Here is a 72089-nt window from a genome sequence, read left to right on the forward strand (position 1 = left end):
GATTCAGCAATCTTGGTACTTGAGCTCTGGCTAGGAAAGTATTCAGAGCCAAGACTCAAACTGTAAGAGAACATCCTATCTAATAAAAGAGCAATGTGCAAATTAACCATCACTCCGCTACACCCACAATCCATGCCCACCAGCCAATCAGGAGCGAGTATGCAAATTAACCCAACCAAGATGGCTATGGCCACAGAGTGAGCAGGAGGCTTGAGTTGCCCCTGGCAATGGAGGAAGCCAAGCTTTTTGTACACCCTGGCAGGCCCAGGCCTCTACACAAGGCTACAAAGTTTCAATTATAGAATATAAATAAATCCCAACAAAAATGGCGGCAGCCATGGAGCTGGAGAGAACAGGAGGCTTGGGTTGCCCCCGGTGGAAGCCAAGCTCCCGCAGCCCTGGCCTGCCTTGGCCTCCGCTTAAGGTTACAAAGTTTCAATTATGGAAGATAAATAAATCCCAGATACCAGTGCCTCTGCTTGGGTTGCTGGGGGGCATGGCCGGCCTGCAAACCACCACAAGCCTCTTGCCCAGGCTGTCCCACACCTCAAGGGAACCCTCACCCTGATCTAGGACACCCTTCAGGGCAAACCAGCTTGCCCCCACCCATGCACCAGGCCTCTATCCTATGTAATAAAAGAGTAATATGCAAATTGACCATTACTCCAACACACAAGATGGCTGCCCCCATGTGGACACAAGATGGCCACCACAAGATGGCCAGCAGGGGAGGGCAGTTGGGAGGGACCAGGCCTGTAGGAGAGGGCAGTTAGGGGTGACCAGACCGGCAGAGGGGGGAAGTTGGGGGCGACCGGGCCTGCAGGGAAGGGCAGTTGGAGGGGACCCAGACCTGCAGGGGAGGGCAGTTAGGGGCAAACATGCTGGCAGGGGAGCAGTTAGGCATCAATCAGTCTGGCAGGGGAGTGGTTAGGGGGTGATCATGCTAACAGGCAGAAGCGGTTAGGGACAATCAGGAAGGCAGGCAGGCGAGCAGTTGGGAGCCAGCAGTCCTGGATTGTGAGAGGGATGTCTGACTGCCCGTGTAGGCCCAATCCCACCAAGATCGGGCTTAAATGGGCAGTTGGACATCCCTTGAGGGGTCCCAGATTGGAGAGGGTGCAGGCTGGGCTGAAGGACACCCCCCTCCCCTGTGCATGAATTTCGTGCACCGGGCCTCTAGTTTATTTATAAAATCACAGAGGTGGAAGAAGTAGTTCGTGGAAGAAATCGGCTTAGGAAACAAGTTATAGAGGCAAAGGAAGGGCCCTAGGAGCTTGGGAGTGAGGAAGGTAAAGGTCATGCACCTGGGGGGAGGGCCAAGTGGAGAGGGAAGGGGAAGGGAAAGGAAAGGGAAAGCCATGGGCATGCTCCCGGGAGGGAGAGTGCTGGGTCCTCTGGTCTCAGAGTGGAGATTTTAGGGGAAGTTCCAGGGGAAGATCTCAATAGAATATCCAGCAGCTTTGCAGGTGTGTCCTTTCAGGGTCTAGGTCTCCACTGATTGATTGGTTGGTGCCAGGTCAGGGGGTCATTATCTAATCCATATGGCCCTGAAGTCCATTGTCTGGTTTTGCTGCTTTTCTGGGCTTGGAACTGAAATACAACTGAGGCCTAGATATTATCTCTAGGAAAGAAAGGTCAGGGGGTCCAAAATGCATGACCAGAAATATGGTAGGCGAGGAAAGGTTATCTTGGGGCAAAGTCCTACTGTACAATTGTCCTTTGATAGGCACCCAGGGCTTTCCACCCTGGTGACCTTCTGTGCCTGGCCTTTGTCCTTGTTCTGTTCATGTGTGTCTAACTGCCTACCACAGATCTGGTAGAGTGTGTGCATGAGGCTGCTGATGGATGTTTCCCTTTCACATCGATGTCTCTCTTTCTCTCTCTCACTCTCAAAAATCAATTACAAATCTTTTTTTTTTTTAAATATATTTTATTGATATTTTACAGAGAGGAAGGGAGAGGGATAGAGAGCTAGAAACATCGATGAGAGAGAAACATCGATCAGCTGCCTCCTGCACACCCCCCACTGGGAATGTGCCCGCAACCAAGATACATGCCCTTGATCGGAATCGAACCCAGGACCCTTCAGTCCGCAGGCCGACGCTCTATCCACTGAGCCAAACCGGTTTCGGCTTTTTTTTTTTTTTTTTTTTTTAAGAGAAAACAGATGCCTTGGCACCCATGACCATCATAGACTTACTATATATTTTTGGGAGTGAGATTTAGGCATTAGTGTTTTTTAACAATGCCCCTTTCCTCTCCCAGAAATTAAAATGATTTCTATACTTAAACTTGACAAATTCTTAACATTTCTTTCTTTCCATTAAACAACCACAATTCTCTTACATTTTTCTTACAGGAAATATTTTTCACACTCATCTATGGACCAATGAGAGTTTCCTCACACCGTCTGGATACCTATATTCATAAAGCCCTGACATTCCTGATTCAGTAAAACTAAATATTTCCTGGTCCTTGCATGGCTTATTCCAAGAAATGAATTGTTGAAGTTCAAATTACTATTTCTAAGCCATCCTTGTAATCAGATTGCTTTTTTTTTTCAAAAGGAATGTGTGAATAAGGAGTGGGAGGGTGAGGTGGGCAGTAAGGCATTTAAGAGACAGGGCCTGTGGTAATCTTCAGGTGTTTGTTGGGTGAGGCACACACTTTGTCTAACACACTTGGGCAATGGAAAATTCCGTAGTCTTCTCTGGAGAAGCTGTGAGTTACTGCTGTGGTTCTTTGGTCACAAGAACAATGATAGGAGCTCTTCTTTTAGTCTTGTGAATACTTAATGCCATCAGTGAGTCACCTCAGGGAATTTTGTGGGTTTTCACAAGTCCTTTCCTTTTCCATTTTTTCTGTAAACAGGAAACAAATTATTATTAATAAATTATATTTCTGTGACACCTTTTCTTCTGCCAGAGCTCCCAGGGGGCAGTACATACAGAAATAAAAACGTAAATAGAAGTATTTCTTATACCTCTTAACTCTGCCCATTGTCTGAAGCAATTACTGTTAATCCCAAGAATTTCACAAGTACTTTGAGTAAAGTTCTATAAAATCCTCCAACCTCCGAGGATGGCAGCCATTAGGATGAAATATTTGTAAGATAAGGAGTTTTAAACTTTAAAAACAGCTAAGAGTTGTGTGAATTCTGGCTTTTTGGACAGAAAGAGCCTTAGAAGAAATAAATTGTGTAAATATTATATATTTGGGGGAAGTTTTTAATAAATATCCAGCCATATGTTAACCAAGAATATTAAGAACTTGGTTTAAGTAACTAGTCACTTTAAAATGTAGAGTGTTTTTAAAGACTAGATTAGAATCTTAGCCAAGAAATATGATTAACTATATGCTTTTTGGTAAAGTTTAAATAACTGTGAGGAAAATGGCTACGGTTTGTGCCTGTAGCAATTATCTTTAAATTTGTCTTAATCCTCAATGCAAAAAGCTAAGAAAGGGGAATCAATTGAAAACAAAACACACAGCATATAGCACAAAAGCATTGTGTGTGTGAAGGTATCATGACTATATGCCATTATTTCAAAGATAGATGCATGTAGCGTATGGAAGAATGATAAACTTCTCATAGAGCGTTACTGAAATATTAAAATTCCATAACATAAAACATATTTCCCCCCTTAGATCTCAGTACATACAAAATAAGCTCCACTTTCTCTTTTGCTTACACATCAACATCAGAGGCTGTCATGCCTGCATTACTTAGATAATAAACAAGAATCATTGTCTGAGCTCAGACACTTTGTATGGACTTTAGAATCAACTCTTATTACTGGAGATTACCCAAAGTTTAGACATTTCTCTGATTCTCGTTACTCTGGGAATTAGGCTGTAGCTCACAGTAACTGAGTCCTCAGAGGTCACTTGTTAAAGCTGATACCTTTTAAAAAATCAATAATCAGGACCACAGCTTGCCTGAAACCAATTGATATGTTTGTTTTCAGAGAATCCTGCACAATGACATGGTTCTTGAAACCAGTGGGGCAATGATGAAGTGGTTAATCATTTGTTCTCTAGCCTTACACATATCTGAGCTTATCATTAATCATCAGTATCTGTGGGTGTGCTAGCATTTTCTTTTTGGACTGGTGAGTTATTAAAAAATACATAACTGGTGGCTAATGATTAACAGGAAGTGTATGGAAAAATATTAGTGCTGTCAGTTCATTGTTTTGTGCTTAACTTTTGCCAGTATTCATTATTATAGAAGAACATTTGAATGACTTCAACACTGTGACAAGCAGTTCAATCCTTCAGAAATATTCACAAAATACTTTGAAGCCATGAAAATTTTCATGTGGCATGTAATGCTAATCTATCTCTATTGTCCTTTGTGTGTATGTCTTGGTTCAGACTTGGAAGGGTATATCCCACCAAGTGAATGTTTTGTATGTGGCTTATTTCAGGGTCCTGGTTAAGTTTTTCCACGACTGCATATTTCCATACAGTTTAAAAAATATTTAGATTCCATCTCTAAGCCCAACTGTACTCTTTCAAATTTAGATTTGCCTCATTACATTTCAGGCATATTCTTAAACCTGGAAAAGGTGAATTCTCTCTGTACTTTCTGGTACCAAACACTAAACCTTCTGGGGATTACTCTGACTTTGAGGCCAGACACCACCCACATTGTAGTCTCAGTACATAAAGTTGCTCAATCACCTTTTGGTTTGGTGAATCTTGAGATTTATCCCTTTCTATGAGTTTATCATTACTTGAATGATCTTTTCAAGGACACATTCTTTACTTCTTAGAATATAAGGCACATTAAGTCATGGCTCCTGACAGTCACTATTATGTGCCTGGTCCATCATTCAGTTGCACCTCTAGCATTTGGCATTGGCCAGTCAGTGGAAGAATACATGAACAGCATTCCATGTTGGTCAGATCTGGCCACCATAAAGTAAGCAATAGCCATGTGTGAGTTAGCAAGTACACTATATTCACTCCTTGCTGTTTTCACCTCTGTTAAATTCCAGACTCAGAAAATGCTTACAAGAAATACCTATAGCATTCCTTTTTGGATAGAAAAGACTTGATCTTCAAGATTTTAAATAGCAGTATCTCAGGCATTTGACCCATGATTCACCTTTGTAAACCTTTTGTGGTATGTAGGGGACACTCAATAAATATTTCTTAAATGAATGATTGAACATTGAATTAATCTTTAATGGTGCCAACCAACCTCACACCTTATCATGCACCTTTCATTTGCTGGTCAAACATTTCAGAGGTTTTTCCCTGTGATACAGTCTGGAATTCAAACTCATTATCTTGTCAGTCAAGTTTCAAAATAATTTGCATCATATATATTTTCAATCTTAATCTTGTATTGTGTCCTTACAAGAGAGAAAATTTAAGAATCATTAATGCTAATCCTAGATCATACCATTGTATATAGGAATAATGTACATATAGTACATTTTGTTATATTTTAAGCTAGTGGCCTGGTGCATGAAATTCATGCACATTAAAAGGGAATTAATTAGAGGAAATATTTTAATATTGCTATTTGCCCTTTCTCTATAATAAAAGTGTCACAGATGAAAGAAAATTAGTAAAGTGTAGTATATAAAAATCTCCCTCCTGTCAGAGTCTGGGGTGCGCCGTGGAACCCAGAGTCAAGTCCCTGCCCACCTGCGCATGCCTCAAAGTCACGTGAGACCCAGACCCAGCCAGTCCCACCCCTATGGGGCAAGATCCAGACCCGGCCTGCCCCACCCCTGTCAAGCCTTGCCAGATCGGGGGGGGGGGGGAGGGGTGCAGCCTCAGGTCCCCTGGCCTGGCGCTGGGTGGGGGGCACAGCCTCAGGTCCCCCAGTGCATGCTGGGCAGAGGCACAGCCTCAGGTCCCCCAGTGCACCCTCAGATCCCCCAGCCAGCGCTGGGGCAGGGGGTGTGGCCTGAGATCCCCCAGCCTGGCATTGGGGCGGGGGGGGGGTGCGCAGCCTCAGGTCCCCCGGCCCAGGGTGAAGGGCACGGCCTGAGGTTCCCCTGGCCCGGCATCAGGGTGGGTGGCATGCCTTGAGGTCCCCCATCAAGCCCTGCCAGGCAGGGGATTTGGCCTGAGGTCCCCAGTCAAGCCCCGCTGGGCAGGGGGCACAGCCTCAGGTCCCCCATCCCAGCTCGGCGCCACACAGCCTCAGGTCCCTGCTGACTGCTCGTTATGGGAACCCTGCCTTTGCTGTGGACACAGCCATCTTGTGATGGTGTGAAGGTTAATTTGCATATTACCTCTTTATTATATAGGATGATGGTTTAGGTATTTGGAATACTATCTCTTCAGACTATAACACTGATGTTGAGAGCCATTTGGATGAGATTTTTCTTAATGATTTTCCTTTTCGTTCATTTTTAAAAAATTTATCTTTATTGTTGAAAGTATTACAGATGTCCCCTTTTTCCCTTATTGACGACCCCACCTCTACCCCCCAAGTCATATTAGCCATAAAACCATTAGGAAGATGTAGTGAATATATCTATGAATTAATTTTTTTTAAAGTTCAAGTTTCTTTGGTGAAAACTGTTGGCTGAAATACATTAAGAACTTTTCCCCCTGTTTCTTTTTTCCCCTACAAATATTTAATTATTGAAAATGAAAGGAAAAGTAAAAATTAATGCAACTTTAAATAAAATATCAATAATTGGAAAATGAATATACAATGTGAAATGTTATGATGAAATTAACTAGTAAAGCCAAATCTAAGAAATAGGATCATATATATAAAATATATAAAAAATTATGTATACATATGCATAATTGTAGTACATATTGAATGCGAACATTTTCCACTTATTTTTGTTAGAATACTTCGAAAAAATTATGACAATTCTGAAAACAATAGGAATTCATAACTAATATAGTTTTGCTTAGATTTTGCATATACTCAGTATGAGCAATTACTAAAGCAATTAATAGCAAGAACCGAGAAAATGACTTTATATTTGATATTGGTAAGACCTTTGCCTTAATTTCTTTAGCCATATATTCTGATGCTTCTCAGCACCTAAACATGCTTAAATATCTTCTCTTCACAGATAAAATAAAGCACCAAACCAAACCAAACCAAACAAACCTGACTCAGAATCATTTTTTATCTAGCTTCTACCTTTTTCAATTTTAGCTTCAGATCCAAAATGCTCCAAAAATTTGTCTACCCAAGTGGCAACATTTCATTACTTTCTATTCTCTCCTCTGTCCACTATAAACTAGTCTTTCCTCTCTTTATTTCACCAAAGTGGTTCTCTTTAGGACTACCAGTGAAATCTTTATGTTTAAATCTGCTTTGCTTCTCAGAAGTAACTGACACTCTTGGCCACTGTCCTAGAAATACTTACTTCCTTTGACTTCAGGTATGTGGGTTTCCCCTTTCAGGCTATATCTTTCCAGTACAGGTTCATTTCCCTTTACCTGGCCGTTAAATGTTGGAATTTCTCAAGGCTGCATCTCTGCTCCCTTCAGTTTTCTGTGTCTTCTTCCTAGCGTATCTTTTTGATATCCAGAGTTTAATTTACTATCTGTATGATAAGGACTTTGAAATTAATATTTTGATCTCAGACTTTTAAAAATCCTTAATATTGCATATACCTATTGTGCCTTTTTGTAAGTATCTTTTTTTAGATTTAAAAAAAATTATTTTTATTGTTGACACTATTACAGATGTCCTAATTCCACCCCATTGCCCTCTTCACCCATTTCCTGCACCCTTTTCCCTCTGGCCATCACCACACTGTTGTCTGTGTCTATGGGTCATACACATATGTCCTTTGGCTAATCCCTTTACCTTCTTTCATGCAGTCTCTGCACCCTCCTCTCTGATATCTGTTAGACTGTTCCATGTATCCATGCCTCTGTTACTCTTTCCTCCCTCCCTCCCTCCCTCCCTCCCTTCCTTTGTCTTAAACTCAACATGTCTAAAATTGTACCCATAGCCTTATGATCCAAACTCAATTATCTCCCTATGTTTCTTATCACAGTGGATGCTATGTCACATCTCATTCAACTTTTGATGCTCTGTTCCAGCTACATGGGCCGGCCTGCCATTCTTTCAATGAACCAAGATAACTTCTACCAGAAGACCTCACCCTTGCTTTTCCTTCTGCCATTCCATGGCTATATCTTATTCTTTATTCACTTCTCATTTCAAACATTACCTTCTCAAAGAAGCTTTTTCTTGAGCATCATCTTCCATATGTTCCCTTTGGTCAGGAAGTTTCTTCAACTGAACCCACTCCCAGCTCTGGATTTTACCTGGTTAATTCTTATTTACTCTTCAAATTTCAGTCCCAAATTCAATATACTCATGTCTGGTGCTGTGCTGTGTGTTAAAATATAATGGTTATCTGAAAATAAAAGACTCTATTCTCTTACCCTTTTAGTCTAGAAGAGAAACTTTGTTTATAAACTCACTTGGCTCCCAGTACTAGCCCTTTTTAACCCTCTTAACCTTTCACAATTAAAAAATATACATATTTATGCATTTATGGGATTGATTTTTATCTCTCTCACTAAGCAGTAAGCTTCATGATTTGCAATATGTACTTGTAGAATAAATGAATTCATCATGTCCACTTTATGGTACGTATTGAAACTCAAACTTGACTTTAATAATGAATATAATAATATTTTGCATATCTGTCAGTATATCTACAATGAAGATAATTCCATGGTTAAAATTTGAAGCATCTATCATTAAACACTCAGCTCAAATTTATGTTCTGTAACATTTTTTTCTCTCTTACATAATCTGTTTCATTTCTATGCATATCTCTATGTCTAATAGAAATCTTGCTTGTCCTTTTCTTTATAATATCCTTTGATGAAACTGCAATGTTGGTCAAATATAATTCTGATTGAATGGGCTCAGTTGTTTTGGCTACAAGCATTTAAGTTAATCTGTTGGCAACACAGAGAAAACACATTCCTTTCTATTTGGCAGGATATTAACTCATTTCAGCCATGGAAGCTGTAATTTTCTGAATGGTATCCTAGTGGCTGGCAAAATGCAAGTTTCTAGTCCCTTTCTCATGCCAATGGTACAGTTTATACTCTGAATTTCTGGCTAGATGTATGTTGATTTAAACCAATGGATGATGTCCCTCACCAGATAGCTAAGTAGGTTAGAGCATCATCCCAATATGCCAAGGTTGTGGGTTTGAAATCTGATCAGGGCACATACAACAATCAACCAATGAATGCATAAATAAGTGGAACAACAAATCGATTTCTCTCTCTCTCAAAATCAATAAAAAATTTAAACCAATGCATGATGTAAAATATCATAAGTTAAATTCAGCAAGTGTGTTTTGAATTCTACTCTGTGAAAACTCTTCTTGTTAGCAATAGTGAGAGATAAAAGGAATGAGTGAGTCAGAATGTTCAGTATGGTTGCAGTCTTATGGGTGATAAAACTTACACACATTTTTGTGGGACTTCATGCCATCATCCAATGACATGATTGATTCTTGACTTCTTCTAAAAAACTGAATCCCTGTCCCAAATTGCCTCTCTGTAAGAAGTTCACTATTTGTGTGATTACACAGTTTTGAACTCTTGGACTTTTATCAGGCTAATCTCTTCTTTTTTAAACCAAGCATTTGGTAGGTTATCTATCATATGGTATCTCTTTCTCCTCTCTCTCTTTCTGAACCGCATCATCTGCACTCATGTGGCTCACATTACCTTCATCTTTTTACCCAATGAGTACATGTTTCTAAACTGTTTTAAAGAGCTGGGCCAGTGGAATGTTATTCATATGGTCAGAAATGTGAATGGTACCAGGTAGGCTGTATAAGGAGGTGGCTTTCCTATAGGTCAGTGGTCGGCAAACTCATTAGTCAACAGAGCGACAAACCGCGGCGAGCTGCAGCTTGCCGACCACTGTTATAGGAGATCATTTAACAACAATTGTTAGGTTGGGTTTCAAGTGTTTGATACCTTCAAATGAAAAGGAATTCACTATTTAAATTTAAGGCTAGATATTTATAATGGTAGTAAGTTCCTTTCTACAGTATAATGAAATGTAGCCTTTCTTTTGGTTCTTTCTACTTCTTCCATTTAATAATCTAAATACTTGGAGAAACTAGTGCCAGACAAGAATGAACATCATCAGTTATGTTATCTTTTCTCTATTTCTCTCATAGTAAGGTGTCTAGACACACTCAAAGGCCCCTGAGCTGAGACAGAGCTGGAATGCACTTTCACAGATTTTAATCTGATAGTCTTATGTTGTTGGTTTTTTGTTTGTTTGTTTGTTTGTTTGTTTTATGAAAAGTTCTGTTTTCTCATAACCGGATTTAGTTTTACCTGAAGGACTACTAAATTCAGTTGAATGTACTATTGTAAAGATAATATATATATATATATATATATATATATATATATATATCTATATATATATATATATATTTATATAAATTCTAGCCACAGCTGGTTTTGTGCAATAGATAGAGCATCAGTCTGCAGACTGAAAGGTCCCGGGTTGAATTCTAGTCAAGGCACATGCCCGGGTTGCAGGCTTGATCCTCACTAGGGGGCATGCAGGAGACAGTGGATCAATGATTCTCATCATTGATGTTTCTATCTTTCTCTCCCCATCCCTTCCTCTCTGAAATTAATAAAAATATATTTAAAAAAACATTCTGGGCAAAAATGTTCTTTAAGAGCCTATACCCAACAGGTTGGGTATGTCACAGACATTCCTTAAAACAATTAATTGACAAAAGTTTCCATTTTAGTTACCATCCAAGGCTAAGGAAATCAATACATTTGATAAATTTTAATAGACTCAAAATTGGGAGAGATATTTGAGCCTATGTACTGAAGTGAAATCTAAAAAAGTAACTTGATTTTTATCCCTAATATGAAACTTTATTATTTCTAGATGCAAAATATACTTAAAGTGACAAATTGGACTTTGAACAATTGTTAATATAGCAAGTATTCTGTGTCTTGGAATTTAGGACACTTTATGCATGATAACTTCAAGAAAATTAATATAACATCTCTGCAAATATCCTCATTTTTGAAAGATTGCATATTTTCTGCCAAAAGAGTCATTAAAATACTCAAAAGCAAATTTTTGTTCCCAATATGCTCTCAGGAAATAAGAATGATGTGTCTCAATAAGAATGATAAGTGTCTCACTGTCTTTCTTTTAGAATATGTTAAAAATATACAAATAATTGTTTAGGATACAAATTATGAGAGGTAGTTAAAATAGAGTGTGTACTTTGAAAACACAGCCTACCTTGTATATTGACTGCCTTTTAATTATAGCTGCCAGCATGATCTCTATAATCCAGGGGCAGAAGGAAGAGAACATTGCTATAGAATGTATAATGGAAGGAGGGATGACCATTTTCTCATTCTCTGTTATTGCAGAGTGTAAGACTACTTCATGGACAGGACATTGTAAAGGAGACAGGGTCTGCTTTATTTTCTCACAGGGGCCCAGTAAGGAACTTAGGTAGAGTAGCCCACGGGGCATCACATCAGGCTGTCTCTGGATAGACTGTAAAATTATTTTTGCCAGTCTCCTTTGGATAAACTCCTGCTCTAACCTCTCTGTACACCTTCGTATCAGGTATTTTAATGTTGTTTATTTTAGTGCCCACACTTTAGGATGAACTAAATTGTTTGAGTCCTCCTTTAACAGTATAGTTATATTTATACTAGAGGCCTGGTGTATGAAATTTGTGCACTGGGGGGGGGGGGGGGTGTCCCTCAGCCCAGCCTGCACCCTCTCTAACCTGGGACCCTCGAGGATGTAAACTGGCAGTCGGATATCCCTCTCACAATCTGGGACTGCTGGCTCCTAATCACTCCCTGTCTGGCTGCCTGATTGCCCCTAACCACTCTGCCTGCCAGCCTGAGAGCCCCCTAAACGCTCCTCTGCCAGCATGATTGACACCTAACTGCCAGCCTGATCACCCCCACTTGCCCTCCCCTGCAGGCCTGGTTGCCCCCAACTGCCCTCCCCTGCCAGCCATCTTGTGGCAACATGGGGTGGCCATCTTGTGACGACGTGGAGGCAGCCATCTTATGATGTGAGGGCGTGGGGGTCAATTTGCATATTACCTCTTTATTATATAGGATTGAGACATCCTCAGTGATGTCCTGATTGCTATATGTCATCCTCTTATTGGGACTTGAGGCTGCATTTAATGCTTCTGTGGCACCCTACACTCATGCTTCTCAAAATGCACCTCTCTATGCCCTTCATAGGTTCCTACCTCCTTACCCATTCCTCAAGGGCATGTTTTTCTCAGGGTGGTGGATCCTGCGAATTACTTACTCAGTATCTATTCTTCCCTTTTTCTTTACCAATGGAATCCTGACTTAAATGGGGCCAAACCATATACTGCAGGTAAATGTATTCTCTTTTCCAGACTCTTTTGAGAGCAGTTTTAGGCAATGAGATGGAATAAAGAAGTCTAGAGGGTTAGCTTCTGGGGGAAACTAGTGCTTTCTAGATAAAAGGGGATGTGCACCTTTTCTTTTCCCCCTTCTTACCAAGAATGAAAGGCATGCCTGAAGGCAGACTTGTGACCTCGAGGGTGAGAATCACCTGCTTAGGAAAGCAAAGCTAGGTGGATCATGGACTCTTTCTTTCTTTTTTGACCTATTTACCCCTGGGTTTCTCATTGTTTCAGAAAAATAAATCCTTCGTAAGCCACTATGATTTTTGTTTACTTACAGCCCAAAGCAAGTCATGCCAACCTCTGCCATTTTATCATGTTTTAAAAATTTTAAAAAATATTTTAGTATTATTTTTACTTTGTTTTTATAATGTGTTAACGATTAGTTAACACAATGTCTTTACCTTTAGTGCAAACTCCTTACATGCCGAGGTTGGATGTTCTTTATCCATGTACCCACACTACCTAGCACAAGTCTGGGGAAAAGCAAGAACATCACGCTCTGATTCTTTACACATGAATAAGAAACAGAAATGAAAATCACCAAATCCATGGAAAGATCAGCCATTTTTGTACTATTCACACTTTTAACTATATTACATTCTTTTAGTAAAAAGTATAATCATTTTTAGTGGGAGCCCTAAGAAGTACTAAGTTAGTGCCAGGTTCCTAACAACCAGGAGTCAAAGAGAACCCAGTAAAGATAGGGAGGTCAGCTTTAATCAGATAGACTATCTAATGTTCTAGGAAGGAGGGAGGAGAAAATGGCTGAGATGGGTGGTGGTCTGGATAATCGAACAAGCATTCGAAAGAGAAGGGATTATGGTCTGAGCAGAGCCATCTTTCTGGTTTTACTTCATTGTTGGATTTTGGTTATCTGCCACCACTCTCACTTTAGAAATATATATGTCTTCGGGACAGCTTCTGTGGTCTCCAGGTTTGCCCCTTTAAAATTCACCCTTAATCATCAGTGTCCTGTCTAAGGTTAAAACTTGGTCATGTCAGTCCATTGTCTAAAAGCCCTTTAAAGCCCTCTATTGCCAGAGTTAAGAATCTACGCATGGCACAAGGGTCCCTCCTTGGTCTGCTTTTCTGATCCTTCCCACTGCACACCTTGAACTTCAGTGCCTCATCTAGGGGAACGTTCGCCCTTCTCTGCCTGGCCTATGATCCTCTTTGCCTCCAGGCTCCTGCACAGGTTACCGTCATTGGCCACGTTCCTGGTCACTTACCTGGTTTCTTGGCTAGAGCCCCTTAACTTCTTTTAAGATTAAGATTTACTCGTATAGAAGCTTTAATCACTTAATAGCTATGGAACCTTGAATAAGTTACTAAACCCTTTATTTTCCTGGTTAGTAAATTGGTGATAATAATGGCACCAACCTCGTGGGTTTTTTGTGAGTTTGAAATTGGTCAACTCAACGCATGTCAAGTACTTAGAACACAGTACATAAGTACCCTATGTGTTAGTCACTATCCGATAGGGGCTTAATCACAAGGAACAACAACAGCCTGTAATTATTGGAATCGAGAGTCTAGGTCAGTGGTCGGCAAACTCATTAGTCAACAGAGCGGCAAACCGGGGCTCGTGAGCCGCAGTTTGCTGACCACTGTGTTAGTGTATATGATATTAGCCATTATCATTATAACATGATTTTTCCAACTCTTCTTTAATAAACCTGAATTTGATATATGTTCACTGTGTCCCGTAATACCATGTGCTGCATATTTCTACTCTTTGACTTACTGACAGGCGGTGTGGCATGGTGGAGCTGAGTATATGGGTTAGATTTTTAGTTGTGCTAATAACCTCTCTGTGCCTTATTTCCCTCAGCAGTAAAATTGGGATTGCTGTGAGGATTAAATGAGCTAATTAATATATGTTAAGCACTTAGGACAGTATGTGGCACATAGCAAATGCTATAGAAGTCTTTGCTGTGCTAATTACATATTTGCAGATATGTTTTTAACCACTTGAAAGTGAGTTTTCTTTTTTTTGCCAGCTTGACTGAGATATAATTGATATATAATACTGTGTAAGTTTAAGGTATACAACATGATGATTTGATATATGTAAATACTGAGAAATGATCAGCACAACAAGGTTAGTTTACACATCCATCATTTCATAGTTACAATTGTGTGTATGTGTGTGTGTGTGTGTGTGTGTGTGTGTGTGTTGAGAACTTTTAAGATCTACTTAGCAGTTTTCAGATTTGCACACAGTATTGTTAACTGTGGTCACCATGTTGCAAATTACATCCTCAGAACTTATAACTGGACTTTGGATCTTTTGACCAACTTCACCAATCCCCCTTCAACACACATGCTCACCACCCCTGGCAACTACCAACTGCTCTCCACTTCTATGGGTTTGATTGTTCTAGATTTCTCATGTAAGTGAGATCTAACAGTATTTATCTTTCTCTGTCTATTTCATTTAGCATAATGCCCTCAAAGTCTATCTATATTACAAATATCGAATTTCTTTTGTTTCTTTTTTTGCAACTAAATAATATTCCATTTTATGTATACACATATCCACCATTATTCTATTCATTCATCCATCAATGTATATTTAATTTGTTTCCATATCTTGAATATTATTGTAAATAATGATGCAATGACATGAGCATACAGATGATTTCATTTCCTTTGGCTATATAACAGAAGTGGAATTGCTGAATCATATGGTAGTTCTATTTTTAATTTCTTCTTTGATCCGTGTGTGTGGCTTAATTTCCATATATTTGTCAATTTTCCTGCTTTCCTTCCATTATTGATTTCTAATTTTATGCCATTGTGGTCATAAAAGATACTTGATATAATTTCCATCTTCTTGAATTATTGAGACTTGTTTTGTGTCCTAACATATGATCTAACCTTGTGAATATTCCTTGTGTATGAGAAAAGAGATTCAGTTTATCTTGTCTATGGATAGCTGCTAGTTAGTCTTGTGAGGGGGACTGCAGTCAGGAAGCACCTATGCCACTGTCTTGGTGACTGGAAGTGACTTTTGTGAAGGTAGGGATGGCAGGGGTTGTGATATTCAATTTATAAGTTTCTAGTACCTAATGATACATGAGGTATATAGCTGACATTCATAAAATCTTTATTTAATAACTAGAGGATTTTTTTTCACAAAGGAACAAAATTAGAAGTAAAAACTCATGAAGTTTTCATTTAAACATCCTTAAGTTTACTGTTCAGAAAGCATGTAATCATTGGCATAGAATGGGTTTCACCATTCCTCTCTGCTAGTATTTCTTTATTCCTGTCAGATTTGATAAGGACCATAATAAAACTTAGAGAAAAGATTAAACTGCTGACATTTGAAATATCCAGTTAGAAAATCTGATGTTCTCAGTATTTTCACTCCCGTGGTTCCTGGCTGTATTAAGCAGGTTTATTGAAGGTCAACTTAGGTCATAAGAGATCTTATTCTGGACGACAGGTTATACTGAGCCTATGCTTTGTGTGTTTCCACCACCTGCACTGTAATGATGAAGAATTTTTTGAGCATCCTTCTGTTTTATCATTGGGTTACCAGCTGGCTTGCATCAGGTGAGTTCCTCTTAGAGTCACACACTTACTGCAGAGCTTGGTCCCTCTGGAAACAAACAATCCCTCAATCAGTGTGAAGATTTTACACAAGAGTGTAACATGATCAAGTTTGTGTTTTGAAAAGATCATCTGGAGTCCATGGAAAAAAAGATTGGGGAGGAGTGAGAGGCATGGTGAGAGACCAGTTGGAAGATTGATACCATAGCCCAGGCCAGGAACCAAGACAGAAACAATCAAGGGATGGAGAGATTTGGGAAATGGTAAGAATTTATAACAGGCGATCATTGCTATTGACTAGAGATGATGGAGGGTATTAGAAAGGCTCCTATGTAACTATATTATATTACTCAGTGCCTAATAGGACTATTAATCAGTGTAGAGTGAAGAGGAGAAACAATACGTTTTATTTGGGAAAAGTAATCACTCTGTTTCTGGAGGTGCCTTTGGCCAGTGGATGTGCATGGCAGGCAGTTAGTTGTTACAGGGTCTGGAACTCAGGAGAGTACCCAAGGCTGGAGATAAGGGTTCAGGAGTTGTTACTGTCTGGTGATTAGTGTAAGCCAGTGGTCGGCAAACTCATTAGTCAACAGAGCCAAATATCAACAGTTCAACGATTAAAATTTCTTCTGAGAGCCAAATTTTTTAAACTTAAACTTCTTCTAACACCACTTCTTCAAAATAGACTCACCCAGGCCATGGTATTTTGTGGAAGAGCCACACTCAAGGGGCCAAAGAGCCGCATGTGGCTCGCGAGCCGTAGTTTGCCAACCACTGGTGTAGACCACTGCTGCTGCTGACATCACAGGTAAAGTACATATAGTGAGACAATTAACAGAGAATGAACTCTAACTTGGCACAATGGCAAACTGATTTATTTTTTAGGAGATAAGGAAATGGAGTACAAGAGGTATTGGAATGTTTCAAGAGCATCTTACGGAAAGTTCATTGTTAAGGATGTGGAAAAAGCTTAGTATCTTTTCTCAGAAATCTTAAAAACTTAAGTTACTGATTTATATGTATCTGGATGATTCAACTAAGGGGTATGGGTGGCAAAATATAGAACACAAAATAAAGCAAGCAACCACCAAAAAACAAAATTCTTAGGTACATTCTTACTTGTAAACAACCACCACCTCTTTTAATCAGAGAAGGCTGCAGGGCAGTACTGTACTTTAAATTTATAGTGTTTTTTTTTTCAAAGTGAAAAGTAATTTTTATGCAGCAAGCTAGTGCATGCACATATATACACCAACGACACAAACATTTTTAAAACAATACTCAACCTTACTTTTTGTGATGCACTTGTGATATTTTTCATTCCATTCCATTTATTTTGTTTCATTCTATTCCTTCTTTTCCATTCTGTTCCACTGTAAAAATTAAACTCTGATTCAATAACCTACAAAATTGATTTTGAAAGACTACTAAGAGGTCACAATTCACAGTTTGAAACATTCTGCTTTAAAATCTTACTGAATCTTATGCCCAGCCAGTGTGGCTCAGTGGTTGAGCAATGATCTGTGCTGGAGTTGTGGGCTCAATCCCCAGTAATGGGTGTGCAGGAGGCAGCTGATCAATGATTCTCTCTCATCATCGATGTTTCTATCTTTCTGTTCCTCTCCCTTCCTCTCTGAAATTAATAAAAATATATTTAAAAATAAAATTAAAATAAAATCCTATTGAATCTTATATAAATTAAAGACAGATTCTACATGTAATACCTTTATTGAAAGTAGGCTAATGTAAAAGAGTTTCTAGAAGACTAATTAGGGTCCTTGTGAATATTCTCACAGGAATCTTGCTGAGGAGTGCTAAACCACTTAGTTGGTAATTTATTCATGTGTAATTCAGCCAGTGGTATTATGGACTACCTACTTCAGGCATGGCGCTGTGCTCGCTGTTGGGGACAAAGTGTTCAGCGCAAGGCAGATCCAGAGTTTGTACGTTTTGAAACCTAACGCAATTTGGGGACCCACTTTAAGAAAACAAAAGCGTAAGACAGCAAATATAAAATTAGGTGCCAAAGTGATTACTTATTTGTGATGGAAAAAAAGCATATTATACTCAAGTCTCAGGTCTCTTTTGTCTAAGATCCCCTTAGGCAATTTGCCAAAAATGTTTCTAGAGTAATACTTATCGATGGCAGCCTATTCCCTTCTCACCTGGAACACTGCAACTGCACAACTAACACCGCTCAAAGGGCCTGTCTGACATTTCATTAGCTTCAAAGTAAATCCACCTCTGTTTGCTTCTGTGTAAACAACATCAACCACTTGTGTCCTCTGGGCAAGGCAGACACAGGTTAAAGGACTAGTCAAATAATACATTATCAATTATTTTGTGCGATGGAGAAATACGGAGAACTGTGAGAGCTTCTAGCAGGAAATCGGACCTAGTCTGCAGCGCAGGGAAGACTTTGCGAGAAAAGGCCAGCTAGAGACAAAAGCGTCCAAGGCTCTGGTGCTGTAATCATAGGGCTGCACCCCACCATGACATGACACGTCCAGAAACTTGGAGTGAGTGTCCAGACCCTTTTAAAACAATTTGAAGGAATAATTTAAAATCCATTAAGTCTAATAATACGTTTAAGCATCATTGTGCATGTATGCCCTTTATTTTTTAACTAGAGGCCCAGTGCACGAAATTCATGCACAGGGGTGTGTGTTCCTCAGCCCAGCCTGCACCCTCTCCAATATGGGACCCCTCGAGGGATGTCTGACTGCCTGTTTAGGCCCATCCCTCTCACAATCCAGGGCTGCTGGCTCCCAACTGCTCACCTGCCTGCCTTCCTGATTGCCCCTAACCACTCTGCCTGCCAGCCTGATCACCCCCTAACCACTCCCCTGACAGCCTGATTGATGCCTAACTGCTCCCCTGCCAGCCTGATTGGCCCTAACTGCCCTTCCCTGCAGGCCTGTTCACCCCTAACAGCCCTCCCCTGCAGGCCTGGTCCCCCCCAAATGCCCTCCCCTGCAGGCCTGGTGCCCCCGCAACTTTCCTCCTCTGCCGGCCTGGTCACCCCTAACTGCCCTCCCCTGAAGGCTTAATCGCCCCCAACTGCCCTCCCTTGCAGGCCTGGTCCCTCCCAACTGCCCTCCCCTGCTGGCCTGATTGCCCACAACTGCCCTCCCTTGCAGACCTGGTCCCTCCCATCTTGTGTCCACATGGGGGCAGCCATCTTGTTGTTGGAGTGATGGTCAATTTGCATATTACTCTTTTATTAGATAGGATTTTGTTTTCCCAGAAATTCATTTTTCTTACATTTACAAAAGTATGAGTATGCATGCATTGGGGGCGGGGGAAACCTGGTCCTTCCCATCGATAGACTGAGAAGCACTGTCAGAGATGCTCCAAACAGTAGAGCCCCATGTCCCTCTGCTTTCTGCTTGCCATAGTTAAGTACAATCCAAGTGAAAATAAAATAACATTTAAAATAAGGACTAGACAGCAGGAAGTATTACCGTGACATTAAAGTAGAAAACTTTATAATAAATAAGAAACAATAAGGACATTAAAAATAGGAATGAGAGTTAAGAAAAATTCAAGGCAGAACATGCAAAAATTAGGATGTGATGGCTTTTATTTTTTTATTATTTTTAAAAAATATATTTTATTGATTTTTTACAGAGAGGAAGGGAGAGGGATAGAGAGTTAGAAACATAGATGAGAGAGAAACATCAATCAGCTGCCTCCTGCACACCTCCTACTGGGGATGTGCCCGCAGCCAAGGTACATGCCCTTGACTGGAATCGAACCTGGGACCCTTCAGTCCACAGGCTGACGCTCTATCCACTGAGCCAAACCAGTTAGGATGGATGCGATGACTTTTAAAAAACATAGAACCATTAAAAGCATAATTCCTTACATGACATGAACTAATGTAAAAGGAGCACACATGACAATGAAATTTTCATTTAGGAGTTGAAAACCAAGTGGATACGTGGGTCCTCCCAACACCAGGCTTGCCCTCTGGGTGAGAGCCGATGGGGAGAGATGCGTCCCTGGGTCTTGTTCTGGGTGCTTGCGAGTCCCAGCATCCTTGTTGCTTTATGCAGGGAGGAAACATGGGTTCTCCTCAGTACTGGTCATTTCTATTGCCATGGCTCCCGTGTGCAGTCCAGCACCGGTTCCATTGGATTATCACATCCCTGTGTAAGGAACATCTGTTAGAAATACAAGGGCACTGTTTTTCATTTTTCAAAATCCCGAGCAAATTTAACTTTTTGGTATTTATGAACTAAGAAAGGGTTTGCTTCTAAACATTTAATTTCATTTCACAGCAGTTAGTAAAAGAATATTTGAGTATTAATGAAAGAGGTAATGAATGCATTTTACCTTAAACATCAACCTTTACCTCACTTTTAAAATAATGTCTAAGTGTTCAGGCTAATTGAACCTTTGACATTATTTTTATTACATTCATGGAAGGAAAAAGTAAAAAAAAAATACTAATAATATATTTATATTGATGATTTCCCCCCTTTTTCTTTTTATTCATGTTTATTACTTTAAAAATTATATATTTTTAACATGACCCATGATTTTTAAAGCAAATTTATATAACTCCTTTTGCCAATAAAAAATAAAAATTTGTTCATCTTAAGAAAGGATTTTATTAATGAGTAAAAATACACTATTTTTTTAAAAGTTGCTTATCATAATATTCAAAGTATGATTTCTTTTAATTGAGTTAAACTAGCAGACTGTCTAATCACATATTTATTTCTGTAAGCTTTTGATTCTTGCCAGGTATATGTCATTATTTTAAAATTAAGTCATAATTTTGTCAATTTTTTTTTCTTGACAGATTTAGAACATTGTATATTGGGTACATTTAGAAGTGTTCCCATATTTACAAATTAGGAGGAATGGATGACTTTTCCATTATAGCTTTCTTCAGCCATTATGTCATAATTGCTTAATTCAGACAAAGTAAGTCATGCCACATTGGTAATTGAGCAAAGATAAATCACAATTTTGTTAAGTTGTTTTCCCTCCACGTAATTAGAATTGTGCACTCTTAAGGATTTGTTGAAATTTACAAATGGGATCTACTTTGAACTGAATTTTAGGGGGAAAAAGTCTTAACTGAGATTAATGCAGAAAATATTTACTTGCATTTTCTATTTTTGTTATTATTTTTTGTGTAAGTCATTTAAGTTTCAGAAAATTGGGACAATTTTAGAGAAATGTCCTGTACCCAAATTGTAACATATAAATTGTAAATAACTTATTAAATCATTGAAAATATACTTGTCAACAGGAAAGAGCACACATGTTATCCATTGCAAGAGTTCATGTTGTACCATATGAACATACACATGAACGTCTTTATTGCAGGAGTTGGTGTTGTACCATAACCAAGAAATGTAAACTTCTCTTGGGTAAATAGATAGTGATGATGTTTTCATAAACCATGCTTCCGTGAATGATCTTGATCACACTATTTGGATAGTATGATCACCATAGCTTTGTGTTGGTTAGAACTCTGCATATCCATTCTCTTAACATCCAGGAAGGAAGGATTAAATGAATAAATGAATGACACTGGAAATATTTGGCACATTGATGAGGAATAATCAAACCCCTTGAAAAGTTTAAAGATTTGCTAGAAATTCAGCCTTTTCTTGGACTTATTTGGATAGTGTGATAAATTGCTCAAGCCCATTTTCCAGACTCCTGCGGGAATTTTATCAAAGCAATAGCAACACATGCTGTGTACTTTGTTTAACTTCAGTGTATTATTTATTCCTCTGAAGACACATTTCAAAGGGAAAAGTATGTGCTGCAGATGCAGTGGCTCTAATTACAAAAATACACAGATGTCATACAAAATTTACCTTTGGGCCCAGGATATAAGTTCAGGATTTGAAGCCCAGGAGATTGCTGAGGTAAGACCCATTGTTCTGCAGTGAACAAACATGACAGGCTATGCAAATGAGAGGCATGATGGCATCGAATGGTGCTTTCCTCCCATTTTGCTGATATAGTTCATCTGGGCCCAACTGTGCAAAACAGACTGAAACTCAGTCTTATTTTAGTTCACTTCTAGGGCTAGTTTTGACATACAATTGTCAAATTAGATCTGTATAATAAAAGAAATACATTTATTTATCAAATTACGGTGGAACTTAATTGCTTGTAAATAAGGAAGTTATGAGGAGGAAAGCGATTTATTGGAGTTAGATCATGCTTATAAAAATCCATTGGAAAATCAAGATTAGAAGTTTTCCATTTACTCCCTTATAAGTAATCTTTTCCCTCAAACCTGGATATGAGAATTTAGCTTTCCTTAGCCCCAAACACATTATTACATAGCAAAGAAGAAAAGAATAAAGAGATTAGGAGGGGGAAAGCTACTCAGGAGAGGCCAGAAGCCTCTCCACTCTGAATTTTAAGTGCTGCTTCTGATGTTGTTTTCTTCTTTTTCATTAATAAAGGATATTAAGGAAGTAACCCAAGCATAATAACTGTTCACACAGCCCCTTTCACAAGATATTCTTAGTGGCTTGCATTTTCTGGAGTTTGTATCTGATAGTGGAACAGAACTAATGCAGATGGTGGAGAAACAAATTCTTTGGAAGTGGATGCAAAGAGCAATATGGTATAATCTTGGATACAATGCTCCCATTGTGTTTGATGCATTCATTCATCTGCAGATGCATTCATTTGCAAATTACTCAGTGCTCCTATCTCTTTTCAGACGAAGAATATGTCATTCCAGGAAGGCCAGCACATCCATGACCCACTGGATTCTTAAAAGGCTGACCTCCTTCTGGTTTTCTCTACCCCCTTCTATTTCCTTTGAGAGTCTGGAAGAGCTCAGTGTGGAAAGCTTGGGCTCAAGTGGATTATGAGCTACATAGTTCCTCAGCTGCACATGCCTGTACATTTTCCCCATAAATACTTCATAGCACATCTATTTGAAGATACATTTATATTAGTGAGGTTAACCATATGTTGTTGGAACAATCTTGGGAGATAGAAATAATTGTGTTGTTTATTTTGTTATAATGGATGTGCAATGAGCAGAGAGAAGACATACTTAAATGAATACCTACTATATATATATATATATATATATATATATATATATATATATATATATTTAGCATGGGAGAGATATCTTACATATTCTCATATTGGGCCAAAGTTGTCTATGATGCTTGGGAGAATAAAAGGAATGAGATTATAATAGAGGAATAAAAAAAGATAAAAAGAAATATTGGCAAGGTAGAATAAAATTCTCCAATAATCAAGAATCAGTGCTTGGTGTTTACCAGTTCATGAAGTTTCAGTTTAGGTTGATCAAGATGAATCTGTTGCCTGCTATGTGCCAGTGCTGGGTCCTGAGGCTTAGAGATGAAACAGCCTCCACCTGCAAGGAGCTCAAAGTTGACAAAGGAATCTGGACAGAGTGAAGTCTGGTTGTGCAGGAAACCTGTCCTTAATAATGAAATCCCTGAGCTGAAACTTGGAGAATGATGACGTATCAACTAAGTGCTTAAGAGGAAAAGGGCAAAGACTTGTCTATACAGGGGACTCAGAAAAAGTGAGTGTGCAAGATGAACAAGTAGTTTCAACATGGCTGTATGATCTCTAATCCAGTGATCTAGGCTCCCTATTACATTCTCTCTTCAAATTCAGTGAAGGCTGATCTATGCATTAATTTAACTGTATAATTGAGGTGGCTTTGACCTTTTTATGTTTTGATGCTATTCAAGTTATTATTGTTCATGATAGAAATAATCAAAATAACTTCTGTTCCTTTCCCACCTGCTATTTGATTTTTGACATCCATCCTGACAAAGGTATTAGAATATATAAATACAGTTTGTGAGGAACTATGAAAACTAACATTGGTCATGGGAAACTATTACTGTTGGCACAAAATTAAAATCTCCATTTTACTTTCTTTTTGGACATTAGAGAGTGTATTTGTATTTCAAAACGTAATGTATAATAATTCTCATGATATTCTGTGGGAAAACATGGAAATGTCAGGGAGGAAGCTAGATGGATAAGTAATTGTTTGCAAAGGTCATTAGTGGCTCAATTATTGTCACTCTGAAAGGAAGTGTCTAGATTCTTGCCTCTTGACTCTGTCATCATTCCTGGATCATCAACATTGAATTGAAAGGTTAAGAATATTGTTGCCAATGCTTCAGTGTCATAATAAGATTTTTTCCTTCCTTTCTCTCTCTACAAATAATGATAAAAATGGAGAGCATCTATTATATAGTTGGCATTGACATACATTTTCTTTCATCTTCATCCTGTCCCTACCATATAAGCAGCTATATCCTATTCCAGTCTTATACATGACAGTAAAATAGCCCACGTGAAAAGTTACGTGGCCTATAATATGGAATAAATAATCCAGAGATAGACTTCTGGCTCCCAAACCTCTGGTTTGCCCACTGTTTTTAACTACCAGTGCATGCTTCCTTTGAATATATATGCTATTAAAAGTATTTGCACATTATAATCTTACTGCTATCTCAGGTTTGCTTCCCTTATGGAAGGAAGCATCTCCATTGTATTAAGAGGGACTAAATATCCTCCATCACTCTAACTAGAAAATATATTTTTTTTAATAAGGTGATTGCTTCTTAGCTAATGAAAAGAACATAAATATCATTATTATTTACTTTATTTTTTAAAGTAAATTTTTAAACATTTGGAAATCTTAGATTTACATTAAAGTTGTGGACATAGTGCAGAGGGTTCATGTACCTTTCATACCATTCCCTATGATGTTATCATCTCATATGGTACATTTTTATTAAAACTAAGTAAAGCTAATACCATTGCTATTAACTATACTATAGACTTTATTTGGATTTCATTGGTTTCCCCACAGATGTACTTTTTCTGTTGCAGGATCCAATCCAAGATTCCCACAGTGCTTAGTGTTCATGTATCCTTAGTGTCTTCTGCTCTGCAATGGTTTCTAAGTTTTTCTGTTTTTCCATGCCTATGGTCTGTTTTTGTAACCTTTGCTTAGCACAGCTTGGAAGAGAAGTGGTCAAGTATTTTACAGAACGCTCCTCACTTTGATTGAGAAGAGGTATTTTCCATGATTGGCTTAGGGTTATGGTTACTGTGAAGAATACCAGAGATGTGAAGTGCCTTTTCTTTCTTTCTTTTTTATTTTTTTAAATTGATTTCAGAGAGGAAGGATGAGGGAGAGAGAGATAGAAACACCAATTATGAGAGAGAATCATGGATCGGCTGCCTCCTGCAAGTCCCCTACTGGGGATCGAGCCCACAACCTGGGCAAGTGCCCTTGACCAGAATTGAACCTGGGACCTTTCAGTTCACAGGCCAATGCTCTATCCACTGAGCCAAACCGGCTAGGGCTGAAGTGCCTTTTCTTCTTACATTTTATCAGGGGTTCATGATGTTATCTTAGATATCTTGGCTGGGTCTCTGTAACAAAAGCTAGATTAAGATTAACAAGAGAAAAGCATTCAAATTTATTAAATATATGTTTACATGACCGGAGGGCCTTCATAAGGAAATGAAGATCTAAAGAAAGTTAAACACAAGTGTTTTTATGCTAGGTCTGATGAAGAAAAGAAAGTTGTGGACAAATGTGAAAGGACAAACAAAATATGAGCTAAATTTGGTAAATTAGGGGAATTTAGCGAGGACTGTTCATTTAGATTCCTCTTGGTGTCCCTCCGTCTTCAGAGATAAAGAGCTCCTTTTGCTCTGAGTATAGAGAGCATACCTCTCACGCGAGGGTTTTATGACCTGCCTCAGGGGTAGATCAAGGAATCCCTCCTATACCTGTCATTTCTCAAATTCCTTCAGCCTAATTCAGCTTAAAATAACCAGCATGCATGCTAAAGTACCATATTTTGAGGCAGGGTGTCTGAGTCCTGTCAATATCAGCATGACCTAGCACTAGTGATATTAACATTAATGATTAATGGCTTGGTTAACATTATGTTTGTCAAGTTTCTTCACTGAAAAGTTAGTTTGTTACAGGTTGAATTATGTCTTCTAAAAAAGATATTTTCCTTCTAGTCCCCAGTACCTGTAAATGGGACTTTATTTGAAAATAGACTTAATCAAGTTAAGATGGGGTCATTAAGATGGGCCCTAGTTCAATTTGATGAGTATCCTTAAAGAGAGGAAAACATCATGTGAAACATAAGTAAAGACACAGAGACACCCAAGGAGAATGTCCTGTGACAACAGAGGCAGAAATTGGAGTGGAGCATCTGCCAAGGGTTGATTGACAGCTGCCTCAGAGGCTAGGAAGAGGCAAGGAAGGATTCTTCCCTGCAAATTTCAGAGAGAGCATGGCTTCACGGACACCTGAGTTTCAGAGTTCCAGACTCCAGAATTGTGAGAGACCAAATCTCTGCTGTTTTAAACGATTCTTTTTTTGGTGTTTTGTTATTATAGTCCTAGGAAACTAATATACTATTCATTTTCCATTTTCTGTCCTTTGTAAGCAAGCTACTAAATCCAGGTCACACTGTAAGGTATTTCATTTACTTTTACATATACATTTTGAAAACTTTGGACAGAGTTGCCATTATCTCTTTATCCTACTTAATCTTTGGCTGATGACATGGGCAATGAAAATACTGAAAGGCAGCCACTGACCATGGAGCTGTGTTTATGTTCATCAAATAATTCTCTTCAGGGGCAAAAATGGAATTCTTCTCATTTGCATTCCCTCAAATAACACTATCTTATATAATAAAAGCCCAGTGACTGAACAGCAGAATGACTAGAACGACTGGTTGACCAGCTGTTATGATGCGCACTGACCACCAGGGGGTAGAGGCTCAATGCAGGAGCTGCCCCCCTCGCCTCCTCCCCCCCCCCCCCCCCCATGGTCAGTGCGCTACCACAGTGGGAGTGCCGCTTGGCTGACCGGGATGAATGGCTGCTCCCGCTGCAAACCCCATGCTGAGGGGCAGGAATCCAGGTTGCAATTGTCGCCTCCTCGCCCCAGGCTCCTCCTCCTTGCTTCCTGCTGCCTCCTCTGGATGCCCGCAGGATGTGCAGCACTGCTACCAGGCTCGCAGAGCTGAGTCCAGAGGCTGGGAGATGGGTCCGTGGCTGCTGCCTCTCAGTGCTATTGTCCCTAGGCCCAGCGAAGATGCTGCACCAGAAGCAGCCTCTCAGAGGGCGGGTCCACAGCCACTCTGCTGACCCAGATGAGCAGCGCTCCCACAGCAGGCCGATCCCCGCAGGCCACACCTCCCACCAGTGCATGAATCCCATGCACTGGGCCTCTAGCTGTATTATAATGCAGAGAGTCATGATCGGTTTTTGTAACCTTTGCTTAGCATAGTATTGACTGAGTGAATGTAATAAGAATGCAGTTCTTAACTCAGGCCTTTTACATGGAATTATCCAAAACAAGTTTTTATATAACATTTTTTGGACAGTGTAGTTAAGCCACTTGAACCATTTATAAGAGTTTAAACTATAGTTCTAAATCTTTTCTCTAACAAAAGGAAAGAAGGGATATTAGATTAAATCTATTTATGTGTAAAACCTTCAAAATAATCTGTGATTTCAACTGTGTTTCCCAATGTAAATTGTGGTATTAACTGTTTGGAAGCTAATACATTTTTTTAAAAAAATATATTTTATTGATATTTTACAGAGAGGAAGGGAGAGGGATAGAGAGCCAGAAACATCGATGAGAGAGAAACATCGATCAGCTGCCTCCTGCACACCTCCCACCGGGGATGTGCCCACAACCAAGGTACATGCCCTTGACCGGAATCAAACCCGGGACCCTTCAGTCCGCAGGCCGACGCTCTATCCACTGAGCCAAACTGGTTTCGGCAAAGCTAATACATTTTATTTTTTTTCTTCCCAGTTCTTCCTTCCTTCCTTTTTTTCTTGTTTTATTTACAAGAGAGGCCACTTTCTGTGGAACGAAGTGTATACATATTTTCTTTAAGAACGCATTCAGTCTGGCTATAAGAAGAAAGATATAACATGTAGATGTTCATTTTTTGCTACCCTGTTTGCAGTAATAACACCTATTTTTTGATATTCTTGAGCATTTCATTAAATTTACCTTAAAACTTAATTATGTAAAACCAGTGCATTGGAGCTTGTGAGATCATCATGGGTTTGGAAGATGATCCCTCTGGAGTTGAACACCCAGGGGAGCTGGGAGGTTGCATTACCAATGACCAAAATATGCTTAACGCAAGCCCATTTTTCTTCCTGCATGATACAGCATTTATTGGAAACAATCCAAATCCATATGTATGCTCTAAATTGTCCATTTAATGTAGCAAAAAAGAAGTGTTTCCTGTTACATTATATAGTATTGGTCATCAATTACTTTTACAAAGTATGCTGTTGGAGGTTTTAAGTAAGCATGCAGATAGAAACTACAGTAACCCATACTTTTATCATATATTAAAAAAATTAGAGGATAGCTTCTTATACACACAGTATGTGTATATTGGCCTTCCTACATAAATATATACATGATTAAAACAAATTTTTGAATATGGTATGTAATGACCTTACTCTTACTATATAACTCTACCAGTTTAACCATTTTTATGAGTTAACTCATAAAAACATCTCATCAACTTAATCTCCAAATCATGCCAGTGAATTTGTTTAAAGATAGTTTTAGAGAAGGGGGCATTTGGGAGAGTGAGGCCCAGAGACTGTGATGATAATGCTCTAAGATATCAGAGAGAGAGACATTTTGTTTCTCCTTGTTGTTTAAGACTATAGGCCCGGTGCACGAATTTGTGCACCAGTGGGTTCCCTCCTCCTGGCCTGTGGGATCGGGCTGAAACTGGCTCTCTGACATTCCCAGAGGGGTCTTGGATTGCAAGAGGGTGCAGGCCAGGCCGAGGGACCCCACCGAAGCATGATCGGGGCCCGGGAGGGACGTGGGTGGTTGGCCAGTCAGGGAGGGATCACAGGAGGACTCTAGGGTATGTCTGTCCCATCTGGCTCAGTCCTGATCGCTGGACCCCAACAGCAAGCTAACCTACCGGTTGGAGTATCTGCCCCCAGGTGGTCAGTGCATGTCATAGCGAGTAGTTGAGCGACCTTAGCATATTAGCAAATTATGCTTTGAATGGTTGAATGGCCAACCAGTTGACCAGACACTTAGCATATTAGGCTTTTATTATATAGGACTAGTGGCCCAGTGCATGAAATTCGTGCATGGAGGGGGGTTCCCTCAGCCCAGCCTGCAACCTCTCCAATCGGAAACCCCTTGGGGGATGTCTGACTGTTGGTTTACTGGACGTCATGACCCAGGGTTTTTATATATTAGGATATCTGTAATTCCTTACTATTGTCCAATTATCACATTCTCAGGGGGCTTATTGAAGTGAACAAGTGTAATATCACCTGTGTTTGCTAAGTATGTGTCCATTTTGTTACACAGTAATTATTGGCAATCATTGATTACTAAGTGCAGCTTTAACAGTCAATCATGTAAGCCAGACTTTGGGACATGAGAGGACATGTAAGAATCAAACAGAGAATGATGTCATGGATCTTTAGGTTAAGCTGCCTCCATGTTTCTTTTTACATGTAGTTTCAATTAGATTAATTGTGCAGGGAGAATTCTGAGAATTCAGTCAGATCCTGTCATGTGCTGGGTATCACATGAAGGTAGGTTGGCAACCAGGAAAAAATACTCTTTACTTTTTTTAAATTTCCTTAAAGAAGAAACAATGTTACATTTTGATGAAAGAAGATAAATCATCTAGCAGAATTGAATCCTCCTTCCCATCCAAAACCCCTAAACATATTGATAATATGTATAGATTTCTGATATCCCTTATTTTAAAAAGTGGTTTTTTCTTTAGTAGTTGGCCTCATTTAAGATTTCCATCCAAAGGAATAAATTTTCAAAAACTGCCAGGTATCCAGCCATCGTCCTACTGCATCATATATTATAGTATATTATAAAAGTCTGACTACAGCAAATTTGGACAGATTATTTCAAAACATGACATATAAATACATAATGTGTAGGATTCATGAAAAATGAGGAAAATAAAGCAAGAGATATTCTTCCTTCAAATTGGCCAAATTAAATTCCAAATATTTGAGGTTTTCTAGGGAAGAAATTGTGTTACCTGCCTGAAATGATAATTTCCTGAATGCTGCTTTGGAACATGCCAGATACTTGCTTAGATTAAAATGGAATTTATTATGTAAATTCCATTTTACATAATATATATATATATATATATATATATATATATATATACACATATACACACACACGCTCACCTACATAGGTATGTATGTATATATTAAAATATAATTTATTATATTTTATTATTTTTAAAAATATATTTTTATTTATTTCAAAGAGGAAGAGAGAGAGATAGAAACATCAGTGATTAGATAGAAACATCAATCATTGATTGGCTGCCTCCTGCGTGCCCCACTCTGGGGATCATCACAGCAACCCGGGCATGTGCCCTGACTGGGAATCAAACTGTGACCTCCTAGTTCATAGGTCCTTGCTCAACCACTGAGCCATGCCAGCTGGGCTAAGTTCTTATATTTTTAAAGAGAGACCAGATCACTTAAATTTCTCCTTGGGCCATTTTATTAAGAGTTCAACTTGATAAATACTTGATGACATCCATTTTAAATCCCTTGCTTCCCTGACCCCAGTCCTCTGCTAACCAGAGAGCCTTCAGCCAGTCAAGCTATAGTTTTTAGAACTCACCAAATCCTTTTGACTATATTTTCAAATATTTATCAATTACCTCCTGTTTCAGTAACAAATTATGCCCAAACCCAGCAGGCTAAAATAACAACAGTGGGAGAGATCATCTTTGCTTCATAGTGTCTGGGCCTCAGCTGGGAAGACTTAAAGATGGAGTTTGGAATCATCATCAGGCATCTTTACTCATATGTCTGGCAGTTGATGGTGTGTGATTGGCTGGGATCTCAGCTGGACTGTCAGCTAGCACTTACAGGTGACTTTTCCCTGTGCTTCTCTATTTGGTGAGGGTCTGGGCTTCCTCACAGGATGTCAGATGGGCTCTGAAAACAAGTATCCTAAGTAGGTCAGATGGAAGCTGCATCACATTTTATGACCTAACCTCAGAGGTCCAAAGTGTCACTTCTCTGTAATTACAAGGGGAGGAAATATTGACCCACCTCTTGATGGAAGGAGTCTCCGAGTTGCATAGGGACTTCAGGTTGTGGGATGAGAGTTGTAGCAGCCACTTTTGGTAGTACATTTGGCCACATTTTCATTCCTCTCCTTTTCTGCAATGACTGTTTTAGGTCTGTGTCTCAACATCTTTTGCTGGGACTTTAAGGCCAATGGTCTGCTATCTGGTCTCCTCGCCTTCACACTAATGCTCTTCAAAGCCACCCTCCACAGATCTGGAAGGTGACCTTCCTAAAATGGAAATCTGCCCATAATTCCAGTGTTCCAAAGCTCTCAAGAGTCCTTACAGAAGAAAGGCCTTCAATCTGGCATGCAAGCTTTTCATGATCTGTTTGTTTCACTGTACAACCCATTTACATGGCACTCTACAACAAAAGTAAGCTTCTTGCAGTTTTCCCTCACTACGCACACGTCACATGCCTTTTCCATAGTGTCCCCCTCAATTATATTCTTCACAATCTACATCGTCCTCTACCTAATGCATTCCAATTTTCTACAAATAGGGTCAGGCATTACCTCCTCCACTGTTTGCAACCTGGTTTCAACTTCTATATTGTAATTCTCATATCTATCCAATTTGCCTCAATTTCCCATCTATTAAAAGGAAATATATTAACCAGTGTCACCCCACTACATTTAATAAAAAGGAAAAAAGGAAATGCAGTCCTGAACTCATAAGCTCTTATAAAAATTAAATGCATTTAAGACATGTAAATTTCTTACAACAATGCCCAGCATATGGGCACTGCTCAAAAGATATTAGGTATTATTATGATGATTATAAGCCATTTGCATCTTATATTTCTGGCAAACTGGAATAATTGTGGAAAATGTTTTGCCTCAGTGTCTTTGCCTTTGTTCTTTTCTGCATGGAATTCTCTACCCCTACCACTGTCTGGAGCCATTTTTCCTATTTCCAAATTCTATTTTAAATTCCACAAATTCTCAGGGAAGTCATCTGCAATGCTCTGGATGTTTGTGTCCCCCCCAAATTTATATGTTGAAACTAATGCCCAATGTGATGATATGAGGTGGTGGAGCCTTTGGGAGGTGTTTAGGTCATGAGGGTAGAGCCCTCATTAATAAGATTAGCGCTTTTATAAAAGAGACCTTAGAGACCAAGCTTTCCCCTTCCACTATGTGATGACTCAGAGAAAAGGTGGCTACCTATGAACCAGGCAATGGATTCTCACCAGACACTGAATCTCACCAGACCCTGTGCCATCATCTTGGATTTCCAAGCCTCCGGAACTGTGGGAAATGAATGTTTATTGTTTATAAGCCACCCATTCTCTGGTATTTTGTTTTAGCAGCTCAAACAGATGAAGTCAGCATCTTTCTTCTCCAATCTTTAAAACCCTCATAATTTTGTTTATATACCCTATTTAAATCTGCATGTTATATTTCTATATTAATTTGTTTAAATTTGTTATTTTTATGGAATCACTGGGGATAAGTATTACATCATACATCTTTATAACTTTAATTCCTAACATTTTGCCTTGCTTGGAGTAAACAGATATTTACTGCATTAAATTAGATAAGACAAAAAAATTCCTTTTGAAATATCAGAGATTTTGATATTATTAAACCAAGACAAGTGTATATTAAATTTGAAATTTAGATTTTCAGCCAAGGGGAACATTAAAAAAATAATTGGAGGACATGGTATTTGGGCTGGGTCTTGTAGGAAAAGTTCAGTTGGATTTGGTAAGCATTTGTTATTCCAGAGAAAAGAAGAAAGCAGAAAAGTTGTCCAGTGAATGCAACAATGTGAACATCCCTATTTGGTGGGGAAGGCCCAGGGTGTGTGGGTATGGAGAATAGAGTTTGGTTGGTTGAGATGTACTTTGGTGTAAGGGGAGGAATAAGGAAGGTGGAGCCCCGTGCTAAAGTCTTGAAATATTCTGCTTTTTTCTGTAGGCGATGTAAAGCCATTAACAAGTCTAGATGTGATCAAACTGAGTTAAGGGAAATTGCATGGGGAAAGAACCACCGAGGTGAACTGATTAGTAAAGGCATCTGATCTCAAATACTTTCTCCGTAAATGTTTAAAGAAAATCTAATTTGGATGTGGATATATTTGCTTTTCCACTGGCAGTCCTATTTTATAAGCTTGAAGTTGCTTTTTAGGTGAAGATTTTCAGTTACTCCCAACCCAGGTGGGAATCACTCCAGTAAATGACCCTGGGGCGACAGCTCCACACACCAATTACAATACTCGGGAGATTTCTGCACAGGGTCTGTGTCACGCTGATTTCAATTAACATACTTCTTAATTAGGAAGAAATACAGAGGTAAAGAGGGTGATACTTTTAATTTGTTGCTCCTTGTTTAGCTTTCTGTCCATTTGAGACATAAGATAGCATAGGTGGATGGAGAGCCAACATCATGATGAAATTCTTTGTGACAATTAAAATTGTTAGGTCAGATAAATTATATGCAGTTTAAAGTTTATTCCAGACTCCACATTTGCCTTGAAGAAATTGTGAAGTTGTTCTTTAAAAGCTATTTCTGTGGACTCTAAATGTCAAACTGTTATGGACAGTGTTCTAATTAAGCCAACATCATACATAGAAATTAGGTTCCTAATTCAGTTTCCAATAAAAAAGTCTGCAGTATAGTTACTCACCTCAAAAACAATAGAACAACAAAACCAAACAAGGGTTGCTGCATTGTGCCAACTGAACTTCAAGACACTGTGCCCTTGGGTATATATGTAATTTACCAATTGAGGGTTACTTTCAATATATAAACAGAGAATATTACTTCAGCCAAAGGGAAGTAATACCATGCTATGCCGGCCTTCTGATCTTTCCCAAAACTAGATAACCTGACCTAAACTAAAAAGCTCATGTGATTAAAAAAAAAAAAAGGAAATCATTGCTTCTTGAACTTAAACCTAATTATATTCACATAAGAAGGGAAGTGACTTGTAATTAAAATGGTAATAGAAAAGCATTTTTCTTCTCCTGTATCAACACCTTTGGTGCCCGAAGGAGGAAACAGTGACAGACTTTGAGACTGATGTTCTCTGTCTTTCACCATGCCTGGGTCACTTCCTTTGAAGGCAGAAGCCTTCTGGCCAAAAGATGTGAGAAGTTATGCCTTTGAGATTTATTTTCCTTCTCCGTATGTTGATCAAGCAGAGTTGGAAAAATACTATGGATGGTGTAGGTGCTGGAAAGTATACTCTTGGCATGGACAAGACCAGGATGGGCTTCTGCATAGATAGAGAAGATATCAACTCTCTTTGCATGACTGTAGTTCAGAATCTTATGGAGAGAAATAGCCTTTCTTATTATTGCATTGGGTGGCTAGAAATTGGAACAGAGACAATCATCGACAAATCAAAGTTGGTGAAGACTAATTTAACATAGCTTTTTTAGGAGACTGGGAACACAGATATAGAAGGAGTAGACACCACAAATGCCTGCTACAGAGGAATAGCCACTGTCTTCAATGCTGTGAAATAGATTGAGTCCAGTTCTTGGGATAGATGGTCTGACCTGGTAGTTGCAGGAGATATTGCTGTATATGTCACAGGAAATGCTCGACCTACAGGTGGAGTCAGAGCCATTGCTCTGTTCATTGGGCCAAATGCTCCTTTCATTTGTGAATGAGGACTTCCTGGGACACACATACAACATGCCTATGACTTTCATAAGCCTAATATGCTTTCCGAATATCTCATAGTAGAAGGGAAACTCTCCCTCTAGTGCTACCTCAGTGCATTAGACCACTGCTACTCTGTCTACCCCAAAAAGATCCTTGTCCAGTGGTAGAAAGAGGGACATGATAAAGATTTTGCTTTGAATGATTTCAGCTTCATGATCTTCCCTCCATCCTATTGTAAACTGGCTCAAAAATCTCTAGCTCAGATCATGCTGAATGACCAGCACAGAGATAAAAATAGTATCTAGAGTGGCCTGGAAGCCGTTGGGGGTATTAAATTAGAAGATGCCTACTTTGAGAGAGATGTGCAAAAGGCATTTATGAAGACTAGTTCTGAACTTTTAGTCAGAAAACAGAGGCGTCTTTGCTTGTATCAAATCAAAATGGAAATATGTGCATGTCCTCCATGGATGGCTGCCTTAGTTCTGTTCTCGCCCAGGACTTGCCTCAGCTGGCAGGAAAGAGGGTCAGCATGTCCTCTTATGGTGCTGGTTTGGCTGCCGCCTTCCCCTCCCTTAAAGTTACACAAGATGCCACTCCAGGGCCTGCTCTTGAGAAAATAATAGCAAGTTTTTGTGCTCTTAGATCAAAGCTTGACTCAAGCACTATCTTTGCTGAAAGCATGAAGGTGGAGGGGCACTCATCTCCTGGTCAAGTGTAGTCCCCAGCGTTCAATAGATTTACCCTTTGAGAGACCATGGTACCTGGCTAGAGGGGATGAAAAGCACAGGAGAATTTATGCCTGACCACCCTCTCCAAATGACGACACTTTTGGACGAAGGAATATGAATGTGCATTCAAGCCCAGTAGCTGAACATGTTCCCAGTCCTTCTAGGAAAGTGCCAAGACTCCAGGGAATGTCAGAAAAACCAGAGCAGCTGTCATCAGCAATGGGGGAGTGGTATTGAGAACTTCTGTGCAGGGAAGACCTGTGTGGGCCACATGGGGTTGGGTATGTATGGGAACGGTTAGAATGGGATGTCTGGAGACAATACTAAAGGGTTACATGTTGCTTAAAATTTTATGTGACTGACATGGAGCCTGGAAAACTATCATGTTCTTTGGAAAGTCTCTTAGCCTCCTATCCAGCCTTGGGCAAACTACGGCCCGCGGGCCGGATCCGGCTGTTCTATCTGGTTCTCTTGCTCTCCCCTCCGCTCCTTTACTTTGAATTTATATTAGTTCACACAAACACTCCATCCATGCTTTTGTTCCGGCCCTCCGGTCCAGTTTAAGAACCCATTGTGGCCCTTGAGTCAAAAAGTTTGCCCACCCCTGGTAGCCAATGCTTACTGTATTCCATGATGTTAATGGCGCTGCAAAACTTCCTATCTCTCTGGCCATTCGTATGCATGAAGCCTAGTTTTTAAATGTGGTTTGATGAGTCGTGTGATTCTGACAGAAAGAAGCAGAGATACTAGTCTTCAATTTTAGTTTTTTTGAATGTGTTATGCTTCCAACAAACAGGGTACTGAAAGTACCTGTGGTTTTTGAAAAAAGTTTCTAGTTCAAGGAATGTGCTCTTACATGTGATATACACAAAACCTGTTTGAAAATGTCAAGAAAAACATGTTCTTTTCTAAACTTTGTACATTCTGAAGAGAAAATTTAGGATGTTAAACCGGAATGTGGCTTTAAATCCAGGCAGCAGTGAGGAGTGATTGCAAAGGGCCTGAGTGGAGAGTCTGGCCCTGAGCAGGCCTGGGAGGGGCGGCCTGGTGCGTTTGCAGCTCTGAGTGTAGCTCTAGGTCTGTTCCTGAATCCATTCATGCTGGACTAGGCTGAAAAACTGAGAAGTTACTGGAACTTGTGTATGAGGAAGCTTGTTGCTACAACCATTTGTACCTTATTTTGAGTAATAAATAAACTATTTTTCTAGCTGCTCTTAAACATTTTAAAAAGAAGGACAGGGCCAAGGCACTAGGTTACTTCTGATGCTTCAGTGTTATAAATGTAACTGAAAGACTGACAACCTGACTTCATGTTATAAGGATTCTTTTCCTTTAAAAAATCTGTTTAATGAAAAGAAAAAGGTTATACCCAAGTTTTTACATAGTTTGATCAGCCAAAATGAGTTTTCCATTTAAGATCTGGAAGTAGAATCTATAAAACATTTTCTTAGACTCCCACCTTAAGAAAACCATCCCAAGATCTGAATAAGACTGGATAGACAGTTTTGTAGATATTTTTGGTATTGAACTATGACATGAGCCTTATAAATTGTTAAAGAGAGTTAGTTGGAACCAATGTACAAAAATTAAATTTTTAATATTTTATTTGCTGTTAAATTCTGTAACGTTTCAGTTATCTAAAATCAATGCACACAAATATGAAATGTAATGTTTCAAATGTTTCAAATTGCAAAGTAATATGTAATGCAATGTTTGTAAAATACTCTTGTCTAATATTAACTAATGGTATTTTGACTTGTAAAGTCATAATTTGTTAAAATGACTTCATTTTAACATCCACTGATATAGATTAATAATGGAAGTTCAGACTTAAAAGATTGATGGGAAAATGGTGCATGCAATAATTTTGCAAGTATTGGGAGTTCAGTATGCTTCAAAAAGAGTAATTTAACTTTTGGGTGTCAGCAATGGGTGGGCCTAGTAATACTACCACAGAATTAACTAGATACCTTATTAACAGTGAGGTGAATAACTCAGAATAAAATTTTAGGGAAATATTTTTTAAAAGAGCTTTAGAAGTACAGTGAAGCCATTGCTTTGTAATAACATGTTCAGCAAAGTTGGTAAGAGAGAAATTTTTACTAGAAGTTTTTTCAGGTATTAAACACAGATATCTGGAGGCAGGAGTCCGTAATCTAGGGTTTTATCTAATCTCCCTTTAATTAAAGAGGAGAAACACTTTTAATTTCAACAGAATCTGTGAAATGCTTTTATCATTTCATACACATTGCAATGAGACTATTATGGTTAAAGGACATTGGATTGTTCCTTTTTTAGGTCAATAACAATGCCTTCCATTTTATTGAATGTTTACCTTATGAAGGCTTCACATAAATTATCTTATGTATTCCCCACAAAGTAATGTGGTTGATATAATTACTCACATTTTACAGGTGAGGAAGCGGTGTTTAAACATGTTCAAAGATGTTCCCAAAGTTACAAGCAATTAAATGAGTCAGTGTTTGAATCCAGGTTAGTGTGAATTCAAAACGTGAACTATTTCCCACAACCTTTTAATGACTGACATGCAGTATCTCAAGATATTCTGTGGGGATGGTATTTTAAAGCGTTCCTTAAGTCAGCATTGGCATTGGCTTCTGCTGCCTCTTCAGCAGTATCCTACTAATTGGGACCTCTTAATGCTAAAACTGTGAGGTTCATAGGCATGATGCACACCGAGGTAGGGAAGGTTCAATTTGTAACTTGAAAGTAGCTTTCTCAGATCCCTAATTTGATGGTTAGAAAGGAAATGAAACTATAAATTGAACCCATTCTACTTGCTTTTTGGTCTGGGTAACTTAGTCTTAGTTATGTTCTTTCCCTGATACTATTCGTTTTCCTGTCCAGGAAGTAGTGTAATTGGGAGGGTAACAGCCCTTTATATTTAGGACAATCTTTATGTAGCATGCACGGTTCAGCCACTTAGAATGCAAATGAAGCTTAAACCATAATTTAAATTAATATTTTACTTTGGAGTGAGTGCTATAGTCCGAGTGTCTGTATCCCCGCCAAGTTCATAGGTTGAAATGTTAACCCCCAAAGATTATGTATTAGGAGGTGGGTCCTTTGAGAGATGCTTAGGTCATGGGAGTGGAGCCTTCATGAATGGGATTAGTGCCTTTATAAAAAGAGATCACAGCCATCCCTTCATGTGAAGACACTGAGAAATCTATATCCCGAAGAGGGCGCTCACCTGGCCATGGTGGCACTTTGACCTCAGACTTCCAACCCCAGACTGTGAGAAGTAAATTTCTGTTGTTTGTAAGCCGTTTAGTCTGAGGTATTTTGTAATAGCAACCTGAGTGGACCAAGTTTTCAAGTAGGAAGACTTGCTTTTTACTCATTTCCTTATCTGAATATATTCTTGTCATTTATTTTTTAGCTCTGAGTCATGCCTACTTAGCTCACCATATACCTTGAATATCAACTAGAGCCAAGGGCTACTTCTTGGGTTTGTCCTGTCAATTTCTAATTTAGGAAAACAGGATGCAGCAACCTTCTTGTACTATTTATGTACATTCAATACTTCTATACCTCTAAACCCTGGGGGACATTCAAGGAAACTTCACACTTTTGTGCCACTTTCTACTCAGATTCAAGGCCATCAGAATTATAATTAATTTGCATTTAGACCCTTGTGTAAGGGGATGTCACTTCTTGGAAATTCTACTGGATGACCAAAAAAAAAAAAAAAAAAAGAAAAAAAAGAAAAAAAAGAAAAGAAAAAGGGCATCCAGTGCTCTGTATACATTTAATTAGAAATTCCAGTTAATTACTCATTATGTTCATTTACATTCCTGGAAATTTATAGAGAAAATAGTTTCTTCCACCTTTGTGTCAAAAAAAAAAAATCTGTTCAGCACGAGAAAGCATTTTCTTTTTTGTAGGATCAGATCCTTAAGTGGCCTTTGTTAAAAATACTTTTCTTTCTCAATGTTTCCCTTTACCTTTCAGTTGTTAAAAAAAACAACCCAAGTCTTTTTAAAAGAGTCACATTTTACAATTAGAAACACTAAAAGCACAGCATGGAAGAAAATACACTTTTATTTTTTAAATTTAACAAACATTTATATTTAAGTGCTTTAAAATATCAACTTATTTAATCCTTATAATAACCCTATGAGGCCAAATATTGTTTTCCAATTTTACAGATGTGACTACATCTGTAAATAATATATGATAATATTTGATATTCGATAATATCAGAAGGGCGATGACAAAATGTTTGAGTTCTGTATACAGGTTTGGAAAAATAGCAGAAGTGTTGAGTACTCGCTTCTTTAAAGAGCTGCTACTTCTCTCTGTGGCCATTTTCTGGGCTTAATTTCAAAGGTGAATAAAATTCATATTTTGAGCAGCTTCTTAAGAATTCTGGTGGACAAGCTCCTGAAGTTAATTCTAAAGATGAACTTAGTGTATTAAGTTCTGCGCCAAGGTGAATCACATTATAGTAAAGCTCCAACATGGTTTTATTTTTATAGTTAGAGCAGCAAATTAAAGGAGATTTCCTTTGCTTTTGAGCCATTCTCCAATTTAATTGTTCACACTATATAATAGGTGCTAGCATAACCTATTGGAAAGGATAGCAAAAAGCAATTGAGTTCTCTTTGTTCCTTAATGGACTGTGTGATTTTAGGTAAATCCTTTTCTGATTTTTGTTTTCTTTTAAGTAAAACAAGAATAATAACACTTTCATTTCCCTACCTACCTCCTAGGAATAGTCTATGATAAAAACTCAAAAGAGCTATTACTCCTGAGGAGGAGAGGCACAGTTGTGCACCCCCTTTTCTTTTCTTCTTTTTTTGAGCTTATATTAGACTCCTGGTAATATTATCCACTATTCTTGCCTGAAAGGCATTTGTGATTTTGATGGACAAGGAATACTTGATGTTTGCCAAGCATCCTTTGATAAAGGCAATTTTTTAACACTTTTTAGACTACAGGAGCTTTCTCCTTGAGATTGTATCTGCTTTGATGTAATGGGCAGAGAGGTTAACTTCTTTATTTTTTCACACAAATAATTATTAAATGTCTACCAAAAATGGATGTATAGGAAATAACATGGGTCAACATTGAAGTCACTTTACAATCCCCCTCTTCAGTTTTTGTTTACCTATTACCCCAGTCCTCACAGACATTATTTAAATTAGATGAGATTCAGCCCAGTTGGCATGAATCAGTAGTTGAACGTTGACTGATGAACTAGGAGGTCATGGTTCAATTCCCAGTCAGGGTTGTGGGCTCAGTCCTCAGTCGGGGCCCTGCGGGAGGCAGCCAATCAATGATTCTCTCTCATCATTGATGTTTCTATCTCTCTCTCCCTATCCCTTCCTCTCTGAAATAAATAAAAATATATTTTAAATTAGATGAGATTCAGTTTCTTTCTTTCTTTCTTTCTTTCTTTCTTTCTTTCTTTCTTTCTTTCTTTATTATTTTTTTTCTTTATTTATTAAATGAAGCTACTAGTATCTCTTTTATGCTATACTACTTAATAAAATAATAATATGCAAATTGACCATCACTCCAACACAAAGGATGGCTGCCCCCATGTGGTCAAAGATGGCTGCCCCCATGTGGTCAAAGATGGTTGCCCCCATGTGGACACAAGATGGCCACCACAAGATGGCCAGCAGGGGAGGGCAGTTGGGAAGGACCAGGCCTGCAAGGGAGGGCAGTTGTGGGTGATCAGGCCAGCAGGGAGGGCAGTTGGGGTGGACCAGGCCGGCAGAGGAGGGAGGTTGGGGGTTACCGGGCCTGCAGGGAAGGGCAGTTGAGGGGGACCCAGGCCTGCAGGGGAGAGCAGTTAGGGGTGACCAGACCTGCAGGGGAGGGCAGTTAGGGGCAATCAGGATGGCAGAGGAATGGTTAGGGGGTGATCAGGCTGGCAGGCAGAAGTGGTTAGGGGCAATCAGGAAGGCAGGCAGGCGATCAGTTGGGAGCCAGCAGTCCTGGATTGTGAGAGGGATGTCCGATTGCCCTTTTAGGCCTGATCCTACATCCCTCCAAGGGTCCCAGATTGGAGAGGGTGCAGGCTGGGCTGAGGGACACACACCCCTGTGCACGAATTTCGTGCACTGGGCCTCTAGTGAAAATCATAAAAGCATTTTTTCCTTATTGATATTTAAAGATAAATGGTGGTGATATTTAGAAATGAAACTAGTAAAATGGGTGATGGTAACCTATTCAAGTTTTGCATGAGCAATAATGTCATTAGTTCTTTTAATTTAAATGATGTTATAGTAAATTAACTATGTCTCATTTTCATTTTTTTGTTTGTTTTTGTTTTTGGAAAGCCAGACTGTTAATGGAAAGTTATTTGTATCATAAAAAAACTAATCCAGACATTTTCTCTGGGCTTCCAAAAGTTGTAGTTAAGTTTGGATTCCATTGCAGATTTCCTTCAGTGTCCTGCAAATATTGTATGGAAGATGCTCTTATTCTCTACTATGAGCCCAGGTCAAGGTAATGCCACACTCCTACTCAACTCCCCTTTTCCCTCTATTGATGTCTAAATTGAATTTATCATCCTTTCTCCAGAAAGCCTTCTTTTGAATTTCCTGTTTCTTACACATTGTAGGATGAAAACCAACCTAGTCATCATGAAATCCTTCCCCATAACCTTGTTCTCTCTTCCTCTCCCTTTTGCCCAGTGTAATCAATAAATCATCAAGCACTGATTTCTTCCTTCTCCTATTACTATAGGAGCATATATATGCTCTTTTACAGATATATTTCTTTTCAAATATTGAATAAATATGAGGATCAATGTGTCAGTGAGTGAGATGCTATGGAGCAGGAGAATTAAGGCCACAGAAATAACCATTGATAAAATAGCTTAAAGTTAGTGCTAACCATAACTATAATGACAAAAAATCACACACACACAATACTTTCCTCTTTGATACAGATTTGAAGAACAGTTTTGAAGAGTAGCATGCTGTTTAAGCACTTACCGATTAACATGGAAATTAAAATAACTCGTGGCTGTTAGTGTAAGCATTCACTAGTGTACCCATATCAAGCAATATGTAATATAGTATTCTAGTTAATAACAAACTTAATGACTACAATAAAATGCTAATTACAATAAAATAATAGTTTTTGGTTGTCTTGTGTGTGCATGTTGTATTGCATATTTGTATGTAGGCAGTACTATTGTAAGATATACTATTATAGATATAAAAAAAATAGCTAACACATATTAAACATTCTTTTTCAGTCAGACCCTTACTTAAATTTTATAATAGTTTCATGCAAGAGGTACTATTATTATGCTTATTTCACAGATGGCTATGTCTGAGGCACAGAGCAGTGATTTGTCTAGAGTTGCAGAAATCTAGTAAGTTGCAAAGTTAGGATTCTAACCTATAAGGTCCAAATCAGAGTGTAAACTCTTAATTTTAACACATGTTCCTATTCAGCCTTTATCATGATCCTTTGTAAGCAGTCATACTATTTATAAACAGTCATACTATAAACCTTGTCAGGCAGAATCACCAATAGGTTCTAAAATATATAACTATATTATCAGGGTAGTAATACATAACTGACTAATTCATTTTTTTTTCTGTTTATTGACACTTTCAACATTAAATTCAAACTATGTGTGCACAGGTTGATTAGAAGTCACTGTGTGGGAGATGGATGAATGGAAGAAGGAAGAGCAACCTGATGTATGTGGAGGGATTTAGGAATTGTGGAGGGTTAGAATTAGGTTCCATCACAGAGTCTGTCTTGAGGTTAATCTCTCTGCAAGCCCAATGTAATCTGTGCTTGACTTTTATGTGGAAATTTGAAGAGTGGTTTCCTACCCCACCAGAAAATCTGTGGCATATTATGGCTGTTGTAGAAAATATATGTATATGTAGGGTAGTGGAGGCAATTCTCAACTGGAGGTAATTCTCACTCATCCCCTAGGTGGCATCTGGCAATGACTAGAGAAATTGTTGATTGTTATGATTGGGGGAGGAGGTGCCTCAGGCATCTATCAGGTAGAGGCCATGGATGCTGCTGAACATCTGACAATGCATGGCAGGCTCCCTCACCAGTAAAGAAGCATCTGGACCACAATGGCAGTAGTGCCACTGTTGGGAAATCCTGATATGGGGGATAGGTACTACTTGCTTTATCAGCACAGATTGCAGCACATGTTTTTTAGACAGTGTAAATTCTTAACTATTAACAGGATGAACCATAAGCCATAAGGTCCTAGCAGTAATGATGATGGTAAAGCTTCATGGTAGATCTTCATCTTCATGTGGGAGAGTCTGGAAGAAATCTGGGTCATTACTGATACAGAGGTATTTGTGGGGAATTATCTGATGACCTCCAGAAATAGTAAGGAAATAATTTGGAGGGAAAACCAGAGACTTTTTTTCTCTTCTCCCTCTCTTCTCCTCACCTAACTTTCTTCTTTGTTTCTTTTCTTCTTCCCATTTTCTTCCCTTCCTCTCTCCCTTCCATCCTTCTTGTCTTTCTCCTTTCAACCATAATAATGTGCATCCATTATGTGTTAAGCAATATGTATAGATACAAAGATGAAAATAAAAAAATGTCAAAATGTAATAAAAGTGTTTTAGAGGGTCATCCTATATAATAAAAGCCTAATATGCTAAGTATCCAATCGTCAGTTTAACCAATCAAAGTTTAATACGCTAATGATATGCTAAGGTTACTCAACTGCTCGCTATGACGTGCACAGACCACCAGAGGGCAGAAAGTTGACTGGTCGACCAGTCACTATGATGTGCACTGACTACCAGGGGGCAGACGCTCCAACTGGTAGGTTAGCTTGCTGCTGGGGTCCAGCTGATCAGGACTGAGCGAGATGGGCTGGACATGCCCTGGAGCCCTCCCACAGTCCCTCCCTGGCTGGCCAATCTCCTGCATCCCTCCCTGGCCTCGATCATGCACTAGTGGGGTCCCTCAGCCTGGCCTGTACCCTCTTGCAATCTGGGACCCCTCAGGGGATATTGGAGAGTCGGTTTTGGCCCAATCCCACAGGCCAGGCTGAATCTATTTATAACATTACAGGAGGCCCAGTGCACAAAATTCATGCACGGGTAGGGTCCCTAGGCCTGTCTGGAGATCAGAGCCAATTAGGGCCCTCCTTCCCCTGGCTGCTGGCTGCTGGCCAGGGCCTTCCTTTGTTCTGTGCTACCCCCTGGTGGTCAGCACACATCATAGTGAGTGGTCAAACTCCCAGTCGGTCGAACTCCTGAGGGGACAATTTGCATATTAGCCTTTTATTATAAAGGATAATGATGAAATCAAGGGCACCAATTACATGCATTTATGGGTCAGCTACATTTGTTCAATCAAAGACAACCACACTTTTTTTTTTTGTCCCCAAATTCAATACGTATGAGCTCTCAGAAATGTGTACAATTTGATCACAAGGGGAACCAGATAAGATGGTTTGGATATTTCTGTGCAAACCTACTATCTTAAATAGACAAATTAAAGCCCACATTATACTGACTAATCACTCAGGTTATACACTCAAGAGATAAGATTTTCATTAGTAAACAAACAGGAAGTGCAGGTATTGGCAACTATTTCTTCCTTTTTGAAATAAAACTGGGAGAGTATTGACTTCAATAGGTGTATTTTTTTTTACAAAACTTTCCTGATCAGTGGAAAGTGGCCTCATGTGTATATATATATATTTTAGAGAAAAGTTATCTATAAATCTGTTTATAAATACATTTTTAGTCATTATCTTCCTGGAATATTCTGCTGAAACCAAAAGGAACAGGCAAAGCTGCGGAAGAAACAGGAAGAAAAAGAAAAAGGCAAATATTTCAGCAAGACAAATGCAAAGCAAACAATGAAACAAATGAGGTTACAGACACTGCATGAATGTTAATGAGCATAATGCCATATAGTGGAAATCTGCTAATTGCATAGTTGAGGGAATTGAGAAGACATTTCCCTAACAGTTTGTTCTTGTTGTTTAAAAATTTTTAAAAAAGATATTGCAGGGTGGCCCAATTTAGTTCCAATATTGTATTATGCAGCTGCATTACAATTCCCTTCTGAAGTTCTATGGAAGAGTTGAGCCTAATTTAGCACAGTTTTTTTTTTTTTTTTTTTTTTTTTTTCACGAAACCATCAAGATCAGTAAATGAATACCCAAAGCATGTGTGAAAGGCTGAGAAGTTATTGCAGTTTTGCAACCAAGAATTAACGAGACTTTGGAGGTTCACTAATTTGTGAGAAGGGGAAAAAACACTATATACAACAACAACAAGCTCACATAAGAGTTAGTTAATTTGGACATTTACCTTTAACTTCAAAATGTAATTCCAATACATTTTTATTTATAACTAGAGGCTTGGTGTATGAATTCGTGCACATGTGGTGCCCCTCTGGGTGGACTGCAGGGATCAGGCTGAAACCCTGCAGTCCAAAGTCGCCTGCAGCTCCTACCTGCTGCTCCCACTCATCCCAGCCCCACTGGGCCTGACAGGCTCACGCCCAGTCAGTCCCATGTGGGAGCGGCTCATGCTGCCAGCTGTGAGCCCTGGGTCTGGTGCCCTCCTGAGGGGAGTGGCCTGTGGGATTGGGCTCAAACCAGCTCTCCGACATCCCCCAAGAGGGCATAGGCCAGGCCGAGGGACCCCATTGGTGCGCAGGAGGGCTTCAGGGCATGTCCAGCCCCGTCTCAACCAGTCCTGATTTGGGCCAATTGGCTGGCCGGGGAGGGACGCGGGAAGTTGGCCAGCCAGGGAGGGACCAGGGGAGGGCTCCAGGGCATGTCTGTCACATCTTGCTCAGACCCCAGCAGCAAGCTAATCTACCATCTGCCCCCTGGTGGTCAGTGCACGTCATAGTGCCTTAGCATATCATTAGCATATTACGCTTTGATTGGTTGAACAGTCGACTGGTCACCAGACAACTGGTCACTTAGCATATTAGGCTTTTATTATATAGGATGATGAAATAGAGAGCTTTATAATTTTACATTTTTATGAAAGTATAGTTGACATACAGTATTCGATTAGTTTCAGGTGTACATCAGTATTTATATACCTTATGATGTAGTCATCATGAAAGCTTTATAGTTTTTAATCAAGGGAATGGGTCACTTCAGAAGTCTTGTTTGTTTTTATAGTATTTTGAGAAGGAAGACATTCTGGCACTCTTATATAGCTAATATGACATATAGCTAATATGACATCATGGAGTTAGATTTATGTCAGACATTCAGTCCCCAAACTAGGTATGTACTTACATCTGAATTCTTTCAATTTCAGAAGAGATTTTCATGGGCAAAGACCTATGCCAACAATATGCTCAGCATAAACTCTTTTCACAGGGAGGAAGAATGATGTTTGTTTATGTATTATTCACTTATCTCTTCCCCAAAGATTTATAGCACGTCTATCATGAACAATATGGAGTCTCTTTTATTTGGGGTTCATAGTCAAATTAAAAAGACAGACATGAAACTAATGAACAATCATACAATTTGATAAGAACTAAAATAATGATGGGTCTATGGAAAATAATGTGGCTAAGAGAGAATAAACTCTGCCTACATGAATGGGGAGATTTTAGGGAAGTATTCACAAGAAAGGAAGGGATGGGAAGACCTATAAAAGATTAGCAAAATTTCCCTAGACAGAAGTTAGGTATATGCCATTGAATGAAGATTCATCCACATGTCAGATACTAGCCAATTTAAAAAAGATGAGCTATAAACACCCATGAGTATTCTTGCCAGTTACTCTGGAATCCATCACCATTTCAGAACCTAATCATTGCCAGAATACACTATCCTCACCACCTTACCCTGGCTTTGGTATTAGACTTGATGTTACTTATGTGGGCTCTGTCTTTTGATTTGCTGAACACCTAACCACTGTCAGTAATTAATTTGGTTACCATAGAGGTCGGGGCATCCTTTGTCCTCCCCAGAAGAGAAAGATTCAAGGAAAAAATATATGCAAAGGCACTGAGGCGTGGTGAATTTTTAGTGTTTCCAGGAACACAATTCTTTTTGTCTGGAGCACGGACATGTGTAGGTCAGATGAAACTGGAGACATAAAATTACTTTTTCTACAGATTTAATTTAAAAAATTTGGATGGTGGGGATCCACTAAATGACTTTAGGACAAAATAAATTAGATTTATATGTCAGAAAAATGACACAATGGACAAATAGTATAGAATAGGAGTTGATGATATAAGCTGTAAAAGTCAAATCGAGAGGAGGGGATGGGTTTCAAGAGTTTTCTTAAGAAGTATTATCTCAGGACTTTATTTTGTTTCCTGACTCATTTACTGAGCTTCTATCTTATTCTCGTGATAGAAACAAGTAGAGGATTATTGCCAGATTTTTCATTTGAGGTAAAGAATGGGCTACCTTGATTTTATATATACTGAGTGGCCAGATTATTATGATCTCTGAATGCATAATAATCTGGCCACTCAGTGTATATCTTATATAATAAAAGGCTAATATGCAAAGTGTCCCCTTGACCAGGAGTTCGACCAGCAGGCAGGCCTGCCAACTGCCCAAGTCCCTCCCCCTGGCCAGGCTGGCCGGACCCCACCCATGCACGAATTCATGCACTGGGCCTCTAATATATATATATATATACACACACCCCACACACACACCGAGTGGCCAGATTATTATGCATTCAGAGATCATAATAATCTGGCCACTCAGTGTACATACTGTACAGACCCATTTACTATGTTACCACAAAATTTATTACTGTTTACTTGTCCAGCTTCCCCAAGAGACTGTGAGCATCTTCATCTTAAAGATTTTTGTTAGCTCGTCCAACTTTGTATAGTCTTGTCCTTCCTTCCTTCCTCCTTCCTTCCCTCCCTCCCTCCCTTTTTCCTTCCTTCCTTCCTTCCTTCCTTCCTTCCTTCCTTCCTTCCTTCCTTCCTTCCTTCCTTCCCTCCTTTCTCTCTCTCTCTCTCTCTCTCTCTCTCTCTCTCTCTCTCTCTCTCTCATCTTTATGTCTTTCATTTGTATTTAAGCATAGTGGCATACAAGTATAACATATTCTTAAAAGAATGTTTTACAAACAGTATGTTTTAAAATTATATTTCTTGGGGTAACAATGGTTAATAACATTATATAAATTTCCAGTGTACAGCTGCACAGTATGGCAACTGTAATACTATATCAGGTGCACCTTCAGGTGTCCTCAAACTACGGCCCGCAGGACACATGCGGCCCGCCTAGGACATTTATCTGGCCCGCCGGGTGCCGCTGCCTGTCCTGCTTAGCAGCCGACTCGTCCCGGGCCCGCAGTGCGCATAGGAATTTGTTCATAGTTGTTTTTTTTTTTTAAACTATAGTCTGGCCCTCCAACGGTCTGAGGGACAGTGAACTGGCCCCCTGTTTAAAAAGTTTGAGGACCCCTGCTACGTGCTCACCATCTGAAGTCCCGCCTACCGCCCAGCATCATTTATTGAGGTTTGCTGCCTAGATAAAGAGAGAACAACTCTTAGCATGACAGCGAGTAGAGGGATTGTAGAATCTGGTATAGAGGTTTTGGAGTTACTAATACAGTCTTTAATTATACTTGGAATTGCCCAGAGGGAAGTTATATCAAGGGACTATAGAAACAATTGTCAGTGATTGTGGATATTGTGGCATGCACAGGCTAAGTGCCTTATATGCACCAACTAATTTAATCATCTCACAATTTAATGTGTAGTAGTTCTTATTGATGCAATTTTATAGATGAGAAAACAAAGACCTCCATGGAAAGAATATTGGGAAGCAGCAGATTTTCTGAAGTGGGTGTAGGGTTAGGGATAGGCAGATGTGGTAGAAATGAAATGGACAGAGTTAGGAAGAAAATCTCTGGAAAGAAGAACAGGACCAATGACAGGACCCTAAGGAGCAACAATGTTTGTGGCACAGGCATGGAGAGGGGTCAGGTGGGGCACTTAGAAGTGGTCAGAGGTTTAGAAGGAGAACCGGAAGAAACAAGAAAGAATTTTGAAAAGGAAAGGGTGAGTTGGTAGGCAATGCCTCAGACTGTGAGAGGGCAAGTTATTTGGGGATGAAAGGAGCCTTGAATTTGGCCATTAGGAGCTTGTTCCGGGCACTGTTAGCAGGGTGGTGGAGGGGTGTGGGAGTAGTGAGTAGCTGTCTGAAGGAAGGCAACACTGAGGAGCTCAGTGGTCAGCAGGAGAGGCATAGGTCTCTAACCAGCGGAGAAAGAGGTTAGAGGCTCTTTTTTTCTCAAGATAGAAAAGAGATTTATTATTTTGTTTATATATAAAGGCTGAGGGGAAGGAGCCACCAAGGGTGGTGAAGATACAGAAGATAGGCGTAATTGACAGAATAATATCCTAGAAAGTGTTGGAAGAGATGGGTCAAAACTATAAAGGACAGAAGAAAGGACACTTCCTTCCCTTGTTCCTGGAGTTCAAAGCAGGTTTGAAACACTGGGTAGCATGGAGGAGAGAAAATGTGAAGAGAGAGCGAGGAGGTTGGGGAAGTTTGGTATAGAAAAGCTTTTCATACTGTTCCTCATGCAGAACTGGGGCAGGCTATAACGTTTTATATATTTTTTTCATAAAAACAAATAAATAAATGTAGTACATCTGCATAATATGAGTTTGTACTAAAATGAGCCTCACTATGGTGCCTTTTTCAAAATTAACAGATAGAGGCATAAACTGTTACCGAAAGTAGTTTCACTTAATTTACTGTATTTCATTTGTTTAACATGGCATTTGCAACTGATGTTCCTTTTGCTATGATAACCATCTACAAATTACCATGCTTTCTTCCTCAGAAATTCACTCTTTGAGAAGAAAAGGATTAGCATGTTTTATTAGACTTTTATTTTTAAAAATGTATATTTGTGAATATAGAACATACAAGTCTATATATTTCTTAGCACCATTTATACAATCATATATTAATGATTGAGTTCAATTAAACAACAAAAAAGCAAATGAAGGCAAAAGGAAGTGTATATAGTAGCTTCTGCATAAAATTCAATAGGAAATGAAAGAGGTTAGATTCTTGTATAATGGATTCATTTTAACTATTTCCCACCCCCCCCCACCCCGGCCGCAGGAGAGGAGGCTTGGTTATAATAAAACCATTTGATAGCATGTCTCAATGACATTTGAAAGAAATGCAATTCCTAAACATGACTGCAGCACAGAGGATGAGGAGAAAAAGAAATAGTTTTTTTCCCCTTAAAAATGTTCATTTTTAAAATATCTTATTCAACTCTAAAAGTAGGGTATTTTGACATATAGCATGCCAGTAGAAGTTGTCTACATATATATTCCAGTTAAAATTTAGTTATTCATTATTACTCAATCATTTTCTGGCTAGAATGTCAAACCAAGATATGTTTAAAGCAAGTAAAAAGCAATTTCTCTATTATCTGGATCCAATAAACATGTATTTTGATAAGGAACTGAATATTTCCATCTGATGGTTTAATATGGGAAAAGTAGCCTATTTAAATGAGTCTGATCTTATTTGCTCCCAATTTGTTCAAAACAAATGAACAAACAAACTAAGAAACAAGTGTCTTATTTCTGTTTTCTATCTGGATGTTTCTAAGACACCCTGTCAATGGGAGTAGGTCCTCCTCAAAGTTATCTCAGGAGCTGAACACCCAGATCAAGTCTTAAGAGAAGGAGGGTGACTACATGTGTGTTTGCTCAGTGTTATGTACCAGACACCTATGTGTCACTGACTAAACTGTCTTACTCTGGGAGAGGCACTGCTTCCACGATTTAAATATGAAAGATTTTGAGGGGTAACATATTAAGTGACTGTTTCCTTTAGAAATCAATTTATAAGAAATAAATTCTCACTGATAGGGCAGAAAACAGACAGCAAGAGAGTAGTGTGGCTAGTCAGGGATGAGAAAGAATTGCCTAAAATGTGGGCAGAATCTCCAGAAAGTGGAGCTAGGGAAGTATCAGAAAAACCTTTGCTGGCTTCTTCATTTTGCATGTGGCCAATAGCACCCTTGCCTTGAGGAATCCTTTGGACACTGGGCTTTTTTATGCGGAAGTGCTATTAATGGATTCCAAGCAGCACATCAAAGGTTTTTCATTTCTGTTAGAGTCTGTTTTTCAGCTAAATTCATCCAAACAGAATTTCTTGGCCTGCTCATGTAAATAACATATCTGGATTGCCTGAACACGCTGCAATTTATTTCTCTTCCCAGATTTATGGAAAGTTCGTAATGGCCAAATTCTTCCTTGCAATGTGGAAGAGCACAATTTGGTCTTACGAATGTGATTCTCAAATATACCAAATATGGTATGGTTTCTCAGAAAGTATTTAATTTAGTTGCTCCCTTAAATCTCTGAGCTAAAGAAGTTGGGTCAGTAATCATGACATTTTCATTAATATATATATATATATATGATATAATGCTCTCAAAATAATGTAAGGGCTTTTTTACATAGTGTTCTATTAATCAGTTATCTAAATCTCATGGAACATCTAAAGATCTTTGCTTAAATTTATTTGGAGAAACTGATAGTAGAGAACCACTTGTGACTAGTCACATATCTGAGATACCTTATTTATATATAAATCATTATTGTGTCTGATATTAGGCAATTGGGAACTGAGTTTTAGATGCTGACACATTTTGGCTATTAATCACTTTTCTTCTAGTTATTACCAAAATTAATATTAGATAACAACAATTAACTTTATATTTCCCCACACCATACAGGAGTGTATCTAATTATCTAACAGTCTTACACAAGAAACTTCAGATCACTTTCTTCTTAGAGATGAGGATCGAGGTCAGAAATGACAAGCAATTGACTGCAGGACTCACAGCCAGTTTATGGCAGAATTAAATCCAATTCAGGACCTCAGACTCCAAATCCAGTGCCCCTGCCACCAAAGGCACACAAAACAGCCTGTGTTTGGTCTGCAGTGTACAGGAAAACCTAAAAACACCACTGGGGGACTCCTCAAAGCAGAAAAAAGAAACAGCTTTAGACTCTCAACATATAGAAAATTATGAGTCTGGTTAATGCAGAAGGAGTTCCATGAGTGACTTTCCAAGTTACAGTTTTTTCTATTGACATTGTCAATGGAAAGTTATTGGCTAGCAAGAAAAACATTGTCCTGTGCTTACCGGATTGTCATATAAAGGGTCAAGGACATAGCATTTTTTAAAATGTAGGAAATATTTCCTCCACTTTTTTGGGGGGTGAGGGCATCACTATTTTTTCATTCTAACTGTGACCCTTAGACAAATTCTGATAGAAGCTCTGAAGGTAGTTTAAAGTGTAGAATTGATTGACTGAGATGGGATTCTCTGTCAGAGGGAATTAAGATGTTTGTATTTCCATGACTACATGATACAAGGTTTGGGGGCATAGATTCTGGATTCAGGCTGCCAAGGTTAACACAGCTATGGTACTGATTAGCTGTGTATCCTTGGGCAAGACACTTAACCACACTATGACTAGGTCTCTCACCTTCTTAATGGCATCTTAACAGCACCTATCTTGTGTTATCATGAGGATTAAAGTGTTTAAAACATTGCCTGGCATATATCTAGAAAATTTGCAAAATAAAAATAAATTAATTACATGGTCCTCAAATATTAACTGTTTCTACCTACTGATAATTACAGGTAGAAAGCCTCTGCTGTAAGTGGCAAAGAAAAGTGAAAATACATAAATTACAAAGTAAAATAAACATGATTTAAATCACTAACCTTAACTATTATATCTATATAATAAAGAGCCAGGGTCATAATGACCGTTAAGACCCAAGGCTTGACCAGACCGGGAGGTCAGTGCTGGGTTGCTGTGGCGACCCAGCACTGACTGGGGCTGCTGCCAGCACCCTGACCCAGCTCTGACTGCCTAGGGGGCTGTGGATCAGGCCCGGAGAGAGGCCTGCAGAGAGAGAGGCAGGGTCTGATCTGTAGCCTCTGTGGCAGCAGTTGGTCAGAACTTGCCTCTCTTTCTCTCCCAGCCTGGCCAACAGCCATGCCTCCATTTCTCTTTAGGCCTCCACCAGGGCTGCTGATCATCCCTGCCTTTCTGATCAGGCCCTGTTGATAGGCCCAGAGATGCTGATTGGCATAGAAACTGACCAGTCAGAACCAAATCTGGGTCAACTGTGAGGAGCCAATGGCTGCCTAAGAGGCAGAGCTTTTGACGCTGACTGGCATAGAAACTGACCAATCAGAACCAAATTGGCCAGCAAAGGCGGGCAGTTGGGGGTGAGATCAGGCCAGCAGGGGAGGGCAGTTAGGGGTGATCAGGCAGGCAGAGGTAGTTAGGAGTGATCAGGCCAGCAGGGGAGAGCAGTTAGGGGTGAGATCAGGCCAGCAGGGTAGGGCCATTGGGGGTGATCAGGTAGGCAGGCAGGCAGAGAAGTAAGGGGTGATCAGGCATGCAGGCAGAGGGGTTAGGGGCAATCAGGCAGGCAGGCAGGTAAGTGGTTAGGAGCCAGCAGTCCCAGATTGTGAGAGGGGTGTCCGACCGACAGTCGGACATCCCCCGAGAGGTCCCCGATTGGAGTGATGCAGGCTGGGCTGAGGGAACCCCCCACTCCATGCATGAATTTCATGCATTGGGCCTCTAGTTTACATATAATTATGTATTTCACTTTATTGGCTATCAATTGTTTTGCTACCTAGATAATACCTTCCCTTATGCAATTATTATTTCTTTCTTCACGCAGACAACATGGTTTCTAACTGAGTTTCCATTTTCTTACCAGACCCAGGCACTGACCACATTTGATTAGTTTGGTGGTGGTGGTGGGTGCGGGGTGCTCTTATTTATTCAGGGCTAGTCAGAAGTTTTAAAGGAATTTTTTAAAGAGAGAAAATATGGTAAATATGTCTAAGAAAACAGTCTGTGGTGAGAGAGAAGGAAGCCAAAATACAAAGGCAAGTAGAGATAAGAGACATAGAGAGATGTGAAGATGCAATTATAAAAAATGATTTAAAAATTATCTAATTCTTCACTTTCTGAAGTTCTTTGAATATCAGTCCAGGGTGAACACTGTTGATGATTTGCAATACTTGTTACCTGTGTGATCTTGAACAACTTATTTAAAATTCTAGAACATAGGGCTAACAAGTGCCAGATTAAATGGGCTAAGGGTACACAACTGGCAGCTGTTATTCTATAGCTTATCATCAGATGGATTTCATGATAAAGCTAGTCTTAACTTTAATTTGGTCTTTTGTTTTCCTCATAGATGATTTAGAAAAACAGTTTTCTATATCATCATTGTTTTAATGAACAACAACACATCTTGCTTGCAGGGAGTGATAAACATAAATGAAATTGATGTATTTTTAAAATCAGAGTAGTGTAGACTTAGTCAACTTAAGTTTCAATGTTTAAATATATCTTATTTCTACAGTAGCATTCTGAAATAGACATGCTTGCACAAAACCAATGCCCAATAATTGTGAATTGACAACCTAATCTTTTTTGCAGTATAAGATGTTTCTTCTTTTAAATATTATAGGAAGAGTTGCAAATGACACAGTTCATTTCTATAACTTCAAAAGAAATATAATTACGAGTCCTCTTATATTCTCTTTACTCTTCAAGCATAATCCTTGATTTGGTGAACAGTACAAAAATATGTAAGTTACATTTATAATGTTTATGCAGAAATGATAATGACTCTAACTTCATCAGTTTGTCATCACAAAATTGCTATGACAAATTGAGTAGATGTTATCTTTATGTGATAGTAGTAAATGGGGGAAACCTGGCCAGTGAGAAATGAAGGCTATTTCTTCCTGGAGTGTGTGGTCACTGGGAGTTTCAGCATTGCTCGGCTGGACCTCTATAGATAGTGCTTGGTGTGTGACTGGAATAGACTCATGGAGACAGAAACTAAGGGCTTGGACTATTGTTGCCCTGCACGGTTGTATTCTTAAAGTGTGGGACGCAGAATTTCTTGGCAGGAAGAACCTCAATTCATTCCTTACCCATATTTGTAGGGCCAATCATTTTTAAAGAAGTTTAAATTGGGGTTCCAATTGTTAAAAAAAAGCATTTTTACTGTAGAACATTTGGATTAAACAGAAAAAATATATAAAAAGGAGAAAATCATACCTTCATTCCACTATCTAGAAACAATCACTGTTAATATATTTCTATGTCTGGATTTGCATATGTGAGATCTTTCTCTGTAATCAATTTTATCTTATGTCATCTTCACCTACTGTTGTAGTGTAAGCATTTCTTTCTCATCATTGCAAATATTTTGGAAGCAAAATTTTTAAAAGCTTGCTTAATGTTTCCTATAATATAATGTAGTTAATCCCTATATTATTGCCTTTGTATGTGTATATGTATATTATCCTCACTTAAGGATATGTTTTATTGATTTTCACAGAGAGAGGAAGGGAGAGAAAGAGAGAAAGAAACATCAATGTGAGAGAGAAATACTGATTGGTTGACTCCTGTATTCATCCCCACTGGGCATCAAACCCACAACCTAGGTATGTGCCCTGACCAGGAATTGAACCTGCAACCTTTTGGTGTATAGAAAGATGCCTAACCAATTGAGCCACCAGCCAGGGCTATCTGTATATTCCTTTTAGATTCCAAATTATAAATAATGCTGTAATGAATACTTTTGTTTTCCCTATGAGAAAAGCATAATGAAACCAAGGAGATCTTTGAGAGATCAAACGTCCATTCCATTCTGCTCTAACATGCATCAAGGGTATTTTTTAAAAACTGTCATATTTATGTACTTATTTATTTTTCATGGAATATTTTGGGGTGGTGTGTGATAAAATAGCGAGTGCAGTTTCTCTGTGGAGTGCTCTGCTGTATGGGATCAGGGAATGGGATATAGCAGTTGTCTCTCGCAACTCCACACCTTGATTCTAGAAGTGACTTTAACCTTTGTTATCCATTGCTTGGGTGGGATCTTCCTATTGAAAACTAGGGTTGTACTTGTGTACACCTTATTGGGCTGTCCTCCCACCTTCACTGGACTGTTTTCCTTGATCCTGTTAGGCATGAGAGCTCCCTGTCTTTTACATGTTCTGATGAACTCAAATGAAGAAAACTTAGCAAACCCTAAGGATGGACATAGGCATCTTTTAACTACATCATATTTTAATCATTAGCTCCTCTCCTTTGGTATTTTGTTGCAATATTCTGAAGGTAGTAAAAATTATACATTCCCCTCGGTGACTCCAGGCATTGTTTTACATTTTATTATAGTTTTCCCTGAGCCTAACTGACACATGGTTTGTTAAAAAAAAAAAGTGACTGAGAAAAGTAAGATGAATGGAGGGACTTTCAGTCTCAAGTTCTTTTTAGATGTATGACATAAAACCACAGACATTCATATTCTACCCGCCACCCCCTCTCATTACTGTTTATGTGGAACTAGAATTATGTTTTGAAGAAAACCTTCGTTTGTCTCTGAGCAAAGTGTGGTTGGTTAGGCAACCCAGATTTCACAAGAGAATATGAAGAGAGGCTTAACTCACACTGGCTCTACATGTACCTGTCAGTTGAAAATAGCTGAATTCTAGGTAGTCTAGGTACTTAACAGTGAGTATACTTCCAAACTCCCAACCTCTCAATATTTTTCAAAAGCTCGGCGGAGGAAAGCAACTGCTTATGGAGGAATGCCTGGAAGAAAAACTATCAATTCATTTCTGTGAATCTGTGATTCTCAATGGATGTGGGGAAGGGAGAGGGGGAGGCCTGATGTTCTTTCCTTAGAGGGGAGCTGTTCCCAAGATGAGGATGATTTTGTGGTCATTCACTTTACTGATATCCACTGCTCCCCTCAATGTTGATGTAGATAAAATTATAGAATCATTACTTGAGCAATGATTCTAGGAGTGAACAAACTAGAGACCTCTGTTCAAATCCAACTTAGAGACAAGTTCTCTCTGGCTTGTATATACATATATACATATATACATATATACATATTCACATTAGAATAGGAAATTTAAAGTTTGCATAAAATCTGGATTTCCTTGGAAACAATAAAAAACTTAGCAATATTAGGCACATATCCCTGCCTGGTAACACATGCCTGGAACTGAAAAATGGTTCCTTCTTTGATCACTGTCCTTATTACTTCTTCTCTTACACCTGGCTCATATCACTGATTGAAGTTACCTGTCTGGTCCCTGCAGGCACTGGCGTTTACAACCTATGAGTAACAGCTAGATGAAGGCAAAGGAATGAAGAGCTGGGTATCTGGGCCACCACATTTTGCTTTCTAGAATTATGTTTTGAAGAAGACTTTTTTCTGGACTTGTGTTTTAGTCTGAGGCCATAGGCGTTATGACATAAGGAAATGGCCACCTGTAACTGATTTTCAAGTTTACTATAAGAATATTTTGTTCATTATTTTGAGGATTTTATAAGCACAGTGGTTCAAAGGATGGACTTTGGAATCTGACTGTCTGGAATCCAGTTCCTCCTCCTGCATTGGCTGGCCAAAAATCTGTTTAGCCTGGCATTTGATCTAGCTTTGATGCAGTTTCCTCTTTTGCAAAATGGATATAGCAGCAGTGGTACCACTTATTGGGCATTTTTGTTAAGATCAAATACATTAATGTATGTAAAGTGTTTAGGACAGTGCTTAGTATAGACAAATATTTGATAAGTGATACTACTACTACTATTATTACATCCTGTCTCAGAATTAGGAATAGCTGCTCCTGATACTTCATTTTTCTACTTTATGGAGAACCTAAAACTTGTAATGAATCATGTTTGTGTCTTCTTATTGGCTGCTGGAAAGTTTTATGTAAAATTTGATACAATTTAGTAAATATATCACCATCTATCTTTTATCATGCACACATCTTATTTTCCTACTCTGCATTTTCCTTGGTATAATTCTCAATTATTCTTGAGCATTCCTACTTTTCTGTATTATGTGCACCTTTGCAAATCATCTTAATTCTCATTTGAAACAATACAGGTGCTAAAAATAAACCAACAGCAAACAAACACATGTGAGCTCTCCTCAATGGACAAGTATGACCAGCAAAACTAATTATTTCCCAACATAAATTCTATGTGAAGTTTGCTTTTTTGCTGACACTCTGAGCTTCCACTTATTTTCAGCTTTAGGGATAAACTGATCCAAGTCATCTTTGATAGTAGCACTCCAGCAAGTTCTTGCAGTCATGTTATTTCCCACATGTCTTCAAATATATTGCATTGCTGCAAATTGATTTTTAGCTTGTCTTTAAATCTAACATCTGAGCTTCCTATGCCCACTTGGCCTTGTATAGGTCACCAAAGGCAACTGTTTGTGTATTTAAATTTGCTATGTGAATGATACTAAGAGTAACCACACATTCTTTATGTCTTGTGTAAAATAGGCTATGAAACTGATGTAAACAATCCTACCTGGAAAATGGCCAGTCTCCTAAAGTTTACTCCCAAGAGACTTAATAGAGTGCCTGGGGAGTTTTACTCAAATCATTTGATACAATGAGTATGAGAACATTTTCTGATCATCCACCCTGAGTCTGATAGAATGGCAGGGTTTTATTTCTCTCTTTTTCATTTGATGGTAAATAAATGAAATAATTTTTTAGGATTATATCAGCCATTTTAAATCAGAGAAACAGAAATCACTCTATATGGGGAATTGGTTGCCAAAGTGAAAGGTGGACAGGAGAAGCAAAGTGGATACAGTGGTGTTATCCAGAGCCTATGAGTCTGCACTCACTACACACATTGCTAGAACCCATGTTTGAGTAGAAACCAGAGAACCCACACTCTCACTAGTTGCTTTTTCATGCAAGCACCTCCCATTGGCAGAACTCAACAGGAATGCAGCTGGCAAGGGGTCCTGGGAAGTATATTTTAGACATTGGCCATCTCAGATAGAGTACAGAAGGACATATTTAACATCATGTAGTTCTAGCCTCAACCTTTTTATTACACTGAGCCACTTTGTTCCTCTGTTTCTTTCATGGAACATATTCATGTACATATTCTAATTTGAAAACATTTTGAGCTACATAATGATATTTCTAACTATAGGACTGTCAGTTATGTCAGACACACAGGAGTGTAACTGGAAATATTTCAGGCTATTTTATTGTCAGTTGTTTGTTTTTTATCAATCCTTAAAATGTACATGTTTTGTTGGGGGAAAGTACTCAATGCACTTCTCTATTGTTTTAGCTACCTGGATTCCATGTTTCCTTGTAGAGATCAAAACACTTAAAATCTTCATTCCGAGTATTTTCTCGGCCTAATTTGTTTGGATTTGGTTTTCATTTTGGTTTCCTGATTTTCATAAACTTGCATTTGTTTTTAACTGTCCTCTGTCAAAATATAGTTTTGAGCATTAGACTCTTACATTAAAATTATGGGTGATCACTTTTGTCTTGATGCCAAAAAACATTCAAATGAATTAGGGGATTTTTAAATGCATCATAAAATGCATCCAGAGAGACTGAGGCATTCAAGTAGCAGAGACAGAATTGTTCAGAACCACGCCAGTGTAAGTGGGTTAGCAAGTCAACAGGATCTGAGTGGGAGGGCTCATCTCTCTCAACAGCCCTGTGTCTCCGGAAGGTTTGTTGTTGTTGCTGTTTTTTTTTTTTTTTTGTCATTTTGGCAATGGTTGACAGGACTAAGTTGAGCCCTGACATGTGCTGCGACTTCTGTTAAGTGTTTCTGACATAAGTGGCATAGTCCTGGAGGCTTTTGACAAGTTTGTCAACCTAATGAATGGGCAACTAAGCCTTGAAACCAGGTAAAGGTCATGTAAGTTTTCCAACAGAGGGTGCAAAATCCAGGTAACCAAATAGTAGTTTCAGAGTTATTCTGCTAGCTGGCTTGCTGATGAGACTTCAACAGATCAAAAGAAAATAATTATCTTTGAAATAACTATTCACTTTTAACAGTATAATGTAGCATATGCCTTAGAAGAAAGTACCATTGTCTAAATTTATTTGTAATACTTACCTTCTCATTTTTAATCATTTTCTTTATGTATTCTATACCTAGAATGCTTATTGCTTTAGGCCCCTGATAGATTCTGGCACTACCTGAAAGGTTTAGTTACTGTGTGGATGTTTCCCAGAAAATGGAACAGTGCCTACTAAATAGCATGGCTTCAGCGAGGATTACCCAGAGTAATTACAATTGTTTCAGGCATAGCTTTCTATATAGAAATCACCAGGGCCTCTGACTCTCAAGTGTCACTCTATCTGAGCAGAATCATAATTAACAATAGCAATGATAATAAAATGATAATTGTACCTTTCTGCAAATTAATAAGCAAAACAAAATTATATTCTACCTTTACTATTTCCCTTCAAAGGGATGCTATTTGGCTTTTCAGACTAGGTCTACTTGAGTATCTAAACTGGACCAGAATTTTATGAAGTCCATTTTTCTTTGGGCTCAGCTCTCCAGGACTTGAGGAGATCAGTTATTCTAACTTTACACATGGATTAGAGTATCTTCAAAAGCAGAATTCTGTTTCTTATCTTGAAGCCTACAAATCAACTAATAATTTTATTCAACTGAAGTGGGAAGGCAGAGAAGAGTGTGGTCCAAAGATCATTAAGTTCTCATGTGCTCTAGTAAATTTATTCATTTATCCTGATTTTTGGAAGGACTTTAATCTTGCAATGGGTCTATTCTGAAGATACTCACCTTCCTTGATCCTATTTTCATTCATTGTTAGAAGCTGGAAGTTATGGTGAAGATGGTCCCATTCAGGGATTCTCATTTTTCCCAAGGGTAGGGCTTAGGGGTGATATGTGAGGTAGAAGGTAATGAGGTGATAGGGCAGTAGGAATGAGGGTGAAGCTAAACACATACAGTTCTGCACTCCTCCTTCTTCTCAGATCAAAGGAGTTATATATTGGGGACTCCTGTGATTTACAATTCTTCTGCTAACCAGCTCCCCTACATTTCAAATGAAGAAATATGGAATCAGAGAAACTCAGAGGTTTACCCAAGTCCACAAATCTATTTCATGGCCATCCAAATTAAGAATCCAGACTCCTGGATCATAGTTAGTAATATTTCCTCTTTTTAAAAATTCAATAAATAGTTTCTGCTAAGATTTCTGATAGCAGGTGAAGGTGGGCAGAGCGGGAGTGGGGGCATCTGTAATAGTGCCAACAATAGAAATAAAGTAAAAAAAGAAAAGAAAAAGAAAATACATATTACATGTCAATAAAATGTTTGAATACTAACAGCTCAGAACAGTAGTACAGTGGATACTGTTATAATAAAAATACTCTTACTAAATATGAAAAATCTCTAATCCTTTCATAGAACTTACAGTTTAACAAAACAATAGATGTACAAATAAACATAATAATAGATGTATGCACAGTCTCTAGTCTGCTCATGTTTTAAGTGAGTCAATAGAAGTTTTATATAACTTCTATTTTTTAAAAGATTTTACCCTTTACAATATTGGTAATCATAGTCTAGAAACTTTTAGAGGAGTTGATTACTTATGGATACTTACTCTTATTTTCATAAAAATAGCTAATAAGATATTTGAAATGAGTACAATCAGTATTTCTTATCTATAATTTTAAATGCCATGTAACATGAGCTGTTTCCAATATGGGTTTTTTTCCTTTCATTTGAATGATTTGAATCACATATTGCTTGCAGTTCAGCCTCAGAAGTGTGCTTTTTGGGTGGAAGTTAACAATTGCTATAAAAAGTAATGATAATTATTTCACATAACAAGTGACCTTGAGGTCTATGGCTTCAGGGAGGCTCAACAATCACATCACTGATCTAGAATTTCTTTCATTCCTCAGTGTGTTGACTTATCCTCCTCTGGCACCTTGTGTCATGGTACCACATGCTGATATAGCTTTGGCCTCAGGTCTTCACACAGCAGCATCCCCAATAGGGAAGAGGGGAAAGGGAAACCAGGTTTTCTTTGTCAACTAGATCTAGTGTTCATCTGCCAAGAATCCTTGATTATTTTGGTATTAAATTGACTAAATACAATGTATTTTGGTTTATATTAAATGGAGTCCATTAGATGTGGGCTGTCCAACATCTGTGTGTATGTGTGTGAGCTGTAAAGCCTTCTTGTTCCTCACCACATACCTGGGTGAGATGTGAGAGGAAAGAGAGCCAAGATTCATTTATACAGTCCATGCTGGAGGTAATGGGCTGAAAAACCATCATATGCTTTCCTCCAAATACAACCTCTATTTCTAGGACACAGGAGTAAGATAAAACTAGTATTTATACATACATCTTTGCTCTCACTCATTCACCGTAAATAGATCAATCTGTTGTTGAGTACTAGAGACATTTCTGCCCAAATGTCTTTCTCCTTTTACCATGCCACAATGCCAAGCTGCCAGTGTCTTGCTGGGCCACTCCCAAAGTCTCTATTATGGTCTTCCCAGAGTCACTCCACCCCCACTCCAATTTATTCTCCACTCTGCAGTCAGAGTGATAGGCTCAAAATGCTTAGTAAAGTTCAGTAGAAGCCATTGCTGCTAGAAGAGATAGAAAAATCTTGATTGCCATTTATAAGTCTTGCCATGCACTAGCTCACCCTTATTTCTCCATCTGCACAGGACACCCTATTTGTTTTCTCAACTCCCTCAGATGCTCTTAGTTCCTTCCTACCAGGAAACTTTGGCTTATTGCTCCCTCTACCTGCAATTTCCTTTGCACATCCCATCTCTCTCTGCTCCGATATGCTATTTTTTGTTATTTAGATTCAGAGGAAAACCTTTTCTGATCCCGAGGCACTCTGTTTTCTCAACACATCTCCTTTCTATCATTTACAGTACACTTTTGTGTGTGTGATCAGTATCCGTCTTTCCCCACAGATAGATGCTGAGCTTCATTGAAGACTGAGCTATATCTATTTTTTAAAAATTCATCTTTGTCCTGACAATGCTTAACATGAAACATGGCACATAATAAGTGCTCAGTATGTGGTGTTGACTGATTGTATCAATAAGTGAACAAATAAATAGTATTTATTGTGTTATCGGATCTCTGCATCACTGATGAATTTCAATTGTTGAGTTTAAGTTGTTGATGTGGGCCATTTTGGGACCTCTGCATGAGAAAATCCATTAGAAAATGTTGCCTTCAGAAAAAGCCTCAGCTATGTTTTATATGCTATACATATGAGGGTTTAAGTCAGAGAACTTCTAAATGCAGAGATGAGTTTTCTCAACAAAATTGGAACCAAAAAACTATATGAATTTGGAGTTCAGACATCAGGTACTATTGAAACAGTGAAAAACTTTAGGCCTTGATATGGGTTTATGTTTGGAGAGATCCAAATGTCATTTTTGAGTAAAGTCTGTTGAATAGCATGATGTTCAAAATAAACAATAAAAAAGGTTTAAGTAATATGGCTACAAGGTTCCAGGGATTTCTTCCCCAATATTCCTTTTCAATTGTTCTCTTTTTCTGAAATACTTATCTTTGTTTATAAGGAACTGTTTGACATTGAAATTGGGACTCAAAAGAACTGTTGGCCCAGAAAGAAACTCACTACAGACTGATTCATTTGCCTCTCAGCATAACCATTATTGCTTGTCTCATTTTCGGTTCTTATAAGGGTATTTCTAGTATCACATGATCTCGCTCATCTAGGGGAAATAATGAACAACATAAACTGATGAACAAAAACAGACCCGGAGACAGGGAGGCATCGATCAGACTGTCAAACCTCAGAGGGAAGGTAGGGGAGGGTGGGGGTAAAGGGGAGAGATCAACCAAAGGACTTGTATGCATGCATATAAGCCAAACCGGTGGTTGCGGACAACATGGGGGTGGGGGCATGCATGGGGAGGGTTTTGGGATGGGAATGGGGGGATGAGGACAAATATGTGATACCTTAATCAATAAAGAAAATAATAAAAATAAAAAGAAAAAGTAAAATGTTTTACTTAACCATGAAAAAAAAAAAAGTAAGGGACAGTTGTTAAGCCAATGCTATGTGTTAATTTGTTAATTCCATAAATATTGATTGCCTCCTACTTGAAAACCATAAAGTTGTATTTTCTTGTCAGAAATTTGTTTATGAAAATGATAAAATTTTTGATTTCAAGTAAAAAGAGTGTAGACAAGAAATTTTAAACAGAGTGTGATAAGTACAAGTACTTTGTTAGATGTAAGCAGAGTGGGTGATGAGAACATACAGTGAATGTCCCTAACTCAATTTCTGTAAAAGCAAGGGAGAAGAGAATTGAGGGAGGGCTTCCAGGAAGAAATAACATTTGATCTGATTCTGACAGGCAAGTTCAACTAAATGTTTATTAATTACTAGAGGCCTGGTGCACAGAATTCATTCCCTGGGGGATGGGGGGGGGGTCCCTCAGCCCGACCTGCACCCTCTTGCAGTCCGGGACCCCTCAGTGGACATCCCTCTCACAGTTCCTTGCTCCTTATTGCCCACCTGCTCGCTGCTCCTTACTGATGCTGCAGAGGCGGGAGAGGCTCCCGCCACCTCCACTGCACTCGCTGGCCATGAACCCAGCTTCTGGCTGAGCAGTGCTCCCCCTCTGGGAGCGCACTGACCACCAGGGGGCAGCTCCTGTGTTGAGCATCTGCCCTCTGGTGGTCAATGCGCATCACAGCGACCGGTTGTTCTGGTCATTCCACTGTAATGGTCACTTAGGCTTTATTATATAGATGATGCCAATTTTCATATTGTAAATAAGTATTTAAGTAGCATTGTTATTTTCTCCCCAATTTTTATAATTTTTTTTCTCTCTTACCTATACACTGGAGCCTTCTTGAGAATGGGAAATATGTTTTATATTTTAGGTATGTAGTGCATTATTAAACATAAGGCTATGCACCATCTAGACACACTTTGGTGTTTTTTTCTCACTAATATTAAGTGGATTATAGCTTTGATATGATTTTATAGAATTTTTATATATTCTTTCCTTTTTGGAATCTCTACTGAAAGCATTGCGAATGTTTGTGTTATTTCACATATAACTCTTGAATATGGATAACTACACTTTTTCTGGTCCTAAAATTTGGGTATTTGCACAGACTCATAAGATTTTTAAAATATGCTTAATGGAGTCTGTCTTCAGAAAGAATGAATGATGGGCATTTAGTAAATGCCCTCAGATGGTGATCGGTCTATTTTTCCTTTTCTTTACCCTTTCTTTAACCTGTCATTTCTTTTACTCTCAAACCCATTGAGGAACATTTCAAGAAATACATGTGAATTATTTTACTTTAGAAGAGTGAGCAATTTTTTAAAAAAATTTTTATTGATTTTTTACAGAGAGGAAGGGAGAGGGATAGAAAGTTAGAAACATGGATGAGAGAGAAACATCGATCAGCTGCCTCCTGCACACCCCCCACCGGGGATGTACCTGCAACCAAGGCACATGCCCATGACCGGAATCGAACCCGGGACTCCTCAGTCCGCAGGCCGACGCTCTATCCACTGAGCCAAACCAGTTAGGGCTAGAAGAGTGAGCAATTTTTAACTATTGTGAATTAAAGATACACTAGATATCTTGGTTACTAAGACCATTCTCTGAACCAATAACTGGGCATTTAACTGATCTGGAGAGAGGAAAAGATAAACTCCTTCCAAGGTCATTACTGGAGAGGGAAAAAGAGTGATCTTATAGACAAACATACTGTTGCATTAGATATTACTTACTGATATTCATTGTTAAAGATGTTGTTTATTATTAATTTTTACTGATCAGTAGCATCTCTAATTGTGTTCCCTCCACTGTGTAACTTACACCTACACAAGTAAGTTTCGAGGAACTAAACATTATCTGTTCACTTAATCTCTCTGCAGAGTTCACATTGCCAAGACCCCACATCATTTTTAGAAGCACTTCTTTGTACTCTTTCACACTTTTTCAACTGGGTGATGCCTGGACTGTTTTTAAATCCCAAAGGCAGTTTTCTAATGCTTGATAAAGCAGCAATATAACCTCTCATTATGGGATATTTCTTTTTAAGCATGTTGGTTTAGCACTGACCTTTTCTTTGTCTTTAAGAATGTTCTGTAGCTTAAGAGGCACTTATGCCAAGTGCTTATTTAAAATGAAGAAATATACACATTAAAACAGAAACACACATACATGTAACTGCTTACTCATTGTGGAGCCACCTATCTGACAGTCATAACCATTTGAAGTTTCAGTGAATGCTGGAAAAGGCCTCAGGCTTGTATCGGTTGCTTATGACATATTTCCCAGGAAAAGCTATGGGCTGGGGGCTCAGTGGCTGTGCCTAACTAGACCCTCAGGATCTAGTTAGGCCTCTGAACCCCTATTTATGGGTTTTCTGATTTCTCAGCCTCCTGCAGACTGGAAACAGCAAAGTAGAAACCAGAAAGGAAACTAAGAACAGATGTGTTTTGAAATGGAGATGTAAATAATGAACACACTGGAAAATTTACCCTATTTTATGACTTTCCTGGTTATGTTATGAAAGATAAAACCATCTTATTGACCTTTCTGCATACATTTTACTAAAGAGCGTAAATGTTTTTTGAGTAAGAAAGAATGTTTTTAGTTCAGATTCTGGGGTTCCTTTTTAAAAATAGGGATAAATAAGCAGAAATGTGAGTTATATAGATAATTCTTTTGATTAGGTAGAATACTTTATAATCAGAAAATATATGTTATTATATATCAAAGACCTTTCAGATTCAGTTAGTAATTATGCATAAAATAGAGTATTTATAATCATATTATCTTTCTTAATTCAGTTCCACAGAATTGTATAAAACAAACATCCTTTTTTTATTGTTCACTGTATGACAGATGTACCCCAAGTCTCCCCCCCTCTCAGCCCCCTCCCACCCCAGGCCTTCACCACACTATTGTCTGTGTCCTTTGGTTGTGCATATATTTATATACATTCTTTGGTTAATCGCTTCCCCTTTCCCCATCCCCCCTCCTTTATGAGATATGTCAGTCTGTTGCATGTCTCTGGACCTATTTTGTTAATCAGTTCATTATGTTCATTAGATTCCACTTATAAGTGAGATCATGTGATGCTTGTCTTTCTCTGACTGGCTTATTTCACTTAGCATAATAATCTACAGGTCCCTCATGCTGTCTCAAAGGGTAAGAGTCCTTTGTTTTTATAGCTGCATAGTATTCCATTGTGTAAATGTACCACAGCTTTTTTATCCACTTATCCACTGATGGGCACTTGGGCTGTTTCCAGATCTTAGCTATCTATACTAATAAAAGGGTAATATGCAAATGGTCAGGATGCCCTCACACATAACGACTGATCAGCAGGAGGCTGCGTGCGCAGCAGGTGTGGGTGGGTGGGGACTTGCAGCATCAGGGACTTGCATCAGACCATCACAGGCCATCACCAGAAGGCCTGAGGCCTAGTGGAGGCCTCTGTGCAGCTCTGCTGGGGGTCCGGAGGCTTCCGCACGGTCCAGCCTGGGGACGGGGCCAGGCAGCCCAGTGGTGGGGTCTGGTGGAGGCCTCTGAGCAGCGAGGCCTGGGGGTCCTGTGGCTCCGTGCAGTGAGGCCTGGGGGTCCTGTGGCTCTGCGCAGCACGGAGGAGGGACCCCTGGCTCCGGCCTACCTCTTTGGGGTGATGAATCATGGGGATCTCACACTGTAACAGGGCACAGGCCAGGCTGGGGGAACCCCACCCACCTTGAGTTTGCTAATATCGGGCCACTAGTTGTAAATAACTGCTATGAACATAGGAGTGCAAATATTCTTTCTGACTGGTGTTTCAGGTTTCTGAGAATATATTCCCAGAAGTGGGATCACTGGATCAAACAGTAGTTCCATTTTTAATTTTTTGAGTAAATTCCATTCTGTTTTTCATAGAGGCTGCAACAGTTTGCATTCCCACCAGCAGTGAACTAGGGTTCCCTTTTTTCCACATCCTCACCAGCACTTGATACTTGTTGATTTATTGATGATAGCCATTCTGACAGGTGTGAGGTGAAATCTCATTGTGTTTTTTTTAAAAAAAAGTATTTTTATTTATTTCAGAGAGGAAGGGAAAGGGAGAGAGAGATAGAAACATCAATGAGAGAGAATCATTGATCGGCTGCCTCCTGCATGCCCCCTACTGGGGATTGAGCCTACAATCTGGCATGTGCCCTTGACTGGAATTGAACCTGGGATCCTTCAGTCCACAAGTCAACACTCTATCCACCTGGCTAGGGCTCATTGTGTTTTTAATTTGCATCTCTCTGATGATTAGTGAAATGGAACATTTTTCCATATGTCTAATGGCCATCTTTATGTGCTCTTTGGAGAAGTGCTTATTCAGGTCCTGTGCCCATTTTCTATTTGGATTATTTTTCTTCCTAAAACAAACATTCTTAACCAATTCCTCCATTGGTATTTGGGAGAGTGGTGGCAATTGAATTCCTGGCCTGTGGAAATTACATTTATTTTTTTTAAAAGCAGATATAATAGTCATTTCATTTCATGCCTGATATGATCATGAAAAATGAGAACATTTTAATTCAATCCTCTGAATAACTTTTTCAATGGTTCTCAGATTCTCAGACTGGAGGTTCTGAGGTGTTAGGTTGACATTTGTAAATCATAGATACTAGAAACTTGAAGATCAAAAAGACCCCCCCCACGTACATTGGTGATGATGAACATAATCTTTGGCCACCAATCATTTCTCTATTCTTTAGTTTCATGTATGATAGACTTTGCCAACAAGCATTGGCCAAAGACCATCCGTGATGCAAAATTCATGCCATTTGAGAAAGCAAATAAACTTTCTCCTAGGCAGGTTTTTAAATGTTTTCATTGTTAGCAAATTAGGATAACAAGTGACATATGCTTGCACTTTTTGGATTTTGTGCTAGTGACAGCATTCTGCAGTCTAGCTCTCACCGGTCTAGATCTTCCAAGGGCATTGCACATCATCCACTGAGATGTCACCCATTCCTGCTTCTCCACAGCCCCAGGATGCCCTGTCAAGCATGTCACTGATGCTTTAGCAGCTGAATAAACTGCTAAGATTATTGCTGGTTTTGAAAGGTAGGTCTTCATAGGAGCTTGTGAGAGGAATCTCAGCTAACACAGATTTGCATTGTAAATGTAAATCTTTTAAAATATAAATATTATTCTATTTGGTTGCAATTATTAGTTCTGTTTTGAGCCTGGTGGTGTTGCTTGTTCCTTTGAGCAATTTAGCAAAGAGAAAACAAACTAGAAACTGGTCCTTTCTTCCCCACTCCCCCTTCCTTCCCTCTGCTTCCCTCTCTTTTTTGTTCCTTTTTTTTTTTTTTTTCTTTTTAGGAAGTATAACCGGTGGTATTTTTATTTTGCATGGATGTTCCTCTCCTGACCTCTGCCCCCCCCAAGAAAAACCTCAACCCAATAAAGGCAGATGTTTCTTTAGTGTAATGGCAACAAGTAAAATGAAAGAAAATTTTTCTCTCTCTATTAGTTCCTTTGAAAACTATTCAAGAAACAACCTCATTGTGAAACAGTGTTTTTGAACAGTAACAGCAGTGGTTGAAAATGTGTGTACTCTGCGGTGCAGTGTTTTTGATTTGCCAAGTTCTGAACCGTCACCAATCGATAAACTAACCAGTCATCCTATACACCTGGGCAACATGCTGCTTTCCTGGGATGCTGCCCTCAACTCAATTTGGCAGAAGACTAGTGAAGTGTGGGATCGCTGTTAGCTCTGGGTAACGTGTGAGCACTCCTACTGTGTGTTCAGAAATCTAAGTTTTTCTGGAGACAGCCCAAACTCAAAAGTTTTTATTTTCCTTCATCTACCATTGAGTCGAGTTCAAAGAAGTTGTCAATGTCTGTTTGATAGCAGCAGTGTGGTCCTGTCAGGCATGGCTGCATTTTAATCACTTCGTGGATATTAAGGGCTTTAGTTCCAGTTTATTCCTGCCTGTCTCTTCCATCCCAAATCCCCCTTAATCTGGCTCTCAATAGGAGGGACTTTCCTTTAGGGGGCAAACAGAAGCAAAAGATAACAGGAAGACCCATGCTATGCCAGGGTGTCTTGAAACATGAAAGGTCACACCCTACATTTCTCTAGAAGTAAAAATCTTTCCACAGGGTCAATAAAACTGCTCTCAATAAAGAAAATCTCCACTTTTAGTTTCATCTTTTCTCTCAAAAAATATACCAATATATTCTAAACTGATGAACTGTTCACACAGTTTAGTTCAAACCTCCCAAGCCCATTTTTAAAGCCCTTTAGAGGGATAACTAATAAGGTCTAGCATTGTAATAAGCACAGTGCCACCACAGGCTTTTGGAGTGTGGGCCTATATTAGTACCATTATAGCATTACTTTTCTCCTTTCCTTCATTTTGCATAAGTTGAAATTCCTTCCAAACATCAGTAGCATGTTATTAAAGTATCTTATCTGTATATATACAAAAAAAAAAAAAAAAATCGCAAGTGATTTCCTTCTGGAGGAAAAGGCTGCTGAGGAGTCTTTGAAGCCAGTGCTTTTGTAGTGAATCCCAGAGCCATTGTTACCTAACAGATTCATACCCGAGGCAGAATTGCTATGGAATCGCTCACATAAAACACTGTGTGTCAGCCTAGTGTGCCTCTCAGAAAGAAGCAGGACACTGATGTCCATCAAAAAGGAAAATATACGGTTCTCAGGATCCACTGCTCTCCTACATCACTGGTGGTAAAGCAAATCGCATGCTCTTTGACCCTTCTGTCTGCCCACTGTCAGGGAAAGATGGGAACAAATCCCAAGTCTGCATTGTCCTCCTGCTGAAATGTCTATCTTATCCGACTGACAAGACCATTTTCAAGGACTCCTAGAAAATAGTACCCTGGGTTCTGGTCTTCTGAGTGGTAGACATTTGTATCTCCATATATATACACATATACACACATATAAATATACATGTGTGTATTATCTATCATCTATCATCATTGTCTTTTATTAATCTCTAGGGAGCTATTGACTCAAAGCAGTTTGAGAAAGAACTCTTTTCAGTGTCAAAGACACCTTGTTGCTTTAATCTGCCAAGGCTACCATATCCTTCTGTGATATGGGGTTCAGTGTGTATGGAGTGGGGTGAAAGAGGGTGCTTTGGAACATTCTTATTTGTGCGTTTGTGTTTACAACAACATAGAAAGAAGCATATTAATATTTTTAAGTCTTCAGAGAGATTCTACCCCTGTGTAACAGCAAAGGTGGGGAAAGTGAGAGGAAGAATTGTCTTGACCTGAGAGTCCAGGCTGGACCTCGCTTCCTGGGATGTGCAGCCAGTTTTGCTGTATGTAGCAGTGCTGCATGACAAATAAATTAGTATCTTATAATGATGTCTACTTGGGAGGAATGTTCTTGGCTTGGTGCTTATTCCTCTCTAAATCAAGAATAAAAGCAGGGCTAACCTCCTGTTTAATTGACATCTATTGTAATGAAGAAAAATTTGTATTTCAAAATTTGCATTCATTGGAAGGCAATAAATTCAAGATAGTCAATTACTAAACATATTTTCTATTTCTGAATTTGGCTCACTCTAAGTTCCGTATTTTAGGAAATTTCAGTGCTAATAAAAACTTTAATTTGTGAGAATTGTTTGGAAAACATATAGATGATGTAGGA

General features: G+C 39.0%; 1 pseudogene across 1 annotated transcript; it reads left to right on the forward strand.

The window, feature by feature from the left end:
* Positions 1-34219: 34219 nt before the first annotated feature.
* On the forward strand, positions 34220-35594 carry LOC308253623 (hydroxymethylglutaryl-CoA synthase, cytoplasmic-like; annotated as a pseudogene). Its single transcript has one exon. The product of its transcript is annotated as a hydroxymethylglutaryl-CoA synthase, cytoplasmic-like (transcript).
* The last annotated feature ends 36495 nt before the right edge of the window (positions 35595-72089 follow it).

Source organism: Plecotus auritus (assembly GCF_963455305.1).
Source record: "Plecotus auritus genome assembly, chromosome: 7".
Taxonomy (NCBI): domain Eukaryota; kingdom Metazoa; phylum Chordata; class Mammalia; order Chiroptera; family Vespertilionidae; genus Plecotus; species Plecotus auritus.